The sequence below is a fragment of the Lissotriton vulgaris genome, chromosome 2_1 (assembly GCF_964263255.1).
Source record: "Lissotriton vulgaris chromosome 2_1, aLisVul1.2, whole genome shotgun sequence".
NCBI classification, from domain to species: domain Eukaryota; kingdom Metazoa; phylum Chordata; class Amphibia; order Caudata; family Salamandridae; genus Lissotriton; species Lissotriton vulgaris.
The window spans coordinates 1,378,589,863-1,378,661,951 of NC_141687.1; positions in this window are offsets into that span (position 1 = coordinate 1,378,589,863).

The following is a 72,089-nucleotide window of genomic DNA, read 5'->3' on the forward strand; positions in this document are numbered from 1 at the left end:
ACTATTCCCACTCCAGTCTACATTAAATTGGGGTAGGTGCTGGACACTAATTACATATAATTTACTATTCCCACTCCAGTCTACATTAATTTGGGGTAGGTGCTGAACACTAATTAAATATATTTTACTATTCCCACTCCAGTGTACATTAATTTGGGGAAGGTGATGGACACTAATTAATTATAATTTACTATTCGCACTTCAATCTACATTAATTTGGGGTAGGTGCTGGACACTAATTACATATAATTTACTATTCCCACTCCAATCTACATTAATTTGGGTTAGGTGCTGGACACTTATTACATAAAATGTACTATTCCCACTCCAGTCTACATTAAATTGGGGTAGGTGCTGGACACTAATTACATATAATTTACTATTCCTACTCCAATCTACATTAATTTGGGGTAGGTATGGACACTAATTACATATAATTTACTATTCCCACTCCAAGTCTACATTAATTTGGTGAAGGTGCTGGACACTAATTAAATATAATTTACTATTCCCACTCCAATCTACATTAATTTGGGGTAGGTGCTGGACACTAATTAAATATAATTTACATTTCCCACTCCAATCTACATTAATTTGAGGAAGGTGCTGGACACTAATTACATATAATTTACTATTCCCACTCCAGTCTACATTAATTTGGGGTAGGTGCTGGACACTAATTAAATATAATTTACTATTCCCACTCTAGTCTACATTAATTTGGGGTAGGTGCTGGACACTAATTAAATATAATTTACTATTCCCACTCCAATCTACATTAATTTGGGGTAGGTGCTGGACACTAATTACATATAATTTACTATTCCCACTCCAATCTGCATTAAATTGGGGTAGGTGCTGGACACTAATTACATACAATTTACTATTCCCACTTCAGTCTACATTAATTTGTGGTAGGTGTTGGACACTAATTAAATATAATTTACTATTCCCACTCCAATCTACATTAAATTTGGGGTAGGTGCTGGACACTAATTAAATATAATTTACTATTCCCAGTCCAGTCTACATTAATTTGGTGTAGGTGCTGGACACTAATTAAATATAATTTACTTTTCCCACTCCAATCTACATTAATTTGAGGAAGGTGCTGGACACTAATTACATATAATTTACTATTACCACTCCAGTCTACATTAAATTGGGGTAGGTGCTGGACACTAAATACATTTAATTTACTATTCCCACGACAGTCTTCATTAATTTGGGATAGGTGCTGGACTCTAATTAAATATAATTTACTATTCCCACACCATTCTACAATAAGTTGGAGTTAATGCTGTAAAAGATTAATAATAAAACATAATCCAAATTATAAAATAAAATAAGATAATATAATAAAAATAAAATATATTTTTTTTAAACAATTTTTATTTGTAAATGTAAAATTATTATTCATTTTTTGTAAATCATTGACATTTTTTCCGATAGTATAAACTTTTTAATTACAAACACAAACCATAACCACTATAAACACTACAGCTCAATCCTAAATTCAAAAATTTTATTTCGAAATTTAAATGTAATATTTTTTTTATTGTATTTATACATTTCTAAATATTAAAATTATTCCTATAGTATGTACTTTTTACGAACAAACACAACCCTTATACACTATAAAAAAAACTACAACTCAATCCTAAATTTGAAAAATGTATTTCAAATTTTGAAATTCATTTTTTTATACATTTTTAAAATGGTTAAATTGTTCCTATAGTATGTACCTTTTACAAGCAAACACAACCCTTACACACTTTATACATGACAACTCAATCCTAAATGGAAAACAAAATTCTCAAATTTAAATTTTTAGATTTTTTTTTAATTTTTATATATTATCCTAAAAATGTAACTTTTACTAAAAAAAACGAACACTATCCTCTATAAACACTACAACTCAGTCATATTTTCATTTAAATTTGAAATGTTTTATTCTTTTATTTATTTAAAAAAAATTATAACATTTTTAAAATATAAATATACATTTCTAAAACACTCCCCACCCTTATCCCCTATAAACCCAACACCCTGCTCCTAAAATATCTAGTAAATTAATAAATAAAAAATATAGATTTTTTACAAAACTGTATATATTTTTTTAATAAAATATTTATTATACATTTTTAAAACACTCCCCACCCTTATCCCCTAAAAACCCAACATCCCACTCTTAAACTTATATATGATTTTTTTAAAAACTAAATTATTAAAATTTATTAACACATTAAAATTACTAATTTAAATTGCAAACAAAAATGTAAAACATAAATATACACATATTACTAAAAACTACACAATATCGATATTTTAACACAATGATATTTTATCATTCGATATTTTTACTTTCGATATTAAAACACACATACTACTAACAATATTTTTGTAATCGATATTAAAAAGTTCGATATATATTACCATCGATATTAAAACATTGATATTCTGTCACATCAATATTTTAATTTCGATATTATGTCTACTTACCCATTTGGTTCCAATAGCCATGAAAGGCAGGCACACTTGTACCATGTCACAAAGAGTGATGGTTTGAAACTTGGAGAGGACAAGAATGCACAGTTTCTCATACATGTGGAAAATGTATGCCCTTTTCTTTTGAGGCATGGCAGAACAACAAAGTGACTTGCTGTGCTGCCATGTGTCAAGAAATAGTAAACAAGGCCATTGGTGTGCACTCTGTGCAGCTGAGATATTATTTCCCTGGTAGGCTGTGCTATGGCCCCCACGCTCTTCTCATTATACATTAATGGTGTAGTAGAGCGCATGGCCCTGGAAAGCGTAGATGCCCCTATTTTGGCTGGTGTAAAAACCCCAATTTTAATGTTTGCGGACGACACGCTCATTTTATCTAAAACTCCTAGTGGCCTATAGCAAGCTTTGAAGATTTTCGAGGAGTTTTGTGTTGATCATGGGCTGGAAGTTAATGTAGCGAAAAAGAAGCTCATGGCATTTAATCCGTATTCTAGTTTTAAAGGAAAGTTTTTTATGAATGGGCAATGTGTGGAAATGGTGACAGAGTTTATTTATTTAGGCATCCATGTGGCAAAAGGCAATAAGTGGGGAAAACACGTAGAAATGGTGGCCTTAAAACACCAACAAGGAAACAAAGAGTGGTGGAGGGCCTTAGGGGAAAATATTTTTTATAGACCAACTGGTACCTTGTCCCCCAACTAGACAATAAAACACACGAAAGATACCAAAGGTCTAAGTCAATTAAGATTCTTGATTGGTCTGTCCATCAAGGTGGCATGATTAAAAGCAGAGTGATAATAGCATGCAAGGAATTGCTTATTCACCATGAATGTTATCTGGTCAACATGTTTCAGCCCTTATAGGCTTTCGTCAGGACCTATGATGCACTACTGCAACACTTACTTCTCGTGCTGTGATTAACAATCTACGGACATTTTCCAATTCTCAGTGAAAATTGGTGTACCTTCGCCCAAATTTAAGGGAGGAAGAGCCTCACCTCACCTGGCACCCGCTCAGGATAAAGGAGGCCACGCACTCTCAGTCGTTGCCTCGGTCTTGAAACTGAGCCGAGGGGGAGGACCTCTGCTCAGTTTCAAGACCGAGGCAACGACGGAGAGTGCGTGGCCTCATTTATCATACCACCTTGATGGACAGACCTAATAAAGTTTTCTTATGACATCAAGATAGGTATTTTTAATCACATGGATTCTTTTCCTTTTTTCCTTTTTTCACAATTTCTGAGCACTGCAACTTTGCCCCTTCAGCCTATATACTGTCATCTTCTTTGGTTGAGGGTTCAACCATTGGGTCCAAGAACAGCTAGCCTCAGGTTTGTCTTGAGGAAGAGCATATTGGACACCATTTTTCCAACATGAAAACCCAGATGACGAAGTTCCACTATTGATTGGGCTGATGGGTACACTTTCCAGTTCCGTATTGTGAATCCCTTCTCCTGTGTCTTTGTCTTTTTCTGTATTAATGTCTCTTTCTGGATTAACCTCTTGGTCTTATCATCTATGTGGGACACTATATAGGTTCCAATCAAGAATCTTAATTGGCCTTAAAACACCGCCAAAATGCAGGAGCAATACATTTAGAGCATAAGAATTCACAGACAAAGCCGATAATGCCAGTTCTCCAAGTGTATGAGACAAAAGCCCTAAGCTCGCACTCTACGGTGCCGAGATATGGTGCTATGAAAAACTACAAGCATTAATGCTTGCCGAGAACAAGTTTCTGCATAATCTTACTGGTCTCCCAAAGAGTACCCCGATGAAGCCATTGAGATATGACCCGGGCAGAAAGGCTATAGAAGATATGGCCAGATTGTGTCCTATTTCATATTGGCGCCGTCTTTGGGTAACCCCTGAGCATGCTCATTATGCCCAAGGATTTATGGATGTTATTAAAACTGATGAATTCCACAAGATAATGTAGCTAAAGGAACTCTCCAAGACTCTGGTGGGAATGGGTATGCAGGGGCTGTGGGAAAATCCAGAGGAAGCTCTATTTCCAACCAAAGACATTTTAAAAGAAAAGTATTGGGAATTGGTTGCGTATCGCGCCTGGAACAGTGTTGATCCCTCGACTATGGAAGGTCGCTTCCTGGAGGTTAAACCTAAACCCAGTTTAGAGTTATATTGGGATGTCATTACAAAACTCAGGGACAGGAAGGTCTATTTTCAGCTTCTTTACCTTTAGGATCGCTGACCAGCAGGTGGGCTAGAGGTAATAGCAACATTTGTCCGGCATGTTTAAATGAAAAGGAGACCATTGCCCCTTTTCTTTTTGTCTGTCCTACCTATACAATCCCTAGACGAGTCTGGCTAAAAGCTATGTGCATGTCGGTAGGCATTAGAGATAGTGCGGTGGCATTACGATTAATTTGCACAAGCACTTTACCGGTTATCTCAGTAGCAGTTGCCAAATATCGGAGGTGGGCTTGGGCCATTAGGAAAAAATGATGCTGTGATTAATTGGTTTATCCTCCGTGCTAAATGAAATTATGAATTATAAGTGTATTTAGGTGTTGATAATGTTAGAGAATCCCCTGATGGGCCTTTGCCAGTATTAACTGCGATAATATGAATTTTGTGTCTGTCTATTTTAATTGTGCTCCATTACCGATCATTGCCTATTTTACTAAATTTTTGGTATAGTGCTGTCAAAATGCTTTTTTATTCTCTTTCTGCTTTTTTTAAACTTCTTTATGATGGTAAATCATTTTTTAATTGTAACAGAAAGTGTTTTAGACATTGTTAATTTTAATGCATTTATATTAATAATGTTTTATCATGTCATGTAGAGCACACACGTACATTTCACAGCGACTCCCACCACAGGACACGAGATGCCATCAGATTTCAATCCACGATACGCTCATGGGTAACCCGGAGAGAGTAATTATGTCTAAAGAAGGGTTTAGAGTGCTGACCTGGAACGTAAATGGCCTGGGCTGTAAGATCAAACGGGGACTAGTTAATAACTATGTGAAAAGATCCGGGCGGATGTAATACTTCTCCAGGAAACACATCTGCAGGGTACTAAATGTGCCTTCTTGGAAAGGGGACAATATAGAGTTCTGGCTCATGCAGGGTTTACTTTGGGCTCCAGAGGGGTTGCAATCTTGATTAGAAAGCATTCACCTATGAAAATAGCGCAGGTATGGACAGACCCACAGGGAACATATGTAGGAGAACGCGGACAGTGGGGAAGGAAGGAGTACATGTTTGTTTCAGCATACGTCCCTCCCAAACTCCAGGCAGGTACATTACGGGGAGTTTCCGATATTATCCTTAACACAGCAGACACAATTCAAATCCTTGGGGGAGACTTTAATGACGTAATGAACCCCATACTGGATAGGACAGGTGATCGTGATAGACCCCAGAGTGTGACACCGCTAGCCAAATCTATGACTGCGCTCGGTCTACTTGATGTATGGAGATGGCTTCATTCGAACGCCAAGGCATATTTTTTTTAAACAATTTTTATTTGTAAATGTAAAATTATTATTCATTTTTTTTTAAATCATTGACATTTTTTCCGATAGTATAAACTTTTTAATTACAAACACAAACCTTAACCACTATAAACACTACAGCTCATTCCTAAATTCAAAAATGTTATTTCGAAATTTAAATTTAATATTTTTTTTATTGTATTTATACATTTCTAAATATTAAAATTATTCCTATAGTATGTACTTTTTACAAACAAACACAACCCTTATACACTATAAAAAAAACTACAACTCAATCCTAAATTTGAAAAATGTATTTCAAATTTTGAAATTCATTTTTTTATACATTTTTAAAATGGTTAAATTGTTCCTATAGTATGTACCTTTTACAAACAAACACAACCCTTACACACTTTATACATGACAACTCAATCCTAAATGGAAAACAAAATTCTCAAATTTAAATTTTTAGATTTTTTTTAATTTTTATATATTATCCTAAAAATGTAACTTTTACTAAAAAAAACGAACACTATCCACTATAAACACTACAACTCAGTCATATTTTCATTTAAATTTGAAATGTTTTATTCTTTTATTTAATTTAAAAAAAATTATAACATTTTTAAAATATAAATATACATTTTTAAAACACTCCCCACCCTTATCCCCTATAAACCCAACACCCTGCTCCTAAAATATCTAGTAAATTAATACATAAAAAATATATATTTTTTACAAAAATGTAAATATTTTTTTAAGAAAATATTTATTATACATTTTTAAAACACTCCCCACCCTTATCCCCTATAAACCCAACATCCCACGCTTAAACTTATATATGATTTTTTTTTAAACTAAATCATTAAAATTTATTAACACATTAAAATTACTAATTTAAATTACAAACAAAAATGTAAAACATAAATATACACATATTACTAAAAACTACACAATATCGATATTTTAACACAATGATATTTTATCATTCGATATTTTTACTTTCGATATTAAAACACACATACTACTAACAATATTTTTGTAATCGATATTAAAAAGTTCGATATATATTACCATCGATATTAAAACATTGATATTCTGTCACATCAATATTTTAATTTCGATATTATGTCTACTTACCCATTTGGTTCCAATAGCCATGAAAGGCAGGCACACTTGTACCATGTCACAAAGAGTGATGGTTTGAAACTTGGAGAGGACAAGAATGCACAGTTTCTCATACATGTGGAAAATGTATGCCCTTTTCTTTTGAGGCATGGCAGAACAACAAAGTGACTTGCTGTGCTGCCATGTGTCAAGAAATAGTAAACAAGGCCATTGGTGTGCACTCTGTGCAGCTGAGATATTATTTCCCTGGTAGGCTGTGCTATGGCCCCCACGCTCTTCTCATTATACATTAATGGTGTAGTAGAGCGCATGGCCCTGGAAAGCGTAGATGCCCCTATTTTGGCTGGTGTAAAAACCCCAATTTTAATGTTTGCGGACGACACGCTCATTTTATCTAAAACTCCTAGTGGCCTATAGCGAGCTTTGAAGATTTTCGAGGAGTTTTGTGTTGATCATGGGCTGGAAGTTAATGTAGCGAAAAAGAAGCTCATGGCATTTAATCCGTATTCTAGTTTTAAAGGAAAGTTTTTTATGAATGGGCAATGTGTGGAAATGGTGACAGAGTTTATTTATTTAGGCATCCATGTGGCAAAAGGCAATAAGTGGGGAAAACACGTAGAAATGGTGGCCTTAAAACACCAACAAGGAAACAAAGAGTGGTGGAGGGCCTTAGGGGAAAATATTTTTTATAGACCAACTGGTACCTTGTCCCCCAACTAGACAATAAAACACACGAAAGATACCAAAGGTCTAAGTCAATTAAGATTCTTGATTGGTCTGTCCATCAAGGTGGTATGATTAAAAGCAGAGTGATAATAGCATGCAAGGAATTGCTTATTCACCATGAATGTTATCTGGTCAACATGTTTCAGCCCTTATAGGCTTTCGTCAGGACCTATGATGCACTACTGCAACACTTACTTCTCGTGCTGTGATTAACAATCTACGGACATTTTCCAATTCTCAGTGAAAATTGGTGTACCTTTGCCCAAATTTAAGGGAGGAAGAGCCTCACCTCACCTGGCACCCGCTCATGATAAAGGAGGCCACGCACTCTCCGTCGTTGCCTCGGTCTTGAAACTGAGCCGAGGGGGAGGACCTCGGCTCAGTTTCAAGACCGAGGCAATGACGGAGAGTGCGTGGCCTCCTTTATCATACCACCTTGATGGACAGACCTAATAAAGTTTTCTTATGACATCAAGATAGGTATTTTTAATCACTTGGATTCTTTTCCTTTTTTCCTTTTTTCACAATTTCTGAGCACTGCTACTTTGCCCCTTCAGCCTATATACTGTCATCTTCTTTGGTTGAGGGTTCAACCATTGGGTCCAAGAACAGCTAGCCTCAGGTTTGTCTTGAGGAAGAGCATATTGGACACCATTTTTCCAACATGAAAACCCAGATGACGAAGTTCCACTATTGATTGGGCTGATGGGTACACTTTCCAGTTCCGTATTGTGAATCCCTTCTCCTGTGTCTTTGTCTTTTTCTGTATTAATGTCTCTTTCTGGATTAACCTCTTGGTCTTATCATCTATGTGGGACACTATATAGGTTCCAATCAAGAATCTTAATTGGCCTTAAAACACCGCCAAAATGCAGGAGCAATACATTTAGAGCATAAGAATTCACAGACAAAGCCGATAATGCCAGTTCTCCAAGTGTATGAGACAAAAGCCCTAAGCTCGCACTCTACGGTGCCGAGATATGGTGCTATGAAAAACTACAAGCATTAACGCTTGCCGAGAACAAGTTTCTGCATAATCTTACTGGTCTCCCAAAGAGTACCCCGATGAAGCCATTGAGATATGACCCGGGCAGAAAGGCTATAGAAGATATGGCCAGATTGTGTCCTATTTCATATTGGCGCCGTCTTTGGGTAACCCCTGAGCATGCTCATTATGCCCAAGGATTTATGGATGTTATTAAAACTGATGAATTCCACAAGATAATGTAGCTAAAGGAACTCTCCAAGACTCTGGTGGGAATGGGTATGCAGGGGCTGTGGGAAAATCCAGAGGAAGCTCTATTTCCAACCAAAGACATTTTAAAAGAAAAGTATTGGGAATTGGTTGCGTATCGCGCCTGGAACAGTGTTGATCCCTCGACTATGGAAGGTCGCTTCCTGGAGGTTAAACCTAAACCCAGTTTAGAGTTATATTGGGATGTCATTACAAAACTCAGGGACAGGAAGGTCTATTTTCAGCTTCTTTACCTTTATGATCGCTGACCAGCAGGTGGGCTAGAGGTAATAGCAACATTTGTCCGGCATGTTTAAATGAAAAGGAGACCATTGCCCCTTTTATTTTTGTCTGTCCTACCTATACAATCCCTAGACGAGTCTGGCTAAAAGCTATGTGCATGTCGCTAGGCATTAGAGATAGTGCGGTGGCATTACGATTAATTTGCACAAGCACTTTACCGGTTATCTCAGTAGCAGTTGCCAAATATCGGAGGTGGGCTTGGGCCATTAGGAAAAAATGATGCTGTGATTAATTGGTTTATCCTCCGTGCTAAATGAAATTATGAATTATAAGTGTATTTAGGTGTTGATAATGTTAGAGATTCCCCTGATGGGCCTTTGCCAGTATTAACTGCGATAATATTAATTTTGTGTCTGTCTATTTTAATTGTGCTCCATTACCGATCATTGCCTATTTTACTGAATTTTTGGTATAGTGCTGTCAAAATGCTTTTTTATTCTCTTTCTGTTTTTTTTAAACTTCTTTATGATGGTAAATCATTTTTTAATTGTAACAGAAAGTGTTTTAGACATTGTTAATTTTAATGCATTTATATTAATAATGGAATGTTCATTTTTTATTTTGCTTTTATGAGTTTTTGCTCGAATAAAGCTAAGTTGACTGACTCACTGATTTCACTGGTATTACCTGTAAATACTGCAACATGGCATTCCTTTGGTCATCATCAGGCCACATCAACTTTGCTGTATGGTACATGTCTAATGTGCAGACTTTAAGAGACATTTTTTTTGTTACCATTATTATTACTACTTTTCCATTTTCCTTTATGAATACACCAAATAAACATAAGGAGGCAGGTGCGCACAACAACAAGCTAAAAATCAACAGGAAATAGCTTGACTATAAAGCATATATAGGAATTTATCTCCATTCACAGCTTGATTACATTTGAATTCCATAGATCTAATAAATAACAAATACAAACCCAACAAACTGCCATAGCCACAAAGATCAGCTGCACCCCAGTTTTTTCGGAGCCCGTCTCAAAAATCCAAAGCAATATAGTTTGTGGAGTCAAGGAGATATTTAGTTTAAGAATTTCCCCTAACACACTTGACACATCTCTTCTAAAAGCATCTAAATGAGGGCAGGTACAGAAAATAGGAATCAGATCAGGCTTCAGCTGCCGTCAACAAACACAGTGCATCCCATTGAGGCCTACCTACTTTGCTATTTTAGAAGGTGTGAAGTATAAATCTAGGATCGTTTTGTAATGCTGGGCCTGCAAGCTAGAGGATCCAAGTATAGTACGACTTTGTTCCAAAGCCTAAAAAAAACTACGATTGTTAGAGGTAAGTCTTTCCTGCCATGGAGTTGTGTTTTCCAGATCGTCTAAGATCCCCTCATTCAAGCACTCAAATATTCCTATATTTGAGAGATTGTGCAGTCTGCCTCACCAAGTAATAGGTCTAACAAGGTTGTATTAGAGAACCCAGCAGTACCACCCACCTTCTTCTGTAAAAAAACAAACTAATTTGAAGGTATCTAAAAAATCCCTTGAACCAATATCGAATACACAAATAATGAAATTCCTGGACTACAGTCAAGAGGTGCAAAAACAGAGGCGCTCGTTCGACCCGGTAAAGGCCAAGCTGAGAGAACTCCATCTTCAATATATGCTGCTCTTCCCGGCGAAACTCAAAGTAATCCACAAGGAAAAGACTCACTTTTTCAGGCACCCGGAGGATGCATGGCAGTGGCTAGAGGAACGTCCTGCACCTCGGAGAACAGAAGGCGAGACGCATGTGGTGGTTACAACGCCTCCTGATGGCGGATCCCAGTGGGGGTAGCCCAGGACTCAAAGATGGAGAGGTTTGAGAAATGGAAGACACCTGCAGTCGACGCCATATCCTCCTCGGGAAGCGGTGAGGATTCTGCCTCGCTGGGCAGAGTTGGCGAGGATGGGTCCAGATTCCGCTGCTTAGAGAAGATGGCGCGATCCGAGGGAGAAGAACTGGAGGGCCAAACCTCTGGCGATGAAGCGCCGGATGCACCATCCCTGCATCCCTTGGTCATAGCAATCCACGAGATGGAGCAGGACAAAGTCCAACAGCCTGGGAGCACACAGGATGATACCCAGGACTCACACTTTTAACATGGGAAGATAGAGGTGACAGGGGATCCAGCTCATGTCCGGACTGCACGCAAGTTACTAATAACCCCCCCTTTTTTTTTCACTGTTATACTAGGGGGATGGCTGTGTTTTATGCTTTATTCCTAGGTTGTTAAAAGAACTTTGTGGGGGGGTACTAGTGGGGGGCGACAGACCTTCCTTCACCAGAAAGTCCTAGAGGCAGTTTGGGTAGCTGATAGGACTGGAAGGGGAGGGCGGTGGGGTGGGGGGATGTTGGAGAGATGACCGTGTTCATTGGGGGAGGGGGGGAAGGGGGTGGGAGGTGGGAATTTTGTTTTATCATGTCATGTAGAGCACACACGTACATTTCACAGCGACTCCCACCACAGGACACGAGATGCCACCAGATTTAAATCCACGATACGCTCATGGGTAACCCGGAGAGAGTAATTATGTCTAAAGAAGGGTTTAGAGTGCTGACCTGGAACGTAAATGGCCTGGGCTGTAAGATCAAACGGGGACTAGTAATAACTATGTGAAAAGATCCGGGCGGATGTAATACTTCTCCAGGAAACACATCTGCAGGGTACTAAATGTGCCTTCTTGGAAAGGGGACAATATAGAGTTCTGGCTCATGCAGGGTTTACTTTGGGCTCCAGAGGGGTTGCAATCTTGATTAGAAAGCATTCACCTATGAAAATAGCGCAGGTATGGACAGACCCACAGGGAACATATGTAGGAGAACGCGGACAGTGGGGAAGGAAGGAGTACATGTTTGTTTCAGCATACGTCCCTCCCAAACTCCAGGCAGGTACATTACGGGGAGTTTCCGATATTATCCTTAACACAGCAGACACAATTCAAATCCTTGGGGGAGACTTTAATGACGTAATGAACCCCATACTGGATAGGACAGGTGATCGTGATAGACCCCAGAGTGTGACACCGCTGGCCAAATCTATGACTGCGCTCGGTCTACTTGATGTATGGAGATGGCTTCATCCGAACGCCAAGGCATATTCTTTCTTCTCCGGAGCCCAAAAAGTGTACTCCCGCCTGGATTACATTTTTATGGCGCGGCAGACACTGCAAGTATTGGATACAGCAGAGTACTGCGCACACGGCGTATCGGATCTCATTAATGTTGGAGGTGGGTAGGAAGAGAAGGGAGGGGCCCAAGACACTCAGACTGTTGGCATGGGACTTCCAAAACACAGAAACCCTGAGAGGCCTAAGAGCGGACGTAAAGGTGTATCTGGCAGAAAATATTGGCACGGTGGACTCGTGAGTAGTTCTTTGGGAGGCACTGAAAGTGGTACTCCGAGATAGGGCTCAATGTAGACTGGTGGAGGATAGGAAAAAAGTCCAGGCTGAGGTTCAGGAATTAGAAACGCAAATACTGACGATTGCAAATGAACACCTGCGTACCAGGGACCTCAACGTCTTTCCGATCTGCAAGCCCAGTGTAAGCAAATAGTGACAGGGGAGGCAAAGGCACAGTCTTTGGCTACTCTGCACCGGCTATACGATGTGGGAGACAAATCCGGGAGGCTCCTGCCCTGGCTAAGCAGGAAAGAGAGGGACGACCGATGGGTGGAAAAGGTAAAAGATGGTCAGGGTGGATGGGCCAGCACAGATGCCAGGATAGCTGATACATTCGCTGAGTTCTATAAAGCCTTCTATGAAGCACAAGAACTAGGTTCGAAAGAAGATGCACTGCATTACATGGTAAATATCAACCTCCCGGAACTTGGGGAGGCTGACCAAAAAGACCTAGAGGCAGATATAACGGAGGAAGAAATTAGGGTGGCACTGACCAAGCTTCGAATGGGGAAGGCCCCGTGCCCCAATGGCTTCCCAGCGGAATTATTTTTTTAAACCGCGGCTCTCCTGACCCGCCACATGCTGGGTCTCTTCCTAGATGCTGAGGAGGAGGGACAGTTCCCGCTAGACCTCAGACAGGCCACAATTGTCCCGATCCATAAACAGGGAAAGCCAGCAGAGGATTGCTGGTCCTATCGCCCCATCTCCCTCCTAAATGTGGAGGCGAAACTGTATGCAACAATTCTGGCTCTCCGCACGCAACGGGTCGTAGCAGGGCTGGTTCATCTTGACCAAACGGGGTTCATCCCGGAAAGGGCAACCAGGTATATCTTGCGTCAGACTCATAACTGGCTCAGGGAGGTAGGGGGCAGGACGGAGCCTCATTGGTTCTTTTCACTAAACCAGGGAAAGCGTTTGATGCTGTCCACTGCCCTTTTCTAGAGGGAGTACTAGAGCGCCTGGGATTCGGACCCGAGTACAGGCATAAAATTAGTCTACTATATACCAGCCCTAGTGCTAGAGTCGGGGTTAACGAGGCACTGTCAGGGGCCTTTCCGATACAACGGGCACCAGGCAGGGATGCCCCCTCTCTCCCCTGTTGTTTGCCCTCTCCATTGAGGTAATGGCCTGCGCGGTTAGACAGAACGTAGGGATTACTGGGTTCCGGATAGGGCAAGCAGATGAAACCGACGAAAAATTGTCCGTATATGCGGACGATGTCCTGCTTTACATTACACAACCGGAAACTACTATAGCGGCACTGTTTGCTGAATTAGACCTATACGGAGCCAAGTCAGGGTACCAGATTAATTGGCACAAGTCGACGCTATATGACCCGCAGGGGGGGGGGGAGTGGCCCACGCTGCCTGAGAGACTACAGACAACTAGAGAGGGATTTATGTACCTGGGGATATTTGTCACGACCGACGGTAATCTTTCCTACGAACGTAACATTAGCCGCGTAATACACAATTTTACAGAAGACGCAAGCAGATGGCAATCGCTCCCCCTGACAATACTTAGACGGGCAGCTATGTTTAAAAGGGTCTCACTCCCAAGATTCTTATATGCATTCCAGAATGAATACTTCCCCATGAAGTCTAAGGTCTTCCAAGACATTCATGCGGAACTGAGGTCCTATTTATGCCAGGTAAGCAACCTAGAGTAGCACAATTGACCCTACAGAGACACCAATATGATGGAGGGATTTCACTGCCTGACCTGGAGGCCTATTATTGGGCGGAACATCTGGCACCCATTATTGAATGGATACATGTACCAGCCACACACCCCACCTATGCACTGGAAAGACACGCTATGGGCACCCACACATGTATATACAACATATATGGAGGAAGGGGGTAGGCCAGACTACTGCCGGCTACTAAAATCACGCTGGGTGCATGGAAAAGGGCGACGAAGGCAATTAAGTGGGAAGACAAACCAATGGAGCAAACTCTGATATGGAACTGCACCTGTTGAGAGGGTTTCAGGGATGGGACGCCATAGGCATCTCTACTCTAGGAGACGTAACTAAAAACAGGGCGCTGAAATCCTTTCCATTGCTGCAAAAGGAATATGGGCTCCACTGCTCCCAGTTTTTTAAATATATGCAATTGAGGCATGCTTGGAGGGCAGAAGGGGCATTGACGGAGGCACTCCCTGAATACGCTCCGTTGGAAGGCCGCCTTTTACAGGAAAGGATCCCCAGGAAGGCAGTATCCCTGACATATAAAACTATCATGAATAATAGACCAAACAAATTAGAAGGCCTCAGGGCCACTTGGGAACGGGAAGTGGGGGACATGGATGACGTGGACTGGGGAGTGGTATTGATGCACCATAGGGAGGTAGCGATTAAATCACGCCTCCGTTTGATCCAGTTTAAGATCCTTCATCGGTCCTATTTCGACAGAATGCGGTTGCATAAACTGGGGAGAATACCCAACCCTTACTGTCTGCGCTGCGGCCACGATAGTGGAGACTTCTTGCATACCATCTGGTCATGCCCACGCATTCAAAAGTACTGGGGGGAGGTCCTAGCCGAACTGGGAGAGGTGCTAGAGACGGACATTCCATCAGACCCGAAGCTAATACCCTTGGGGGTGACTAATGACGTAGACTTGGCACGCCCACTGCTGATTTTTCTGGGACTAGCCTTGGTAGTGGCCAAAAGGGACATAGCCAGGAAAAGGGGGGCGCCAGACAGACCACAGCTAGAGGAGTGGAGGAGGGGTATGGACCTTTACATGGCAGTCGAAAGGGTCACGTACAAAGGGAGAGGATGCACAAAGAAATTCCGCAGAGTATGGGGAAAATGGCAACAGTATCATGGGCTGGATGGAGGACTCTAAGGGGTCGCAAACACTTGAATGTATGATTGCCGGGAGACGGATGGGCTTACGGGGCCAGGAGACAATACTGAAGTGGACTCAAAAGACTGTAATGGCTGAACACTTGGATGCTGGTATTTGGGTCCTGATTCAAGAGGGGGGTGTGGAGGGTAAGGAGGGGGATGTGGGAGTGTTGCTCGATACTGACATGCTTGTTGTTTGTTCTCTTTGCTGCAAAAACAATAAAAATGGTTTAAAACAAAAAGAGAATATGGCCCAGAGATCTTTGATAGAGGCCAGGTGAGACACTTGGAAACATTCCCAAAGTCTCGCAAGACCCTGGCTCTCCAACCTTAGTATACAACAATAATGAAAGATATTGGGCCGTGAATAAATAAATTAGGCTTGAATATTTTAAACAAGCAGACCTTAGCAGCTCAAAAATACATGGAACATAGTCCTCCGATCCTTGACCGCTTACATTGCTGTCTAAAAGTGTGTGCAGATACTTCAAAGTAGCGTCTACATAATATATTTTATGATTAGGTGAAGCCCAGCCACGCCTTTTCACTGAATAAGGTAAAAAATCTATTTGACCCCCGATTTTGCCATACAACCTGATATACCTTTTGAAATAATAGTATTGGTTGCTTTAAACAGCGATCTCTCAAATTCAAGAGTGATACTACAAAAAAAATACATCAATTTTGGAAACCCGCATTTTGACTATATTACATATGCCCACGATCGAGAGGTGCAGGTTCTGCCATCTTCAACGTCTTTTTTGACTTTGTCAAGAACCAGAGCCATATTTATCTCAACAATCAGTTCCAGGTTTACAGTAATGCTCACCTCTAAATAAACCACCCATTACACCACCCGGCGGTCTTGGGTTTCCGTACATCTGTTTACTACCAACTGTGTTACTATTCAGTTGATATGCTGATAGTCTTGCAGGATCAAATGCGGCCTCCTTAATTGTACGTAGAGCTCTATCGAGGTCAACAGTAAATAGTGCAATATGCTCTGCATGAGCTAAGGTTTAATATCCCAGCCATGCATCCTAACTGGTATAATATCAATAGTAGCTTCAAGCCTGCATACAAAGGGTTCTATGTACAAAGCAAACAATAAAGGGGAGCTGGGACACCTTTGTCTAGTTCCCATTTCAATAGAATTTGCCTCGGATTCATTAACCATCATCTGTGGGCGAGCCACCAAGCTATGATACTTGTCTTAGATTGCTTTAATAAAAGACTCTCCGAGCCCAAGTGAGCCCATGGCCTTCCATAGCTAGTCCCATGCAACCCTGTTTAATGAATTTCTAGCATTCAACAGTGCTATTTCCATGGGATTACCAACAATTCCTGTGGCATCCAGAGCGTAATTACACAGCGAATGTGATCAAAGGTATACCTCCCAAGAATAAAGTAATACTGCTTTACTGACACTGATCTAGAAATGAAGCATCAAAGCCGACTGGCGAACATTTTGGAACAATGTTTGATGTCTCTGTTTATTAGCATATTTGGCCTGTATGTGTTAGAAGTTGGCCTGATAGGTGATGTCCACTATTCTAGTGGGCACCCTGTATCAGTCCAAACAACCCTTATGGTGAAGGTTGTAAAGTCAACCTTATAGACCAGCTATCCTAGTGGTAGCATGGACAAAGCAGTCTTAGGCTAACACTTCAGAGAGCATTTGAAGCCAATTGTTTTACCAATATCAGCACCTTGAATACCAAATGAAAGGACACCACACAAGGTATATATCAAATATATTTTATTTATTACTAACACAACTCCTCTGCACTCTTTATGAGGTCTGAGTTCGAGATACAGCACAAGTTACTCAATAAGCATATTATAAGTTGCACAAGTCCAATTCTGCGCTAGGGGCCTCCCGAACCATATACTAAGTAAGTGGTATAAAAACCACTTCAGGAAAGGTGAATAGGCCTAGAGCCTAGAGAATTGCTGGGGCTACACTAAACAACCAAAAGTTAGGAAGTAGGAGTCCCACAGGATGCGTGTGCAGTGGCTAAACACACATGCGTGTTACCATGAACTTGCAATGGGAATGTAAAAGTTACAAAGTAGTTGATTTCTGACACTTCCGGATTGACTCCGGGAAAACCCAGTTAAACTAGGATACTTGGATAGTTGTTACCCATGGGAGAACCGAATTACTCGAGTTGCCTCACCCAGGGAAGCCGGGTGCATAGGGGTTCTTTCGTGTCGGGTTTCGTCGTCGAATCCTATGGAGAGCTGCACGAAGATGCTGCAGGCGGCCAGGAGGAAGATGTCCGGATGGATCCAAGGGTGAATTGGAGCAGTGAAGAACCTGAAAGCAGAGGGGACAGAGTCTGGGTCACTAGCCAGTGACCAGGAAGGAACCAGGAAGGAACCATGTTGAGTTGCAATTAGGTAAAGGTGCAAAGCTTGTCTCTGCAGCCACGTTGACCAGGAGGGGTTGACGACAACCAGGAGGTGGATATGGACTGTCCCATAAAGGATCTCACTGTTGGCGGTATCGGCTTCCGTATTGGAGTCAACAAGCCCTGGCAAAGGCAATCCATGCAGGAAGGAAGATTGGCTTCTTGTTCAGACCAGCAAGGTCTGAGAAGCTTCCCCTTTTCAGGAAAGCAGGAGCAAGCCCATAGAAACCAGGCAAGCAGCATTGATTCAAAAGGATGTGTTCACTAGCAAATGGGAGAGCAACCGCAAAGACACATCAAGGAGAAATGCAGGCACAGGCCACACGCGGCACTCAGGAGTGTGGAGAGCTGAGCTTTGGTGCACTTACGGCTCGGGGTTGGGGCTTCTCATGTCCCAAAGCACAACTTTGAGGACACCTCAGAAGCTGCAAATTTAGCAAAAAGCAGGAACTGCAGGTAGTCCGGTCCCACGTCTCTCGTGTCTGCCATGGGTCTCAGCTTTGCTGTGGATGTGAGTCGGAGTCAGAGAAGTCTAGAAGTCCAGAGGCTGCATCGCTAAGGATCGTGTTCTGGCGGGAGCGTCGAAAAAGCAAACCGGTAACTCACTGATGGCGCCTGTTTGCACAGGGTGGTCACTCCTTGACCACAAGGGAGATTCTTCAGTCTTCGAGTTGCAGTAGAATGTCGAAGGTGCAGAGTTTCATTTCAGAGTTTCAGTTCAGGATAATCTAATGTCTCTAGACACAGCTCCTAGCTTTATACCAATTCAAGGGGCTGGATTACCTGCTAGGTCCCTCCTATGGGTGGAACCTGGGAAGGGGTTGTTACACCCCTTTTCCTTTGTCCAGTTTTGCGCCAGAGCTGGGGCTGGAGTGCCCCAGCAACTGGTTTGAATCTGGCTATGCATGGAGCACCTTGTGTGCCCCAGGCAGTGTCTCATTTCTTTCAACCCACCCTGCCCCAATACACTATAGCCTGTCTGGGGAGGTGCTAGCACCTCCCAAGGCAGGAAACCTATTGTCAATTCCTCCCCTGCCCTTTTGTACAGCTTTTGGCCGCCATAAGTGTGGCAGGGTATGCTCAGACGTTAGTCCCTTGCTCACTTTGCCACTGGATTCAAGCAAGCCGGGCTGAAGACGGCTGTAATGATAGAAACCGGTCCTCGGAAGCTTGTTTCCGGTCCAGGGAAGACATGGCTTGGCAGTTCGGGCTGGACTGTTCCCATGAGGCACAGGGTCAGACTGATTTGCATATAGACATGTCTGAACTGGGGTGGCAGAGTGGGCTAAAGAACGGTGATGGATTAAACCCAGATCTTCTGACTGGGTGTGTGTTTGATTGATTCAGATGCTCCGTCCATCACCACCCCCTTTTGTACCGCTTTCGTCCGGCAGCAGGAGGTCAGACTCTTGTCTGTGGCAGCAGCATCCATTTTGTGATGCTTAGGCTCTGTTTAACTTTAACTGGGTAAAGCTACATCTACATGTCTTCTCCCTCTAGAAGGGTGGAATGCTACCCCTACCGCCAGGACTGGTGGGGGAGGGGTAGTATTCTAAAGCGTATGACACCTTACATGACATGTTTTGATAAAGCAAAACCACAGTTATCATTAACCACGAGGATTATAATGCACTTAAGAGTATATGGTATGGCTATATCATAGAACAGCTATAAGGACACGGTTCCGAAAGCTGCAGACAGGTTCAGCTCATGCTAGAGCACCATCTCACATAAAACCAAGCACTCTCCCTTCAGGATTGTCAAGGCCAGCCATAGGAGTGACTTATAGGTGTATATGTGTATATATATAATGGTAGGTATAGGAATACCATACCTAAGCAAGGGGTGATTACTCAGCCTTGCCCCAGCTGAGTGATCAGCCAGTTGTGTCAGTTTGGATGGCCAGCCAGGGGTGGCATAATACATGCTGCAGCCCCTGGTAGGCCTTGGATGCACCTATGCCCTGCGTACCTATGGTACACTATACAGGGGCTCACAAGGTGACCCAATATCCAATTGGAGATGTACCTAAAGTACATGGAGTCCATTTTATAGAGAAAGCAGATAGCCTGGGGGCCTGATTAGCAGGATCCCAGGCAAACTAAGTCAAAAACCAGCTAAACACTAGGCAAAATGTCCGGGTAACTATATAGTAAAATATCCACCTTCCTACACTACCGCCCCCAAATGAAAGGAGATAAGGCTATCCTTGACCAGGTAAGCCTTTATTGCCTAATTGGCCATATAAGGAATTACTGCACTAGCATGGTTACCCCCTATCTCATGGTCCACTAAGCAATCCATTATCCTAAGGGTATAATAGGGTCTCCACCATAGGGAATCTATACCTGTGGTGTGTTTTGGCAAAGTAAAAGGCTCGTGTTGAGATGGAGTACTGAAGTGAGGCTCCTCTAATGTAGGACTCAGCTTCCTCCAATCATTTTCCACAATGTATGCCTTTCTTTCCAGGACTGAGTTGCACTGTGCTCTTAGGGTCAACCTCTGGCTACCTACAGCTGGAGGCTGGGTCCCATTTGTTGGCTTAATGGAGGGACAGGTCAGGTTTGGGGCCATCAGGTCCCATGTTCGGCTGTGCCCAACAGTGTCCGTCTGGGGAAGGTTCCTACCTAAGGGGAAGGGAGATCCCTCAGAAGTTTTTGGAATTTTGACCTTACTAGGGCTGCTAGCTTTGGTGCCCCTAATCTGCTGATGGGGGTGTTCCAGTGGAGTGGAGGCCCTTTGAGGTCCACTGGCCTCCCTGACCTCTACAGCCCTGGGCTGACTGAGGCAGGGTAGAGAGGGGCAGGTTACCTGCTGCAGACTGGGTCCCACCTTGGAAGGGTCCACTGACATCAGAGGCTCTGCCAGGCTAGGCCTGACTACCTCTGGGGCAGTTCCTTCACAAGGGGTAGGGTCAATTCCCTGTGGTGGCTGACTCTCACCTAATGTCTGGTGGGAGGGAGACTTTTCTTCATCCCCAATGCTCTCTGTCTGAGTGGAGTGATCCATAGTTTCAGGCTTCACAATGCTAAAATCTGTTTGAGTTTGGGCTGTGACCATCACAGCCTTACCAACCTTTTCCGGCAGGAACTCGGTTTGTGTGTGGGCTGTGACCATCACAGCCCAGCCAACCTTTTCAGGGAAGTTTTCTTGAGCTTGGGCTGTGACCACCACACCCCTTCCAACCTCTTCAGGGAGGAATCCTGCTTGAGCTGGGGCTTTGGCCATCACAGCCCCATCAACCTTTTCAAGAAGGCCTACCATTTTGGAATGGGTTTCTTGTTCTACCCCAGCCCAGGCGGAGATCTCCAGATCATTTCCCAATAGACAATCTACAGGCAAGTTTGTAGACACTGCCACTCTCTTTGGGCCAGTGACACCTCCCCAGCTGAGATTTAATACTGCAATGGGATGATATGTCTGTACTCCATCAACGTTGACCACGTGATAGGTGACCCCAGGTAAAAGTTGTCCTGAAGGGACTAGACTGTCAGTCACCATAGTGATGCTAGCCCCTGTGTCTCTGTAGGCTCCAACGTTCTGACCATTGATGAGGAGCTCCTGTCTGTACTTGCCCAAAGTGTTGGGACAAGCAGTGACATTGGCAAACCCCATGCCATTTTCACAGACTAGAGTTTCTGTATTAGGGGACCCGGTTAGGCCATAGTCCACCTGAGTTCCCCAAGTATACCCAGCCACAGTTTTGGGGGTACTCCCACCTCCTGGGGGATTACTACTAATAGTAACAGGAGGTTTGGGAGTGCTACTTGGAGGAATATTTTCCTTATTGTTGGCCTTTGGGCAACTACTGTCAGTCGTCCAGTGGCCAGGCGGTTGACAGACATGGCAATAAGGTTTCTTAGGGTTAGAGGAAGTGCTTTGGGACCCACCCCCCCATTGGAGTTTTGGGGCCAGGTAGGGGACTTGTCCTTGGATTTATCCCCACCTTTCTCTTGAGGCTTGGTAGAATCTTTCTTCTGGTCACCACCCTGATTTTTTGGCCTAATCTTGGTTCTGGCCCACTTGTCCGCCTTCTTACCCAATTCTTGGGGAGAGGTCAGATCAGAGTCCACCAGGTGCTGGTGTAGTAGCTGGTTTTGACAATTACTAAGGATCTGCTCCCTCATAATCAAATTATACAATCCTGTATAGACATGTACTTTGCTGCCCAATAACCAGGCCTCCAGAGCCTTAGTAGCACAATCTAGAAAATCAGTCCAGTCCTGAGTCTGTGTCTTCTGGGTATCCCTGAAAAACAACCTATATAGATCAGTGGTTATGCCAAACCCATCTATCAGAGCACTATTCAAGGTGAGGTAGTTATTAGCATCCTCATCACTAACTGTGAGGAGCTTATCTCTGCCTTTATCAGAAAAGGAGAGCCATAAGATTGCTGCCCACTGACTTTGGGGTACCTGCGGTACTTTGCAGGCTCTCTCCAAAGCAGTTATCCATTTGTGGATGTCATCCCCACTCTTGTAGGGAGGGACAATCTTACTTAGGTTTCTAGTATCATAGGACCTATCCTTATCATTGGGGATATTGCTACCACCAGTGGGTTCTAACCCACTTAACTTTTGCTCTCTTGCAAGAGCAAGTCTCTCTTTGGCTAGGGCTAGTTCTTGCCTCTCAATCCTCGGATTGACTTCTTTCATTCTGGCCTGATGTTCTCTTCTCTCAGGGGGAGTCATTCTCCTGAGAGCTTCTGACCCTATTGAGACTCTAGAGTGCTGAGATTCCCTAGACAGGGATCTCCTCCTTCTGTGCTCAGAGTTAAGCCTGCTTGGGGGTCTGTCTGGGGCTATGCCCCTCCAGCCCCATGTAGGCTTAGGTTGGCCTGGGTAAGTATGGCTACTTGTACCAGGTCATGGTTAACATCATCATCATCATCGTCACCCCCCTGATTTTCACCAGGGGCATCTTCTGCTGATGGATGACCCTCTTCTCCATTGCCTGGAAGACCTGGTTGAGATGCTTTCTTAGCATCATATTCTTCCATGAGCTCTATCAGGTGCTTGAGGGTAGGGCTTGAACCCTGTTTTACCTTCCTAGATATGCACACGTGCCTCCAATCATGGAAGGTATCCTTAAAGGATCTACCTCCACTGAGAGAGATCCTCTTGGTTCTGCTCTCAGAGACATGATCTAGTGAGGTGGGGTGTGTGCACCTACCTACACTAAGTGTTACCTACCAAACCTCTCTAGGAGTTGTAGTCAGGGTGTGCTAGGCCCTTTGCTCTACACCAACTAAGTTCAGTAGAACTTGAGTATTTAAGACTTGATTTATATGTACCTCTAGGTACCTTAATGTGATCTTTCAAATGATATCTCAAGATATTATGGTAAAACAATCAGCAAGGTCTTATCCCACCGCTGCCACCAAATGTGAGAAGTTGGCCTGATATGTGATGTCCACTATTCTAGTGGGCACCCTGTATCAGTCTAAACAACCCTTATGGTGATGGTTGTAAAGTCAACCTTATAGACCAGCTAACCTAGTGGTAGCATGGACAAAGCAGTCTTAGGCTAACACTTCAGAGAGCATGCAAAGCCAATTGTTTTACCAATAATAACCACTTGAATACCAAATAAAAGGACACCACACAAGATATATATCAAATATATATGTATTTATTACTAACACAACCCCTCTGCATTCTTTATGAGGTCAGAGTTCGAGATACAGCACAAGTTACTCAATAAGTATACAATAAGTTGCACAAATACAATTCTGCCCTTGGGGGCCTCTCGAAAAATATACTAAGTAAGTGGTATAAGAACCATTTCAGGAAAAGAGAATAGGCCTAGGGCCTAGAGAATCGCTGGGGCTACACTAGACAACCAAAGGTTAGGAAGTAGGAGTCCCACAGAATCCGTGTGCAGTGTCTACACACACACGCAAGTTACCATAGACTTTCAAGGGGAACGTAAAAGTTACAAAGTAGTTGATTTCGGACACTTCCAGATGGACTACGGGAAAACCCAGTTAAACTAGGACACTCGGATAGTTGTAATCCACGGGAGTAAGCATGGCCGAATTTAGCGAATTGGCAATTTGCGAATTTGCGGATTTGGGAATTGGCAATCTGCAAAATTTGCGAATTCGCGGATTTTTTTATTTTTGCGTGTTCGCGGGTTTTCGCGAGGCGCTTTGCATGTTCGCGAGGCGCTTTGCAATTTTGCGTGGTTTTTTTTTCGTGCCTGCTTAATTACTGCCACCCTCTTGTTTTTTATGCCCATCTGCCCTCTATACCACTTGTTTCTGTGCCCTTCTGCCCTCTGCCCCACTCCTTTTTTGTCCCCTTCTGCCCTCTGTCCCACTTTTGTGCCCTTCTGCCCTCAGCCCCACTTAGAATGGCGCCGGCAAGCTGCCAGCGCCAATCTAAAATAGCTAGAAATAGCTTCAACAGGAAGCACTAATAGATAAAGTAAAGCAGGTGCTCCAGTTGAAGGTCAAATTAAGTTACACAATCATTAATCACCCCAAGTTTGGGGGTGATTAATGATTGTGTAACTGAATTTGAGCAGCACCTGCTTTACTACATCTATTAGAGCTTCCTGTTGAAGCTGACTTTTGTAACTATTTTAGAATGGCTCTGGCAGCTTGCTGGCGCCATTCTAAAAGAGTTACAAAAGTCAGCTTGAACTTTTGACCCAATCCCCGTTCGCGGATTTTCGTTTGCGGATTTTGCGGGAAATTCGCGAATCTCGCGGATTGTGAATTTACCAAAAATCCACGAAATCCGCAAGCGGAACGGATTTTCCGCCCATGCTTACACGGGAGCACCGGAGTACTCGAGTTACCTCACCCAGGGAAACCTGGTGCATAGGTGTTCTTTCGTGTCGGGTTTTGTCGTAGAATACTATGGACAGCTGCACAAAGATTTTGCAGGCGACCAGGAGGAAGATGTCCGGATGGATCCAACTGTGGATGAGAGCAGTGAAGAACCTGAAAGCAGAGGGGATAGAGTCTGGGTCACTAGCCAGTGATCAGGAAGGAACCAGGAAGGAACCAGGGGATGTTGAGGTGCAATCAGGTAAAGATGCGAAGCTTGTCTCTGCAGCCACATGGACCAGGAGGCGTCGACGATGACCAGGAGCTGGATACGGACTGTCCCACAAAGGATCTCGCTGTTGGCGGTGTTGGTTTCCGGATTGGAGTCAAAAAGCTTTGGCAAAGGCAATCCATGCAGGAAGGAAGATCAGCTTCTTGTTCAGACCAGAAAGGTCTGAGGGGCTTCCCCTTTTCAGGAAAGCAGGAGCAACGCCAGAAAAACCAGGCAAGCAGCGTGGATTCAAAAGGATGTCTTCAGGAGGGCCACTAGCCAATGGGCTAGCAACCATGAAGACGCATCGAGGAGAACTGCAGGCACAGGCCCCACGTGGCACTCGTGGAATGTGGAGGGCTGAGCTTCGGTGCACTTATGGCTCGGGTTGGGGCTTCTCAAGTTCCAATGCACATCTTTGAGGACACCTCAAAATCTGAACAGTTAGCAAAAAGCAGGTACTGCAGGTAGTCCGGTCCCATGTCTCTTGTGTCCGCCACGGGTCTCAGCTTTGCTGTGGTTGTGGGTCGGAGTTAAAGAAGTCTGGAAGTCCAAAGGCTGCATCGCTAAGTCTTTGGGTTCCGGCGGGAGCGTTGACAAAGCAAACCGGCAAGTCATTGATGGTGCCTGTTTGCACAGGGTGATCACTCCTTGACCACAAGGGAGATTCTTCAGTCTTCTACTTGCAGTAGAATGTCAAAGGTCCAGAGTTTTGTTTCAGAGTTTCAGTTCAGGATAATCTAATGTCTCTAGACACAGCTCCTAGCTTTATACCAATCTAAGGGGCTGGATTACCTGCTACGTCCCTCCTATGGGTGGAACCTGGGAAGCGGGTGGTTACACCCCTTTCCCTTTGTCCAATTTCACACCAGAAATGGGGCTGAAGTGCCCCAGCAACTGGTTTGAACTGGGCTATGCATGGAGCACCTTGTGTTCCCCAGGCAATGTCTCATTTCTTTCAACCCACCCTGCCCCAATACACTATAGCCTGTCTGGGGAGGTGCTAGCACCTCCCAAGGCAGGAAACCTAGTGTCCAGGCCTCCCCTGCCAGAGTTTTGTCCAGCAGCAGGAGGTCAGACTCGTGTCTGTGGCAGCAGCATCCATTTTGTGATGCTGAGGCTCTGTTTAACTTTAACGGGGTAAAGCAACAACTAGATGTCTTCTCCCTCTAGAAGGGTGGAATGCTACCCCTGCCGCTAGGACTGGCGGGGGGGGGGGTAGTATTCCAAAGCGTATGACACCTTACACAACATGTTTTGATAATGCAAAACTAAAGTTAGCATTAACTGCGAAGATTATAATGCACTTAAGAGTATATTATATGGCTATATCATAGAACAGCTATAAGGACATGGTTCCGAAAGCTGAAGACAGGCTCACTCATGCTAGAGCACCATCTCACATAAAACCACACACTCTGCCTTCAGGATTGTCAATGCCTTTTAGGTGTATATGTGTCTATATATAATGATAGGTATAGGAATACTATGCCTAAGCAAGGGGTGATTACATGACCTTGCCCCAGCTGAATGATCAGCCAGTTGTGTCAGTTTGGATAGCCAGCCAGGGGTGGCATAATACCTGCTGCAGCCCCTGGTAGAGAGCCAACAGAAACTGACGGTTACAAAAGCTGAACTTCAGAAATTAATGACACAGAAAGCAATTTGCGATTATCAATCCTCTAGGGCAAAACTCTATAAAACCGGGGAACAAGCAGGTAGAGCACTGGCGCTAAAAATTAGACAGGATAAGACTAAAAATATTATCTCTAGTATAAAGGAGGGGGGGCGGGCTATACAGAACCGAAGGATATTCTATGAGTGTTTAAAAACTTCTATCAATCACTTTATAATGAAGAAACGGATGCTAGCACTATTTGTGAGGAGCCCTGGGATAGAGGTCCAGGTCTGGCGAAACAGGAGATAATAAAGGTGGATAAGGAGCGGTCAATGAGCGAGATTAGAGCGGCGCTACTGGATCTAGCGGTAGGCAAAGCTGTTGGTCCAAACGGTATTCCCTCGTAAGTTTATAAGAGTATTGAAATGGAGATTGCCCCTTGTTAATGGATCTTTTCAATGGGATCATACATTCAGGTACAACAACAGAATCATGGACAGAAACAAATATAATTGTGTTTCACAAGAAAGGGAAACCAAAGGAAGTCTGGGGTCATAACGACCAATTTCGATCATAAATGCAGATACAAAGCTATATTCAAAGGTGTGGGCTAGAAGATTGGGGAGGGTCATTGGGGGTGTGGTCTCTCCGTGGCAGCATGGGTTCGTTCCTGGGCGGGGTACCACCGATCACACCAGGCCTGCTATAACGCTGTTCGATGCCCATGCTGTCTCGGGGGGGGGGGGGGTGGCCATGATCCTCCTCGATGCTGAAAAAGCCTTTGACCATGTGGTATGGAAACATCTATGGGAAATACTGGTTGGTAGAGGTTTTGGCCCTAAGATTATGAGCGCCCTCGAAGCAATGTACCAAGATCCAACTCCACGAGTACAAGTAATGGGGGAGTGATCAGATAAAATCATAATTAAGATGGGGACGCGCCAAGGGAGTCCCTGCTCCCCGATTCTTTTCTCACTATATATTGATCCCTTGATTCAGAGGATTCTAGGCCGTGCACAGATTAGCCCAGTAATGTTTAATGGCTATGAAAATAAACTATTGGCATATGCTGATGATTTAGCAGTCTTAACTCCTGATCCTGAGCAGGCGCTTCCAGTTTTGGTTCAATTAGCTAAGGAATTTGGCACCCGGTCTGGGTATTTATTGAATGAAGGGAAGACGCAAATAATATGTACCAAAGATATGATTAAGACTGATGATAGATTAGTAGATTCGGTTGTATACCTTGGGGTGAGAGTAAATGAATCTGTTGATAAAATTGTCGGGGAAATTATGTTCCTCTGATGAGGAACATAGAGGATAAATTGAAAAGAATTGATGTCCTACATCTATCCCTGATTGGTAGGGTAAATGCTCAAAAAATGACAATGTTCCCTAAGATATTATATCTGTTTCGGGTTATTCTCCTCTTCGTGGAAGGAAAGCTGATGGAAAGGATGGAGGCAATATTTATAAAATTCATATGGCAGTATGGGAAGATCAGGCGGTCTTCAAAACTTATGTCATTGCTCCGGGAAAAAGGTGGGCTGGCTATGCCGAATCTTAGGCTTTACCACTTGACATGCCTGCTGACCCATATGACCAAACTTTTTCAACCGGGTGAGAACTCGGATAGTGGAAACAAAGGTATTCTATCTCCACCTTCTATCTTTGAGTTATTATTGGGGAGAAAGGCTATGGGTGTATTGCTGTCTGAGGTAGACCGCCGCTAATATAAAAGACCTCGATACAAGGTAGTTGAAGAGGCTTGGAGGGCTTGGAATGCGGCTCAAAAATGTTTGACTATCCCAAGGATAAACTCCTACCTCCATTTGTGGAACTCCAGCCTTCTCCCTCAACTGGATATAGATAGGAACAGCCTGATTTGGAAAGAGATGGGAGTAAAAACGCTGGGTGATATTATGAAAGGGGATACGATTCTGGGGTTTGAAAGTATTCAACTGAAGTTTGATATTCCCTCTAATCGGTGGTATCTGTATGCCCAGATAGCTAAAGCTTTGGCGGCCGTTAGACCGCGGATCTCCTTGGGAAATAGTAATGTATTGATTGAGTATCTATCAAAGGGGGGTAAAAGCATTAAAATGGTATATAATTTCTTGTTATCAGGAATACAGGATGATATGGAAAAAACTGAGGCATCTTTAGCGGAGAAATTGGGTGATCCAGATGTCGATCTTGATAAGGCTCTACTCCTGAACAAGAAGCTATTCCGTTCATCAAACCTGAGGGCACAGCATTACAAGACTTTATTTAGTCTGTATTATATCCCAGTAAAGCTCTATGTTTGGGGGGTAAGGGGTGATGATAACTGCCCCAGAAGCAATCAGGGCCCTGCGGATTTGGCATACATGTTCCATCTATGTGATAAGTTAGTTCCAATACGAAGTGAAATAATGAAATTGTGGGAGGGGGTGTTAGACTGTAAAATTAATTTTACCCTTACTTTGATGATATTGGGCACGGATAACAATTTGGAACTGACAAAAGATGTAAAAGCCTTGGTTTTTATCTCAGTTGCCGTACTAAGGATTCTCATCTCTGCTGGGTGGAAGGATACCGTAGCTCCATCTTTCCAAATGTGGCTTGCCAGATTGCTGGGAATGCATAATATAGAATTGTGTTTGTATGAGTATAAGGGTAGGAAAACTTAAGATTTGGGCAGGAATATCTGGGGACCGATTAAAAGGTGGTGAGATTTAAGAATCTAAAAAACGAATGATTATTGATATTGGTGTGCTTTTACTCCCTTATAATAATGATTAGTGTTTACTTATTGATAATGTACTGAGATAATGTATATGATCTTATGAAATGATGCAATACAGGTTTTATCTTTTTATAATGGGATTCGGATTTTTACAATCTATGTATATTCATGAAGCAGACTGATAATGATGGTGTGATTATGAATAATGAACTGTATATATATTTTTGTACCAGAGAATCTAAATAAAATATTTTTTTTAAAAAGAAACCTTTGTGAAAGCACGTGATACTTCACCTGATGACTGGATTCACAGCAAAGGTTCTGCTAAACTACTAATCCAAGGTCATACGCAAATATACAATGTTACACCTTGTAGACTTTTCCAATTGTATTCATCATTTTTTTAAATTAGACAAGAAACAAATTAAACATAAATCATAATGAAAACATTGTACAATTACCCAATTGATATAAAAGGTAGATATTCAGCATTTCTTGATTGTGATCTTGTTAAAATATTATAACTCTTCAACATTTTCTATAAGTCATACCAATGCATTTCAGGATATAAAATCCCATCTTCGGGGCCCTCTGTAACTATAGGCAAATGTGGAACTAAATTAGTAAATGATGCTCAGGGATAAAACCCATAACTCAACGATATGTATGAACCCGAATGATAGACTATGAGATGAAAGAACCAGAAATGGATGAAAAGACATACCCATGGACGAATGAATGTGAACTGAAACTCCAAAAATGACTCGGCATTTAAACTTGTGCTCGTATTTCCCAGAGATAAACTTTGATACAAAGTGCATACTGCTACCATATCAAACCTGTGGCTGAAATTGTACTGAAACAGTGAGGGTCATGCAAACATGCAAGCAATTAATAGAAGCGAGCCCCAATGGTCACGCCACCTAATGGTAGAAAGATATACCACATGTGTTGTTTGTTTGCCCAAACATAAATTTGGTAGAGGTCAGATGTCGTTATTTAAAACACATATGTCTCAGATACAATATATTCACTGTACAAGGTTTGATAATGCTTTTTGAATCACCACCAGTGAATATGTTTGCCATTATTTATTAAAATTTATTAAAGTGTTTTTAAAAAATATTTTAAAGAAAAATATATTATGATTGGGTTTATAAAGGAAATGTAAAATAGTTTTTTTAATCTATGTGTTGCCCTCAGTAGAGCTCTAAATCGAATCAAATCAAAATCTTGAAATCTTGAATCTTGAGCGCTATGGGACAAGCTGTAGCACACATGGTAGTAATGCTGGAATTGGTGACTCAGGTTTGCCACACACCTAGGCCCATCCACCTCAACTGTCAACCATCCCTGACTCCTGCCCTTTTGTGTTGGCAAAGTTGTTCATCCTATACAGTCCTGTCATCCCACTTTGATATATGTGTCATGGTAAGACAATTTGCTTTCTGACTCCCTCCTGCATGTGCTACATCTTCAAAAAGGGCTACACCACATGTAGGATGTAGTTCCACAATACTCTCATCTCTGTCATTCCTTACCAGCTGCAACACAAGTATGACACAGTCAGACACAGCAGTACATGTGGCCTAGCCAGTCTACCTTGCAATACACATTTCCCTTCTTACCTCCCTGCTATGCAATGCCGCCCCATTCAGACGCAGTTCAACTTGCTTAGCCAGCAACTCCTATGCACTGCACTACAAGGGTCCCACTAGGATCACACATAATCTTTTGTTGGAACACACAAGGTCGTCTGGTGGGAATCACTTGCATTCATCCCCATACCCAGTTTGATGTAGTTCATGACAAGAATTCAGCAGGTCCCTACCATGGCAGCTGACATTTGTGTGCTCTGATTCCTGAGGTCAGGCCAGCTGTGTTCTATGTAGTTTCATGCAGTGTACTATATACGTAACTCTTGGCATCTTCCTATATATTGATCTTTCACATGCCTCGCACCTAACCCCGCCCCCTCTCAGGTGTGCAGTTTGTCCTCTGACGAGCTCATTCCATTCCATTCCTTGGCAGTGCAGATCTGTATGCATGGGCCCAAGTTAGTCACAGTGGCCTCATGATGCAAGGTGGCCTGCATTGTAACAGTCAGGTTGGAGACGGTTAATGTCTCCATGAAGATATGTTGCTCCATTCCATGTTTTTTGCTTTGGATTCTGGGACTTGTAATTCTGGTCAGTCATGCAGTGCATCCCACTACAAGTGGCAGTATACAAAGATGAACCTGGACTGGTGCTGCAGTTCACACATAGAAAGGAGTAATGTGATGGAGCTGGACTGGGCTGTGCCGCATGTAACTTGGCAGTATGACTTACACTTATGTGATGTTTAACAGTACATGACCCATATTACTGCTCTTTGCCATGCACACAGTGTAGTGGAACGCAGGGACATAAATAGATGACCTGCACAACATGACTTTTTTGCCCACGTTGGCCCTTGTTGCAACATACCCTGTAGGTCTTATTGTTCCTCATGGGCTGCACTGTCCTGTCCCAGACGTCCCCAGAAGAACTTCTAAATCCATCCTCATGGCATAAAAAAACTATCCATCTAGAGCTATAAAAAGTCATTTTAAAAAAAAAGAAGCGTTCCATAAATCCCTGAATAATGTAAATTAATTTGACGTCCCTAAAAATCCTACACTGGAATGGGAAAGTCCATCCATCCAAATTAAAGAAAACCTGACTTTTTGAGATATCCAAAAGTGGGCAGAAAAAAGTTAATTTTAAGTTTATCAAAATCCTGTCTTTTTTAATTAAAATGTAATTCCCATGCAAAAACCTGACATCAAAAATTCCAAAAGATTTTTCTCTTTTAAATATAGGCCTAAAAATAAGTATTGTCTAATTTAAGATGTTAATTTTAAACCTATTGTTTAAAAGAAGCAACTCCCTCTAATATGTAAGCAGTTGGGGTGGACATACAAATACGCTGCTTTGATCAGATACTCGACTAAAAACATAATCTTGAAAGAAACTAGCTGCAGATATAAAAATGTTTGCCTTGTGAGACTCACATACTCTGTATTTTGTTAATTGATCAATCCCTTTGGTCCTTGTTCTGGCTAAACCACAGATAACACATTGAAGATCCTCTGCTTTTTAATTTGTTGTTGGAGGTGGACGAGGGGTATCCATCTATCTTTAAAGTGGGTGGGCATTATGTTTGGTTGTCATTGCTTTGTCAGAAGACTCAGATTCTTGTTGTGATTCACTGGTTTCTAGTATTTTTTAATGAATATTTTGCAGGCTGTTTTCTATTATATATGACTTGTAGCACTAGTTGTTATAATGATAAAATATTTGATCCTCTTCACCCATCAGTTCCAATCTTTTGAAAACTTTGTCTTGCTGCAGTTCTGAAACATCTTGAGCTCTCTTCTGTCCAGCCACACATGATGGCGCTGACAAAGAGAATTGGAATAGGGAACGGGCTGAGACAGGGCTGCGTCCTAGCTCCGCTCCTTTTTTCAATATTTCTAGCGGATCTGCCAGCAGCGCTGGAGGTTGAAAGAAGTGCGACACCGAGAATAAATAGTAGAAAGGTCTCATGTTTGCTATACGCAGACGACCTTGTGATTACTGACTTGACAGAACGCGGGCTACAAAGAAAACTAAATGCATTCCATGATTACTGTAAGGATACATTGATTACAGTGAACATGGAAAAAACAAAAATCATGTGCTTCGGCAAAAGGACCAAGAATTTTAGTTGGGACCTAGATAGAACAAAACTAGAAACAGTAAAAGAATATAAATATCTAGGCCTTTGGTTTGAATCCTCCTTAAAATGGGACGTACATCTGGGACACCAAAACGCAAAAGCATCTTCCTCTATCTGTGGCCTGAAAAAATTCAATAAAAACTATGGGGACATGTCACACAAACCGCTATTAAAAGCATATGAGGCCATGATACCACCCCAAGTACTGTATGGTGCAGAAGTGCTTCTTCTAAGCGGAAAGGGAGGCTGGGATCGGGAGGAAGGTAGGGTCCTGAAAACATTATTGTCACTGCCAAAGTCATCAATGATACAGGCTGTTAGACTGGAAACAGATATGATTGGATGGAATACCTTGGCCAAAATGGCAATGATAAGATTCTGGAAATGCCAATCACAGGGGCTAGGGGAAAAGGTCTCACTTTGGTGTAGTGAGGAAATCCGCCACAGTAACCTAAGATGGGCATTAGATGCTAAAAGAAAAATAAAGGAAATAATTGGGAACCTAAAAGTGGGAGTAAACCAAAATTCCCTAGATGTGGAGTTCACGAAGAGTGCACTTAGAGCACAAGAAAGGGAGTACTCCAGAAGCCAGGATATAGGATATCTAAGAAACAAAAAATCTGTGGTAAATATGATAGAAGCATGGGAATACGAGACGGGGTACCCATACCTAGAAACCTTGCCAAATTACGCTTTTAGGTGGGAGATACTAAAAATTCGAATTGGCATCATCCCTTGACAAATGGAGGCGAGAGTTAAGGCAGAAATGTTATACCCAGATGGTATATGTAAATGTGGATTGGGAGCCAAGTGTGAAATGTTACATATACTTCTTGATTGCTTGACATGTCTAAAAGTGAGACAACGGTTCCTACGTCCTTTATTTATAAAACATGGCATAAGACAACGTGTACAAGCAACAAACTTGTTGGAAAATCTGGAAATAGCAATTGCTCTTGGTAACTACCTGAAAGAGATAAATCGCTTAGCGCAGGAAGCTAAAAACTAAAGTATGAGGGATTGCAAGCCCATAAGAAATCAGATAGTACTGTAATGAGCAACAAATCAAAATCGTCTATTTTAAATGTAATAATCTCCAATTTTATTATGTATAGCATGTGTTTTAAATTCTTTTTTAACGATTTTATAATTTTTAAAATTGTGTACAGTTTTGTTTGTTTATTGATGTGACGCAGCTCTACTTTCGATCTCATTGTTTAAAGACTACGGTCTAAATAAACAGAGTTTCTCTCTCTCTCACACATGATGTTAGCTTTTCTTATGGATTAGTTTAGCTTTTGACACATTTTTCTTTGCTCAAGGAGTCCTCAAATTCTGTAGTTAGCAACACTCTGTCAGGAGGTAAAAATCGTCTGCTATCACCTGCTTCACTCATGATTACAAATTTGAAACAATGTAAATCCTGAATCAAAAATAATATTACAATAAATAACTAATATGATGTCTAAAACACATCATTATAGAGCCATCATTTTGTAAAATGGTAGGAGGGTTGATCTGAGGTGTTATTTACTGTCTCTATAAGACTACTTGACCCCCCAAAAATATTTCTACACCAGAATGAAGTATGTGGGTCTCATTAGTCCTGAAATATTACATCATCACCGCAACACATCCGTCCTTTTTGGCCTGGATTAGCAATGTTTACCCAAGCTAAATTACTTCTCTAAGGATACAAAAACATGAATCAAAAATGAAATCTCTGGATAGCAATTTTTACGGAGGTATATCAAGGGGCCAGGACTATCTCTAAAGCAAACAGTACTCTTTGCTCTTGAGAAGGTAACACTTCAGTAGGACTAATCTGGAACTGTATCCGACCAAGGCTCCATTGCATTTGGCCTGAACATTTTACTTTGACCCGGTCCATTATGACCAGATAGCAACTGTTGATGCTTTGTGCTTTTATGCGCTATTTTACAGTGTATTCTTTAACAACTGATAACTCAAGTTCTGCTGATTGGATTTTAGATTTTTAGACTTGTTTTATTTTTTTAAATTTTGATCTACTTTTCTAACCTGGTGTTGGATTAATTTCTGTGGTGTTTTCACTGTTTTACTCTTTGAATTCTTCCACAAATACTTTGAAAATATAAGTTAAGCTTGACTCCTCTCTGCCAAGCTACTAGGGGTTTGAGCACAGGTACATTTGGGGTTTGCTTGTGCCCTACCCTAACTAGCTTTGTTTTTGCTGTTTGGCCAGGGCTCATGCCCCCAGTCAGCCAGTTATCCAATTTCTAACACTAAGATATTCCTCATTTACTTTTCATGATATAATAATATGTCTGTACATTATTCTGAAATGTTTGTTTGAAATGCCAGAAAACCTAATTCTAACATTATCCCTATATGTTACCCTAATCTTTAATCCTAGCTTAAATTTGAATCCTAGTTCAACAATTATCTAACTTAAACCTTGTTATTAATGCATACTAGAAAGGTAATCTTTAGTCTTATTATTACACTTTAATAGCTCTAACTCTGATCAAGCTATTAACACAATAAGTAGCATTATCCAAATCGAAACCTCACACTAATAGTTGAAATAACCTCCACTGTAAGCCTTGGTTTAACATTAACCTGATTATTAACCTTGATTACATACATTGCCGTAAACCTAATCCTAGAATGTATCCATACCTTAATACTAAACTGCACCACACTTAACCCCTATTGTTTATCCTTACCATAGCCCTGATCCTCAAATTGACTTTATCCATAACCTAATATAACCCACACAGTGACTGCAATATTGTTCTATTTGCTCACATTTCAAATGACTGAAACTAAAACGACATAATTACTTATCCGCATCTTGATGGCATCCATCACCTTCTTGCCCTTATTTCCATTAAATGTATTTCTTTGATAGATGTTTATTATCAATACAAGTTCTCATCGAAATTCTATTACTGTTATATAGTGGGATGAAGTGCCGCGTTACTGTTAAACCGGTAATGAGTAATACTTCAATATCATGAAAGAAGCACATCCCACTAGATTATGGTCTGTTTAGGTGGGATTTCTATGTGATCTTCATATTGTCAGGAAATGCATAATGCTACAGACATAAAGTGCAATCGACTAGTGTACCCTTATTTCTGGCTGCTCTTTCAATCACCTGCCACACCTTACAGTAGATTGGCATGTCCTTGAGCCTCCCTGGGTGTGATTGTTTAATCAACAGCCAGGTGATGTGGATACAATGGTACCTTAACAGAAAGTGTTCAGCCACTCTCTGAATCCGCACTGTAGAGTGATCTCATGGTCCTATTTAAATACTATTGTCACTGATTTGAGGGGTATGCACATTAGATGCATTTTCTGTAAATGGAGCAAGCTTCGGGGAGACAAGGTTTTGACACACAGCACACCACAATGCACACCATGGATGCACCCTTTTCAAATGTGCAGATACTTAATCAGTGTCTGGGTCTTATGAATCTTTTGGGAGTGTTATGCCCCCTTGCTCTCACTTCAAACTTCAAATAGTGAAACTGCTAGTGCAAGCTATTCAAAGTTCCCATTGTGTGTCCCTCATAGTTTCAGAATATTTATCATCAGGTATTATGTTCATTTACAGAGACCCCATAGCCAAAATAAATTTGCAAAGATATAACAAAAACCCTAAAGAGACAGGCTAAAGAAAAAATGCATTTATCTACAAGTCACATGATAAAGAACTAAGTAACTTAATTATGTATCTGATAGAAAGAAGTGAGGCTCCTATTTATGACGGTAGGAAGGTGCCCCTTTCTGCACAAAACATTCTTGCTTACATAGCAAGCACCCTTAAAACATGTTGCAAGTGTGCCTGCATTGGTGCACCATCTCAGGCAGAGAGCAAGAATGTGCAGTATAATGTTAAATACAGTGCATTTCTGCCCTCTCCCTTTCAGGCAGCACAGCAAAGTGGCTTGTCGCCATCGTCCACAAGAACTCCCTCCACCTGACCACCCACTCTGACGACCCTATGGTAACCATGCAACATCTCCACTTCCAGGTCCAGACCAACCACAACACCACCCTCCATGGGACCCTCATCTACAGACCTCCTGGCCCGACCACCCTTCCCCGAAGCGCATATCAACTTCTTTGTACCCAGGCTCTCTCATCCACCAATGACATCCTACTCTGCGACCTCAACTTCTACCTCGACAACCAGATCACGGCATCTCTCCTGGAGTACCTTGCCAACATCAGACTCAAGCAGCTAGTCACTTCTTGGACCCATGCAGCAGGACACACGTTCGACCCTATCTTCTCAACCAGCAAAAACATCAACTAAAGCCAAACCTCCGAACTCCTCTGGACTGACCACCACTGCATTCGATTCACCTTCACCAAACCCACCATAAACAAATGCACCGACTGCCTCCTACTGCAACTGGAACAAGGTCACAGAAGAACATCTCACTACCTCTCTCAGCTCAACCATACTGCCAACATCCATAGACACCAATACCTCAACGCCCAACCTCCAATGATGGATCTCCAACTGCTCCGATGAGCTGGTGCCCCAAAAATAGCATCTGGGAAGCATCAATCCAAGAGAGCCAGCTGGTTCACTCCTGGCCTCCATGACTCCAGACACACCAGTAGATGGCTTGAGAAGAGATGGAAGAACAACAAAACCTGGAAACCCACACAGCCTTCAAGTCCACTGCCTCCACACACCATACACTCCTCAAAACCACAAAGAAAATAGCCCAACAAGTTAAATTCTACACCAACGAACTGAACAGCAAAGAAGTATTTGCCATTGTTGCAGACTTTGCCAAACCCCACAGCAAGACCACAGTAGTCTCTCCCTCTCAAGACCTCAGCAACAAACTTGGCTCCTACTTCCACCACAAAATCAAACAGATCTACAACAGCTTTAACACCCAAGACCCCCCATCACTTCCGCCACCACCTCATGAGACAACGCTGACCCTCAACAGATCTTGCTTGACTGGACCCCGCTCACCACAGATGTCAACCTCAAGACCATAAAGATCATCCACTCCGGAGCCCCCTCAAACCCCTGTCTGCACCACATCTTCCACAGAACCACCACTGACATCTCCCCCAACAACGCTAATGCTCAATCATCAACTGCTCCATCAAGACTGCCACTTCCCCAACCATTGGAAACATGCTGAAGAAACCATCAGCCATCCTCATGAACCTCTGACCCATCTCCCTGCTTCCCTATCTCCCTGCTTTCCTTCCCAGCCAAGGTCATCAAGACCGCCATCAACGGCCAACTTTAAAAGCTCTCTGAAGTCAACCGTGTCCAGGACTCCTCTCAATCTGACTTATGAAACAACCACAGCACCAAGACCGCCCTTCCCCCTGCTACCGATGACATCTGCTCCTTCATCGACCAGGGAGAAACAGCATTCCTCATCCTCCTTGACCTCTTCACGACCTTCCACAACATTTCCTACCACACTCCAATCACAAGAGTCCACAACGCTGGCATCAACGACAAAGCCCTGGACTGGCTCCGTTCCTTTCTCACCGGTAGAACACAGCGAGTCAAACTTCCCCCATTCCAATCAGAACCCACAAGGATCAGCTGCGGAGTGTTTTACGGCTCCTCCTTGAGCCCCACACTTTTCAACCTCGACATGGCCCTGCTCAAAGCCATCGTCTGGAGGAGCCACAGACTCAACATTAATTCCTATACCAATGACACCCAGATTATTCTTTCCCTCACCAATGAGCCCAACACCACCAGAAACAACTTTCACTATGGGATGAAGGCGGTTGCCACCTGGTTGACAGACAGCTGGCTGCATCTCAACTCAGACAAGACTGAAGTCCTCATCCTGGGGCCCAAAACCTCTGCCCTGGGAAGATGGCTGGTGGCCCGCCATGCTAGGAACCCCACTCCACACCCACAAACCATGCACAAAACCTTGGCATCATACTGGACTCTTCGAGGACCAATGAACCACCGGATCAATGCCGTCACCTCATCATGCTTTCACACTCTTCGCCTGCTTCGGAAGGCCTTCAGATGGATCGTCACTGAGGCCAGGAAGACGGTCACCCACGCACTCATCAGCAGCAGACCCGACTAAGGCAGTGCACTCTATGCAGGTGCCACCTAGAAACGCCTCAGAAAACTTCAGAAAGTGCAGAATGCGGCACCCAGGCTGGCTCATCCCACACCACAGTCACATCTCCAAACACTTGCAAGAAGTCCACTGGCTCCCAGCCAAAAAAAGAGTCTCTTTCAAGATCCTCACACATGCCCACAAAGCCCTCCATGATGCCGGAACAGCGTTCCTGAACCATCACCTCTCAATCCCTTTACCAAGCAGACACCTCAGCTCCACCCAACTGGCCCTAGCCACCGGTGAGCAGTCAAAATATCGAAATTCTAATATCGACCTACACTAATATTGAGTTTTTAATATCGTAGGGACAGAATATTGAACTCAAGAATATTGTTGAACAGAATATCGACTGGAAGGTAAGTAATATCGATTTATTTGACATTGAAGTAAGTTATATCGAAGTAAATGTTGTTAGAAAAAATATTGTTGTAAATATTATAATTTTTTTGTGTTATGTATTTAGTATGCATTTTATATGTATGTTTAACATTTCTTTATGTTTGTTCATTATTTTTAATTATATGTATTAAGTGTTTAGAAAATAGTCATTTTTTAAAACTTTTTTTTTGCGTTTTAGTATCAGAGCTGGTTGTGGGTTTATAGGGTAATAGGGTGGGAAGTAATTTAATTTTAATTAATTAATTAATTAATTAAAATATTTTTATTTATTGTCATTGATTGTAATTTCTTGTTAATTAATTATTAATTAGTAATTAGTTAATTTATAATTATATGAATTATAATTAATGAATATTAATTTTTATTTATTTATTTATTTATTTATTTATTTATTAATTTTGTAAAGCGCACGGCTACCCCCAACGGGGGTGTCCCGGCGCTATGACTGTCAGCAGGAAGAGGAGGAACAATCTAAATAGATGAAAATAGCAACGTTTTCAGACGTCTACGGAACAGTGCTTCGGATGGGGCAAATCTGAGGTCAACAGGTAAGCTGTTCCAATGTTTGGCCGCAAGGACAGCAAAGGCTCTGCCACCCATTCTTGTGCGGCGGAATCGTGGCACAAGCATGAGACGAAGGTTATTGGAACGTAAGTCTCTGACTGAGTGAGATAGTCTCAATCTCTTTCTTAAATAATCTGGGCCGGTTCCGTTCAGAGCTCGGAAAGTAAGAGTGAGCGTTTTAAAGTTAATGCGACTGGCTATAGGAAGCCAGTGGAGCTCTTTGCGAAACGCTGAGATCGGGTGACGGAACGGGATATTGCCAATCAGTCTTGCTGCAGCATTTTGAATTACCTGCAGACGTTCAATTTGATATAGAGGGGCCCCCGCGTATAGACTGTTGGCATAATCCAAGTGGGAGGTAATTAAGGCCTGAGTGACTGTTCTGCGTGCATCCATCGGCAAAAATGGGAAGATCTTTCTCATCATCTTTAATTTACCAAAGCAGGCAGCAGTAACCTTGTTAATTTGAGGGCTGCAGGAGAGCGTATCATCGAACATGAACCCCAGATTGCGGGCGGTGTGCACCGGGATTGGGGGAGGATTGAGTACCGTTGGCCACCATAATGAGGGTGGTATGGTCATTTTTTGATTAAAAAACAGAACCTCCATCTTGTCGGTGTTAAGACGCAAGTGGTTCGAGGCCATCCACGAACAGATTTCGCCCAGACAGTGGCGAAAGCTAGAGAGGCTGGAGTCAGAGTGATCTCTAAAGGAGAATATCAGCTGTGATTAGTTATTGTTATTGTTAATTAATTTATTTACATTAATTAATTGGTAAATATTTTTTATTAATTGATTAATTGGTAATTATAATAATTATGTTATTTTTAATGGGTAGCCAGTTGTGGGTGTATAGGGAAATAGGGTGGGAAGTTATTTAAATAGAATTAATCAATTAATATGTTTTTATTTATTGGTATTGATTATTAATTTATTGTAAATTAATTATTAATTGGTAATTACTTTTATTAGTTGGTTCATTCTTTATTATATTAATTATATTTATTTTATATTTACTTTTTATTTTTTGTTATTGTTAATTAAATTATTGTTAAATTACTATTAATTGGGAATTAATTTATATTAATTGATAATTAAATTAATTGTGTACGTTTTTATGTGTAGCACATTGTGTGTTTATAAGGCAATAGGGTGGGAAGTAATTTAATGTTATTGTCAGGACATGAATCGGATCGTCCACACTACGCGTTCTTGGACATCTGCACGAGTGTTCCGATCTTTTGACTACATCCCCCAGGAACGCATCTCCAGGAACTACGCTACCCAGAGAGCAACGCTCGGAGCATGCGCTGTTCTCGCCGACATAAAACGCAACACAGATGCTAAGGACGGCGTCGGATATTCAGAGTTCGTGTTATGGACCACAACGCCCAAGCCATCTGATGAGGTGAGACTTTGACCCCTGGACGTCATTCCGAATTACCCGTGGTTCGCTGAGTCAGGTGAGCGGCTGCTACCTACCAGCAGACGGCCCCGCAGTTCGCTGTTTGTTCACAGTGCATTGGAGCACTAGTCCCTGCTCGAGGGTTATCAAGCGGGTTAAAGCACCAGACCGGCTTTGTTGCACCAGTCCCAGCTCAAGGGTAATCGAGCAGGACCGGAGCAAAAACGCATACCGGCATTACTGCCTTGTCCCCGCTCAATGGTTATCGGGTGAGGTAAAGCCTCATACCGGCTTGACGGCACAGTACCCGCTCAAGGGTAATCGAGAGTGTAGGACTCCATATCTTACTACGTTTGTAGCACCAGTCCCTGCTCGAGGGTAAATGAGCAGGACCGGAGCAAAGAAGGACAGGAGCAACGAAGCCCCTTCCTTTATTTACTTTACCCTCTGTTGGAGAGTGTCGGGACTGACACTCATGCGGAGGACGATGCACAGGGTTGAAGTCTAAAGCAATAGATACCCTATATGACTAATCGAGTGGCATTTTCGGCCACTACTTAGCACGATGGCCTCCGTTGGGGAATGCCGGTACCGGCATTTGTGCGGAGGACGATGTGACAGTACTGCGTAACAGAGGTCTTGGAGCTACACAGGGTGTTATCAACCCCGTAACGGACAGTGGCTGTAACAACTCCCTCTGGCAGTGTTTTGAGTTATTAAATCCGGTTTATTCAATAACAGCGTATCTGTAGTGCTTCTTTGTACTGACAAGGGTTGGCCAGTTGGTATTCTATAGTTATCCGATCCTGAGGAACCAGGAGATTATAGTTATTTAAGTAAATATTGATTTAATTTATTAATAATTTTTTGTTAAATAATTATTAATATGTTATTTATTTTCTAAAAAATATTTATTTGATAAGTATGTTAATTTAACTCCTACGCTATCCAACACTTTCCCTACTGTCGCACTCACTGGATTTGGAATAGTAATTTTTACCTCTACGCTATCCAACACTTTCCCTACTGTTGCACTCTCTGGAGTTGGAATAGTAGTTTTTACCCCTACACTATCCAACACTTTCCCTACTGTTGCACTCACTGGAGTGGTAATAGTAATGTTTACCCCTACGCTATCCAACGCTTTCCCTACTGTTGCACTCTCTGGAGCTGGAATAGTAATTTTTACCCATACGCTATCCAACGCTTTCCCTACTGTTGCACTCTCTGGAGTGGGAATAGTCACTTTTACCCTGACACTATCCTAAGCTTTCCCTAATGTTGCAATATGTGGAGTAAGTATATATATATATTAATTTATATGTAGATGTTCAATTAATGTTAACATTATATGTAATTATATATTTTAAATATGTTTTAATATTTACATCCATATTTTTTTGAATTATACGTATTATTTACTTATTTTTGCATTATTATTAAAACATTTTAAAAAACGATATTTTTACCCATTATTTTTTACAACAATATATATTTTTTAATATTTTTGTACTTACCTTTATGTAGATAGGACTTCGATATTTTTGTCTTCGATATTTCCGTGTTGATATTTTTGTAGGTCGATTATTTGTCTGTCGATATTTTGTCAGACATTCCTCGCCACCGTCCCTCAGATCCGCTTGACCAGGACCGGAGGAAGATCCTTCTTCTACCTCACCGCTAAATTCGGGACTGCCATGCCTCTTCTCCTCACGCTCTCCCTGTCTTTGACACAATTCAGGAAAGATCTCAAGACCTCAACCGTAGCACACAGTCGGACCTACAACCCTCAACTCACTACCTTGAGACCCTCAAGGGTGACTAGCGGCGCTTGACAAGCACTTATTGATTGATTTAATAATATTGCTAAATATGGGCCTCACTATATATGAGAACATGGAAATCACAATATTTCAGTAGGCAAACTCACTTCAAAGTCAAAGAGATACTTGGTGGAAGAGTGCTGCCCGGGGCCGGACTGGGAACCACAACCGGCCCTGGCAAATTGCTCGGCCAGCCCCCCTCCCCACTCGGAGGGGGGGGAGGAGGGGCCAGACGAACACTTTGCCGGCGCAAGTTTTCAGCCGATTTTGTTACAGGGCCGATTCTGCAGCTATGCTGCAAAAACGGCCCTGTAACAAAAACGGCCCACAGGGGCCAAAAACCGGCCCCCACCCGTGCGGCGCACCGGGGATTGCCCGATGCCCGCTATGGCCAGTCCGGGCCTAGTGCTGCCAGAAAGAGAGGAACACCTAACTGAATACGAGGGGATTGGTGATACAGTCTATGAGCTGATGGGGATGGAAACACTGGATAATGAATACCAGATCAGCGTTCTACTGTTAGAACTGGAAATATCTTGTACAACGACAATGATAGCTAATAAAAATTCAAAAAACACAAAAACATTCACGGTTTTTAGTGCAGCTTATGTAAGAATGAATGTATTTGTTGTTGTAGAGTCAATTACCTCAATGACTGACACGATGCATTCACGTGTCACATTTAGGCCTACAATCTCCCTTACCTATCATGGGACATTTGACTTAAATAAAATGCAAACAGCTTATTAGATAGTCACAAGTTACTTAACTTAGAAGAGATTGCATATTAGCATGCAGAAATGTATTCGTGTCAGCCATGGGGAAAATTATTAACGGCTGTAATTGTTCAATCTTCATGTAAAAAGAATGGTAGATTGATTAACCACACCAAGCATGAACCTAATTTAATCCCACCATCCTGCAATTTTCAATTGCCTTCATATTAATAAAGCTCGTCCTCTCAAACATTCAAATTGTAGTTAAGCTCTGGTCAGTAAAAGAAAAATGCTATAGAGATTAGAATTTTATTTACAATGTCTGGCCGTTTTGACATAATAATTGTTTTTTGTTTCAGCAACAGCACTTCGAAATACTTTTACAACATATATCTAATCACATGTTGGCGCTTTTTTAGCACAATCTGCAGAAGTATAAAAACATGTTTCACGTTTTCCTGTGAAGTAAGGATTTCAACATCTTAATGAAAGCTACCAAACCACTATGCAGGATTCTGTGACTTGGAGGAGCAAATTATGCAGCAAGATTTAAGTTGAGTGGCCGATAAAATGGCAATTACCTGGCATATCCTCTAACAGTATTATTTTATTATTTGAGATCAAAACAACATGTGTAGTGAAATCTGTAGATTTTGCACATTATGTGGCAAATGCTGTAAATCCATATTTCTGCAATAAATGCTGCAGACAGAATTGCCTAAATCCATTGTTTCTCATCATTGGCAATTGTTTTATTAACATTTTATTCATGAAAGTATAAACAATCCAATCAGTGCCCATTTTTGGCTACACTTTAAAGTAAACAGCTTTTTCAAGCTAACTGCCCCAAAATAAACATGCAATATAAAATTAGATAACAGGTACCAAGTATTATTTGCCATCTCTTGGTTCTACCCCTTGATAGCAATATTGGACTACATTATACACTTTCATATTATGTGTTCTATCTCTGTTTTTTCTATCCTCTTCATCATTTTAGCATTCCCTCTCCTTTCTGTTGTCTCTCTCCCCCCTAGCTCTCTAGCTCACTCTCTCTCTCTCTCTCTCTCTCTCTCTCTCTATATATATATATATATATATATATATATATATATATATATATATATATATATATATATATATATATATATATATATATATATATATATATATATATATATATATTACCTACTGGCTATCGCCAGTAGGTATATATAGTTAGGATTTTTTCTCTATGGGACTTTTGAAAATTCTATGTCTAATAACTTTGGCGTTTGTGGACGGAATCGGCTGAAATTTTCAGGAAAATGGCACATTTTGTTTCTGAGCAGCCCCTGAAAATTTGGTGGGGTTTCGTCAAGGGGGGGCTGAGAAAAAAGGGGGGTCCCAAAACGCGTTTTTTGCATTGAGTTTTCCATAGGGCGGTTGGACTCACTTTTAGCTCGAACGGCTGAATGGATTTGCACGAAACTTGGCAAAATTGTAGGGACTGTTAGCCCGATGTGCCTTTGCTAGGTCTCAATATATGTGCTACAGTAGTTTTTGAGAAATTAACGTTCAAACCAAGATATATATCTGTAACAGCGCTCTGGGCAGCGATCCGGTCCGCTTACTTTTCGCTTATCGGAACTTTGCGCGCAGAAAGCTGATTGGCTCTCCGGTGTCTGTCAACATTCTAAACAGTCCGGAGCGGACGCCATCTTGTCTCTCGGTAGGATCGAGAGAGAAGAAGAGGTGAAAAACGAAGGGGGAATTTAATGAAAGGGGGCAAGGTATCCCCCTCTTGACCCCCTAGGAATGTTGTTGGGGTTATTGAAGGGTCCCGTGGGGAAAATAAAAAAAAAATGATTTTTCACGGTAGAAGCGCGGCCGCGAACTGGTAGCGAAACGGGAATTCGCCATTTTGTGCTTCGTAAATTAAATTACTAGTTATAAGTGGGTGCGGGAGACGTATCCTAATCCCCTATGTTTCCTGAGGGTGGGTGAGGAGGCTGATATATGTTGATACATCTCTTCCAGCGGCTGTGCGTGAGCTTTTTTTTTTTTTTTTGCTGCGTGACAGTCCGGAGCGGCCGCCATCTTGTCTCTCGGTAGGATCGAGAGAGAAGAAAAGGTGAAAAACTAAGGGGGAATTTAATGAAAGGGAGCAAGGTATCCCCCTCTTGACCCCCTAGGAATGTTGTTGGGGTTATTAAAGGGTCCCGTGGGGAAAATAAAAAAATATATATTTTTCACGGTAGAAGCGCTTCACGGGCCGCGAACTGGGCCGCAAACTGGTAGCGAAACGGGAATTCGCCATTTTGTGCTTCGTTAATTAAAGTACTAGGTATAAGGGGGTGCGGGAGACATATCCTAATCCCCTATGTTTCCTGAGGGTGGCTGAGGAGGCTGATATATGTTGATATATCTCTTCCAGCGGCTGCGCCATCTTGCCTTTTTTCGAATGCCACAATTTTGTCGTGCACGGCAGCCATTTTAGATGCCAGGCTGGTTCCAGGCTATCACCTAACCCTGCGGATGTAGTTTATGGCCCCAGCTGTAGAGAATTCAGACATGCCAATCCTCCTGATTCAGGCGTGTGACTACTGATTTCAGTGCTAGTCTCCCGCCTCCCGATTTCTGCAAGCAAAAACCCGGGGGCATATTACGAACAACTAGCGATAATTTTTGTCTATAACTTGTTTAGAGACAAAAATTATCGCCGCACATCGGCGATTTTTATCGCAGATAAACCTTGCTATTATCGCAGAAAAGTCAGCGATATTCATGTATTATCGACCTAATGCTCTTAGCCATGTTATCCACCTCCCATTGGATAACATGGCTAAGAACTGCTCAGGGCAGGTGTTAGATTTTGGAGATATTCGCGCTTAGCGCGAATATCTCCAAAAGTTGGTAATAGGAGATAGCGATGTTAGGGACTGTTTCCAGTCGCTAACATCTTGGCACGCCACTTTGCATGTCATTAGTGATAAGTATCACTGACATGCAAAGCGGGGCCCAAGATGGTCGCTATCTCCTTTTAGCTGTCACTAACTGGTGTTAGCGACAGCTTGATAATAGGGAAATAATTTTATCTCCGCTTTCATGGTTTTTAAAGCCAAAAAAGCGGAGATAAACCCCCTTGATAATATGCCCCACGATTCCTTGGGGGTTTCAGCTGACAGGGCTTGGTATTGTGTTACATGGTAATTTTTCCATGAAACGTCAGAGGGTCGATGTAGGGGTTCTAGAAGAGGTGATAAACCATTTAAGCCTCATGAACAAGCGAATGGTCTTTTAAAGATTTGTGAAGTACTCGGGGCGGCGGTGTGTGTGTGCCCTCTTTCAGGAGCGGGCGGGGGGGGCACTGCCAGCAACTTGCCAGGTCAGGTAGTGTTCAACACGTGCATCACCCTTTCTCTGCCTGCTATTGCGCTCCATGCTTCGGAAAGGTAAGAAAAAGAACGTGCATTTGAGTTTGAAATGTCCGATCCTGCAGCAGCACACTTCCAAAGCCCACACATGACAATAACCCGAATCAAGGCCCCATTCACCCGTTTTTAAAAAAATAGATAACACTCCAACAAAGTAAGGTTATAAAACTTTATTAACTACTAACTTTAACAAACGGAACAAAAACTAAAAACATTTAAACATTTCTCCACACAAAAAGCAACAATGGTTAGAAGCGGTCTTTTGTGCGAATAGTCCCAAGGCAGCACAACGTGCAGAGTTCTGGACGGCACCCAGGTGATGTCGCCTGGGTGCCGCACTGGTTTAGGGATCCTACAATGCTGCTCCGAAAATTGGCGTGGGGCGTCCCGGGTGGGGCGGGGGGAGGCCTCGTCAGTAGCGGTCTGTTGTGCGAATAGTCCCAAGGCAGCACAACGTGCAGAGTTCTGGACGGCACCCAGGTGATGTCGCCTGGGTGCCGCACTGGTTTAGGGATCCTACAATGCAGCACAGAAAAACAGCGTGGGGCGTCCCGGGTGGTGCGGGGGGAGGCCTCGTCAGTAGCGGTCTGTGTCCAGTGTCACATGGCTGACACAACATGTACGACAGGCACCCAGGTGATGTCCAGTAAACTGCCGCACTGGTTTTGGAATCCTACAATGCTGCTCCGAAAATTGGCGTGCGGCGGCCCGGGGGGGGGGCGTGGGGGAGCCGGCGTGAACGGGCCTCCCCAGGTGGCGGCCATCTAGCTGAGTTGCGCTCGCTCTTGCGGCCACAGCGTCTCGCTCACCATGTTGTTGAGTTGCTCCCACTCTTGCAGTGCAGCGATAGGCGGCTGCCACATGGCTCTTAAAATGGCGGACGGCTCCTCGGTTTTGGGCCTGGTCCACTGAAATGGCCCTGGGACACTTTGGAACTCGGACGCTTGCCTGCTAGGGCTTGGGCTCCATTCTCGAAAAGCGTCCCCTCAGCCGTGAAGATTGTATAAAAGTCTTGGGGGCCCCCGACTCCCGCAGGCTTCCGGTGGGGAGCGGCTGCCATGATTGCTCGCGGAATGACCACGACGGAGCCACGAGATGGTGGTGCTCTCATGCTGACGCCAGCTTCAGTCTGAATGATCCAGAAACAAGGTGGGGCTTTCATCGTTTGGGAAAAAAAAATGTTCTAAACCAATGAAAAGTGTTATTTTTAGGTCATATGACCAAGCCTTCCATCTTTAGGAAACCAAAAGTAAAATGAACCAATGAAAAGTTTTATAAACAAGTCACATGACCTGTTATGCGACATAGGGCTACAAAAAGCGTAGAAAATCCGTTGGCACGTGAGGCGGCGTCAGTAGCGGACCGATGTGCGAATAGGCCAAAGGCAGCACAACGCGCCGAGATCCGGATGGCACCGAGGTGGTGTCCAGCAAATTGCCGCACTGGTGTGGCCATCCTACAATGCTGCGCCGAAAGACGGCGTGTCCAGCTGAATTGCGGTCACTGTTGCGGTACAGTGACTCGAACGCGCCGAGATCCGGATGGCGCCGAGGTGGTGTCCAGCAAATTGCCGTACTGGTGTGGCCATCCTACAATGCTGCGCCGAAAGACGGCGTGTTCAGCTGAGTTCCGGTCACTCTTCCGGCACAGTGACTCGAACGCGCTGAGATCCGGATGGCACCGAGGTGGTGTCCAGCAAGTGGCTGCACTGGTGTGGCCATCCTACAATGCTGCGCCGGAAGTCGGCGTGGGGTGCCCCGTTGGCTTATGAGGTGATGTCAGTAGTGGACTGATGTGTGAATAGGTCGGAACCAGCACAAGGCGCCAAGATCCGAATGGCAAGTCCTGGATGTTGAGTGCCTCAGTTGAGATTTCTGAGCAGTGCTTGTAGGACTGTTTGAAGCTTATTTGCACCTGCTGCAGCTTCACTAGGTCCGGCGGAACTTTTTGCCTTTTCCTTTCTGCTTCTTTTCCTACAATGCGTTTCTTCTGAAGACACGACCAGGTCCCTGAATGTGTGCAGGGGGACGCTATTGATTGAATGAACGCGCCGAGATCTGGATGGCACCGAGGTGGTGTCCAGCAAATTGCCGCACTGGTGTGGCCATCCTACAATGCTGCGCCGAAAGTCGGCGTGGGGTGCCCCGTTGGTTTATGAGGTGATGTCAGTAGCGGACCGATGTGTGAATAGGTCGGAACCAGCACAAGGCGCCCTGCACTGTTGAGCCTTTTTCAATGTCTGATTTTTGTTGTTTCCCCTCCATCAAAAACAAAACAAAAATACAAGGCGCCAAGATCCGAATGGCAAGTCCTGGATGTTGAGTGCCTCAGTTGAGAGTTCTGAGCAGTGCTTGTAAGACTGTCTGAAGCTTATTTGCACCTGCTGCAGCTTCACTAGGTCCGGCGGAACTTTTTTCCTTTTCCTTTCTGCTTCTTTTCCTACAATGCGTTTCATCTGAAGACACGACCAGGTCCCTGAATGTGTGCAGGGGGACGCTATTGATTGAATGAAAATGGCGGCTTGACACAAAGCTGACTCAAGCGTTACTGTTGGTGCTATACAGACAAAAATTGGTTTTCAGTTTGTACATTCTTCAGGTTTTTTTTTTCATCCAAGTCTGATTGAGAGTTTGTAGAAAAATGGCTTCAGATTTTCCACATACTACTCTTCAACATTCTTCCTAAATGTAACAATGTGAAACTCACTAGGAGAACGGCTGTTTCTGTTTCCTTTCAAAATGCTGCCACCAATATTTTCTGAATGGAAGACACCATCTTGTAGCATAAAGGGCCGAAAGGGGTTCTGGTCTGGCCGATGGTTGGTGGAGACATTTTGACTATATCTTGGACCTGCCCGGTCTCGCCCAAAATGGCGCCGGTATAAATGGGACTCGTAACTCTTTGCCCGCAAATGTATATCTAGAAAATGTTATTGTAAGTGGCCCTGTCGTATTTTAATTACAAAATGTACGTCCACCGATTCCGCAACTGTTAGACACCTTTGTTCTTGTCACCTAATGGCCCGCTCGTTACGTTCTTCTACAGTGTAAATGTCTCCTCATCATATACGATTTCAGTTTGCTCCGTGGCCGGCCCACGTGGTTATAGGCCCGTATTTGTATACTGACATTTTCACAATAAAGGTTTTTAAAACAAAACACGGTAGTAGTATTTTCATTTGTAAAGTTTTTACTTTTAGTGACTGTTTTCGAATCAGTAAAAGGCAAGTGAAATAAAGCAGTCCAATTACATGACGGATAAAAGGTATAATATGTAGGAACGCAGTAAAGATAAATGGTCAAGGGCAGTTGTGTTTTTCATGTCTGCAACATAAAGTGATCGATAAGAATCTGATAATCAGGCGTATCGGCGACTAAGACAGCAGGCCGAATCTCTTTTACTCAACGGCTCCGTCATGGAAGGAAGAAACGCCCTTTTTCTCGAAAAAGGAATATATTTTACTTGCAAGACAGTTGTAAATTTTCCGGGAAAGTACATTAGCCTGGAATATTATAACATATGTTTGAAAAAAAAATATTGTTCGAAAATAATAAAAAGCGTAATTTTTAGGTCATATGACCAAGCTTTTCATCATTAAATTAACAAAAGTAAAATGAACCAATGAAAAGTTTTATTAACAAGTCACATGACCTGTTATGCTTACGTTACGCGCTGCGCGCCGCGCCTCGGATCACTTCCGGGTGCGCTAACGCGGCGTGTCATAAAACGCATTACGCGACAACGTAGGTCAAGAATATAGTCTAAATGTCTCCACCAACCACCGTTCAGAACACAACCCCTTTCAGCAGTCCAAAAAGTTCTGTTAAATGACAACAGAGGGGACAGGCAACAAGAACCATCAGTCAAAGAGGGGAGGGCAAGTTCTTCTCTTCCGGGTCATGTTGGGGCGCTACCGGAACTGATCGAATTGGTAGTCTACAGTGTTTCTGGATGTTTCAGACTAAAGCTGGCGTCAGCATGAGACCACTACCATCTCGTAGCTCCGTCGTGGCCATTCCACGAGCAATCATGGCAGCCGCTCCCCACCAGAAGCCTGCGGGAGTCGGAGGCCCCCAAGACTTTTGTAGAATCTTCACGGCTGAGGGGACGCTTTTCGAGAATGGGACCCAAGCCCTAGCAGACAAGCGTCCGAGTTCCAAGGTGTCCCAGGGCCATTTTAGTGGACCAGGCCCAAAACCGAAGAGCCGGCCGCCATTTTGAGAGTCCTGTGGCAGCCGCCTATCGCTGCACAGCAAGAGCGGGCGCATCTCAACTACATGGTGAGCGAGACGCTGTAGTCGCAAGAGCGGGCGGAAAACAGCTGAATGGCGGAAGAGGCACAGTGTAGCAAAAGCGGGCGGAATGGCAACTAAAACGATAAAGGGGCGCCCCACTACAGCTTGTCTTCAGGTCAAACGGATTGTGGGACAAGGTCCAGAATTGAAGAGTCATCAAAAGGCAAAAAGTTCCGCCGCACCCCGGGAGCCGGCCGCCTATGTCGGGGGCGATCTCAGGCTACACCAGTGCTATAAGACTTGGGGAGGGTGTCGGAGCCAAGCGTCTTCTCCGAGTCCATGGCCATCACACCGCCCCTCAGGGGCCTCCGTCAAGCTGTTTAGGAAGGTAACATATCACATTGTTTTCTAATGCAGTCAGGTCCACAAACGACACTCACTTACTTTGAGAATAGTGAAGCTGCAGTAGGTGGAAATAAGCTTCAGACAGTGTTACAAGCGCTGCTCAGAACTCTTAACTATGGCACCCAACATCCAGAACTTATGCTATTTGAGAATGGTAGTGACATCGAAGCATCTCAGGGACCAAAACCATTAACGTACTTTCACGTATGAAAATCTTACTTGGGGAGGGGGCAGGAGCGAAGCGCCCCCTCCCAGTCAGCGCCACCACACCGTATGTTGAAAATCTGAAGCCATCGTTCTACAAAGTCAACCAAACTTGGATTGAAAAATCTAGAAAAATGTACAAACTGAAAACCAGTTTTGGTCTGCATAGCATCAGTAACAACGCTTGAGTCAGCTTTGTGTCAAGCCGCCATTTTGCTTCAACAAAGCACAGGCATTGAAAAAGGCTGAAATTCAGAACTCTAAACTATGGCACCCAACATCCAGGAGCTTGCTATCCGGATCTTGGAGCCTTGTGCTGTTTTCGATCTATTCACACATCGGTCCACTACTGACATCATCTTATAAACCAACGTTATGTAAATAGTTTTTTAATAAAATGTTTTACCCTGTTTCTTTGCTGGTGTGTTGTCTATATTTTTAATATTTGCATAGGGTTTGTCATTATTTTGTGCGGGATGGGTGATGGAGCCGAGCTGTCTTGCAGCCCTCATGGTGTGGAGCTCAGTTCATCTCACTATTTTCGTATTTCTCAAGAAGGGTTGTTCCTAATATTTCTATTTTAGCGAGGTCAAAAAGAGATCCAATTAGTGGCCTACTGATTTTGCTCGATTACTTTTATTTTTTTACACGATTTTTCACTATCTGCAAAGACTAAACAGAGTATTGCGACTTTGTGCTTGTTTGTAAATAGAGAATGATCCAAAGAGAACCAATTCTAAAACAGTAAATGCTTGGACAACAATCAATCAAATGGAGAGACAAGGAGGCACGACGGATTACAACGGGGGTAAAGGCCTGCGTTAACTACCCTTCAGTATCTGCAAAGAGAGAGTACTACTAAGGCAAAAGAGGGGAGGGGGGGGGGGCAGCGTTCAAAGCACATCAGCGTGCATAAATACGAAAATGTTTTTATCTATCACGTACTTGACATTTTAAAGCTTTTCATATTTGCTATTAAAAAACCAATGAAATTCACAGAAAAAACCATAGGTTATAGTGGATATATAGTTAGGAATTTGCATTTACAAAACCTTGAAAATTCAATGAAAAAACCATAGGTTATAGGCCATATATAGTTAGGAATTAGCATTTACAAAACCTTATTTTACTCGCATAAAACCATTGAAATTCCATATATAGTTAGCTAACTATAAGCGCTAACTATATATCGCGCACCCGCAATCCACTGCTGATGATGTCACATATTACATCATTCATGACATGGTCAGTGACATCACTGATGACATCACTGATGACATCTCAAATGACATCACTGATGACAACTCAAATGATATCAATGATGACATCTCAAATGACATCACTGATGACATTACTGATGACAACTCAAATGACATCACTGATGACATCTCATTTGTCATCACTGATCACATCACTCATGTGATAATACAATGAACCTCTTCAGACTCTAATATAACCTTACATACACTCAGTATAAACAGACACTCACAGACTGTCACTCATCCATGGAGTTACTCACACACCTAGTCAGTCATGCAAAGAATCAATCACACCTCCATTTCCTCAACTATACAGTTATACACATCTTACTTATTCAAACATATAATAACACATATTTACTCTCTTATATAATCCCTGATACAAGCTCACAGTGATCGATACAGCCACTCACACATTCACTGGCTCTTATGTTCAGTTATTTATATATCTCAACTCTCACATGTATTGTGTTTTACATACGTACTTACTTGCACATGTAGCAATGAGAAATCCATTCACTCACCAACACACCCATGCACAGTCAACCGCCCATATAGCTGTTTCCACATGCACTCTTGAACTCATACTCCTAGTGAAACAACTGCTTACACATCTATGCACAGAGTCACGCACCTCCCAGCCACCCACACACACACTCAGCCTCCCATTCAAATATTTGGGCAACCAATCAATAACCCATATGGCCACTCTTATAGCTACTGATCAACACATGCAGCAGCTTACACAACATCAAACATACTGATGCACGAATTAAGACAGTTTAGTCACTAACCCATGTACTCAGTGAGACACATTTAATCACTCACTCATACAGTCAGTCATGCACGTACTAAATTCTTCATCCAGACACTTATACATCCACTCATTCTTCAATATGTGAAACATATTTAAACTTTACAAACACATACAATCACTGGATGTTGTGATCAGTGATGTCATCAGTGATGTCACTGACCATGTCATGAATGATGTAATATGTGACATCATCAGCAGTGGATTGCGGGTGCGCGATATATAGTTAGCGCTTATAGTTAGCTAACTATATATGGAATTTCAATGGTTTTATGCGAGTAAAATAAGGTTTTGTAAATGCTAATTCCTAACTATATATGGCCTATAACCTATGGTTTTTTCATTGAATATATATATATATATATATATATATATATATATATATATATATATATATGTACATATATATATATTACCTACTGGCGATAGCCAGTAGGTATATATAGTTAGGACCTAGCTACCATAAGAAATCCGCAACATTCTATTGGGAATAACTTTAGCGCCGGTTGAGGAATTTGTGTTTAATTTTCTAAAATTTTGGCCAGCTCCCCTCCGCTCCTTCCCTGAAAGTTTCGGTGGGATTGGTGAAGTGGGGGCTGAGAAAAAAGGGGGTCCAAAACGTGTTTTCCCCATGTTAATTTCTATAAGACGTTCTGACACGGCTCCAACCCGAACCGATGAACGGAAGTACGCCAAACTTTGCAAAATTGTAGGGACTGGTACGCGGATTTGCCTTTGCTATATTTGGTGAAAATTGCTCCAGTGTTTTTTTCGAAAATTTACTTCAAAAACACATATATATCTGGGCGGAGTCTAACCACACATCTCATCGTGAGATCTGATTGGCTGTCAGCACTTCATCCAAGAAGTGTTGGCAGCCATCTTGAGACCAATATACATGATAGCACCTCATTAAAAAGCATTGTAGTTAATAGAGGGTTTTAGGACTTTAGTTACATTATAAATCATTTGTTGATGGTACCATACTCATTTTAGGAATTGTGGTGTGTTCTAAGGTGAATTTACCATGTGAAAAAGCATTCTGCTGGGATATCATGAATCATGTTTGAAAGAAAACTATTATTTCATGCTTTTCCCACAGTGGTTTGGAAGGGGATCTATAAGCTAAACTGAAAGCATATTTACTGTAAATTCACATTATCTTTCTCAGTCATGTGAGAATGAAGTCTGACATTCTCAGTAAAACATGTACATCCAATAAGGACAGAGACTGTCAGTTTACTCCTTTGTGTTCTACTGCAGCCTCCCAGAGTGTTCTAAAGAACAACTAGAGCGCTAACAGTCTTACTTACAACAAAGGTATGGCACACCAGAAGCCATCTGGATTGGAATAAAGTGATAAGTCTGAAAGCATTTAATTTAAAAAGGAACAACATGAGGGGGTTCATTTTGCCATAGAAAGTATGATTAGTGCTTTAGAAAGAAAAACTAGGGCACATTTTGAGTGACTTCTCAAATCCTCTTCTATTTCATTAAAAAATTCTGACATGCAGTCTCCCAAGATGGCCACCAGAGACAAAAGAGCCCAAATGTAGCCTAAGTATCACCCAGATGTAGCCCAAGTATAGCCCAATGACAGAATGTCCTAGAGTGTTCTAAAGAACAACTAGAGCGCTAACAGTCCTACTTATTACAAAGGTATGGCACACCTGAAGCCATCTGGATTGGAAAAAAGTGGTAACTCTTAAAACATTTAATTTAAAAAGGAACTAAATGAGGGGGTATATTTTGCCATGGAAAGTATGATTAGTGCTGCAGAAAGAAAAATTAGGGCACATTTTGAGTGACTTCTCAAATCCTCTTCTATTTAATTAAAACATTCTGACATGCAGTCTCCCAAGATGGCCACCAGAGACAAAAGAGCCCAAATGTAACCCAAATGTCACCCAGATGTAGCCCAAGAATAGCCCAATGACAGAATGTCCCAGAGTGTTCTAATGAACAACTAGAGCGCTAACAGTCTTACTTATTAAAAAGGTATGGCACACCGGAAGCCATCTTCATTGGAATAAAGTGGTAACTCTTAAAACATTTAACTTAAAAAGGAACAAAATGAGGGGGTATATTTTCCCATAGAAAGTATGATTAGTGCTGCAGAAAGAAAAATTAGGGCACATTTTGAGTGACTTCTCAAATCCTCCTCAATTTCATAAAAACATTCTGACATGCAGTCTCCCAAGATGGCCACCAGAGACAAAAGAGCCCAAATGTAGCCCAAATATCACCCTAATGTAGCCCAAGTATAGCCCAATGACAGAATGTCCCAGAGTGTTCTAAAGAACAACTAGAGCGCTAACAGTCTTACATATGACAAAAGTATGGCACATCAGAAGCCATCTTGATTGGAATGAAGTGGTAAGTCTGAAAACATTTATTTTAAAAAGGAACAAAATGAGGGGGTTCATTTTGCCATAGAAAGTATGATTAGTGCTTCAGAAAGAAAAATTAGGGCACATTTTGAGTGACTTCTCAAACCCTCTTCTATTTCATTAAAAAAAATCTGACATGCAGACTGCAACATGCACTTTGAATACCAGCATCAGACTTCCCTGGTGAGCAGTAGCTTTACTACAGTGATCTACTGAGCAACTAGAGTGCTAACATTCAGAATTTATGGCAAATGTGTGACACATCTGAATGCCTTCTTGATCGAACCAAAGTAAACAAGCATTGAAAATGCAATAGATCTCGCCCTCGTTTAAGTTAAAGCCATTCTGTTTGTAATGAGGTAGCTTTTTAGCTTTGCTTTTATTAGTGTTTATAAAACTTTCATGTAAATAACATGCATATGTATGCATATATGTATATGTATGCATGCATTTATATTTGTATTAATATAGATATGCAGAATATATATGTTTATATATGTATGTATGTATATACACATACATATATATAAATGCATATGCATATATACGCATATACATATATATATATGTATATCAATGAAAAAACCATTGGTTTTAGGCCATATATAGTTAGGGATTTGCATTTAGAAAACCTTATTTTACTCGCATAAAACCATTGAAATTCCATATATAGTTATAAGCGCTAACTATATATCGCGCACCCGCAATCCACTGCTGATGATGTCACATATTACATCATTCATGACATGGTTAGTGACATCACTGATGACATCACTGATGACATCTCAAATGACATCACTGATGACATCACTGAAAACATCTCATTTGACATGACTGATAACATCACTGATGATATCATTCATGTGATAATACCATGAACCTCTTCAGACTCTAATATAACCTTAGATACAATCAGTGTAAACAGACAGTCACAGACTGTCACTCATCCATGGAGTTACTCACACACCTAGTCAGTTATGCCAAAAATCAATCATACTTCCATTTTCTCAACTATACAGTTATACACACCTTACTTATTCAAACATATACTAACACATATTTACTTTACTCTCTTATACAATCTCTGATACATGTTCACAATGATCCATACAGCCACTCACACATTCACTGGCTCTTATGCACAGTTATTTATAGATGTCAACTCTCACATGTACTGTGTTTTACATATGTACTTAATTTGACATGTAGCACTGAGATATCCATTCACTCACTAATACACTCATGCACAGTCAACCGCCCATACAGCTGTTTGCACATGCACTTTTGAATCTATACATATAGTGAATCAACTACTCACACATCTATGTACAGAGTCACACACCTTCCAGCCACCCATACACACACACTCAGTTTCCCATACAAATACTTGGACAACCAATCAATAACCCATACAGTTACTCATATAGCTACTGATCAACATATGCAGCACTTTGTAGAACAACAGATATAATGATGCACAAATTAAAACAGTTTAGTCACTAACCCATGCACTCAGTGAGACACATTTAATCACTCACTCAATCAGTCAGTCAGTCATGCACCTAGTAAATCCTTCATCCAGACACTTATATATCCACTCATTCTTCAATATGTAAAACATATTTTAACTTTACAGAAACATACAGTCACTGGATGTTGTAATCAGTGATGTCATCAGTGATGTCATTTGAGATGTCATCAGTGATGTCATCAGTGATGTCACTAACCATGTCATGAATGATGTAATATGTGACATCATCAGCAGTGGATTGCGGGTGCGCGATATATAGTTAGCGCTTATAACTATATATGGAATTTCAATGGTTTTATGCGAGTAAAATAAGGTTTTCTAAATGCAAATCCCTAACTATATATGGCCTAAAACCAATGGTTTTTTCATTGAATTTTCAAGGTTTTGTAAATGCAAATTCCTAACTATATATGGAGTATAACCTATGGTTTTTTCTGTGAATTTCAATGTTTTTTTAATAGCAAACATCAAAAGCTGTCAAATGTCAAGTACGTGATAGGTAAAAACGTTTTCGTGTTTATGCACGCTGATGTGCTTTGAACGCTGCCCCCCCCCCCCACTCCCCTCTTTTCTTTTAGTAGTACTCTCTCTTTGCAGATAGTGAACGGTAGTTAACGCAGACCTTTACCCCTGTTGTAATCCGTCGTACCTGCTTGTCTCTCCATTTGATTGATTATTATCCAAGCATTTACTGTTTTACAATTGGTTCTCTTTGGATCATTCTCTATTTACAAACAAGCACAAAGTCGCAATACTCTGTTTAGTCTTTGCAAATAGTGAAAAATCGTGTAAAAAAATAAAAGTAATCGAGCAAAATCAGTAGACCACTAATTCGATCTCTTTTTAACCTCGGTAAAATACAAACATTAGGAATAACTCTTCATGAGAAATACGAAAATAGTGAAATGAATTGAGCTCCACACCATGAGGGCTGCAAAACAGCTCGACTCCGCCACCCACACCGCCCAAAATAACGGCAAACCCCATGGTTGGTGGAGACATTTTGACTATATTCTGCACCTGCATTGTCGCGTAATGCGTCATATGACGCGACGCGTTAGCGCACCCGGATGTGCTCCGGTGCGCAAGGCGCAGCTTCCCGGAAACGATCCAGAGCGCGCAGCGCGTAACGTAAGCATAACAGGTCATGTGACTTGTTAATAAAACTTTTCATTGGTTCATTTTACTTTTCTTTTCCTAATTATGTAAGACTAGGTCATGTGACCTAAAATTAACACTTTTCATTGGATTAAAACATTTTTTTTCCCCAAACGATGAAAGCCCCACCTTGTTTCTGGATGTTTCAGACTGAAGCTGGCGTCACCATGAGAGCACCACCATCTCGTAGCTCCGTCGTGGCCATTCCGCAAGCAATCATGGCAGCCGCTCCCCACCGGAAGCCTGCGGGAGTCGGAGGCCCCCAAGACTTTTGTACAATCTTCAAGGCTGAGGGGACGCTTTCGAGAATGGAACCCAAGCCCTGGCAGACAAGCGTCCGAGTTCCAAGGTGTCCCAGGGCCATTTTACTGGACCAGGCCCAAATCCGAAGAGCCGGCCGCCATTTTAAGAGTCCTGTGGAAGCCGCCTACCGCTGCACCGCAAGAGTGGGAGCAACTCAACTACATGGTGAGCGAGACGCTGTAGCCGTAAGAGCGGGCGGTAAACAGCTGAATGGCGGATGAGGCACAGTGTAGCAAAAGCGGGCGGAATGGCGACTGAAACGATAAAGGGGCGCCCCACTACAGCAGACAAGCCTCCGCCATGTGCTTCAAAACTGCATATGTATCTCGTGATATCAAGGTTGGGCAACCAGTACAGAACAAGCAGTTACGAGTCCCATTTACACCGGCGCCATTTTGGGCGCGGCCGCGCAGGTCCAGGATCTACTGAAGCATAACAAATGGGGCTGACGTCTCTGAAGCAGTTCACGAACAGCAGGACATAGCAAATAAACATGAACTCTCTAAAGCTGTTAACTCACTGCAGAACAAAACAAGTGAACCTGAAACCTCTGGAATAATTGTCGCTCAAAAGAACAACACACAAAACTCTGTAGAGCCTGAAGAAAAAAAAACAGAAGGGCACTGTAGTTTCAGACACACTTAACACTAATGACGAAACAAAGATATCGTCTGTTTATAAAGCAGTTATCATCTTGACAGAATTGACAAAAAAGTGTACAGACACCAATGCATCAGCATTCTCGGAGATAACATCTTAAGGAACAAAGAAAGACCTGTTCACTCTTGACACCCCAGGTGCTGTGTATATTGCACTATACTGCTGCATCGACAAAACGGGCAACCCTATTGATGTGGATTTTTCATTATTGATTATTGTAAAGAAATGGCGACTCCCCCCTTTAGCAGATTAGCTAAATGTTTCCGTAATTTAGGCATAAAAGTTATATTATTGTTGTTGTTGTTGTTATCGTTATAGTTCTGGTTAATTTCAAAAAATGGTTAAATATATTTACAGTTTTTGTTGCGTTCGTTATATTTAAATATTAATAAAGTTTTAAAATGTAACTGTCTTGGAGTACTATATTTTTTTAAAAAATCGGGTGAATGGGGCCTTGAATCGGGTTATTGTCATGTGTGGGCTTTGCAAGTGTACTGCTACAAGATCGGACATTTCAAACTCAAATGCACGTTCTTTTTCTTACCTTTCCGAAGCATGGAGCGCAATAGCAGGCAGAGAAAGGGTGATGCACGAGTTGAACACTGCCTGGCCTGCAAATTGCTGCCAGTGCCCCCCCCCCCGCCCCGAGTACTTCACAAATCTTTAAAAGACCATGCGCTTGTTCAATGGGAAGTGGATAACATGGCTAAGAGCATTTGCTGACTAATGCATGAATATCGCTGACTTTTCAGCGATATTCATGCATTGCGGCCATTTTTTATCGTATTTGCGATAAACCTTGCTAATAGCAAGGTTTATGTGTGATAAAATTCGCCGAAGTGCGGCGATAATTATTGTCTCTAAACAAGTTAGAGACAAAAATTACCGCTACTTGTTGGAAATATGCCCCCGGGTTTTTCCTTGCAGGAATCGGGAAACGAAAGACTAGCACTGAAATCAGTAGTCTCACACCTGAATCGGGAGGGTTGGCATGTCTGGATACTCTACAGCTGGAGCCATACACTACATCCGCAGGGCTAGGTGATAGCCTAGGTCCGGCCTGGACAATCGGACACAGAGGAAGAGGAGTGTCAGATGGTGCGGTAGTGAATAGGGTGAAAGGGAGGTGTCGGGCGGGCACAGGGTGTGATTCTCAGAGAAGAGCAGCGCAGATGGGGGAAGTATATGGCCCATGCATGAGAGAGAGAGCGGGGGTGACCATTGCGTGGGGGAGATGCGTGCGAGGGTGGGGAGCCATGCTGAGAATCAACGGCGTGCAGAGAGTGGCCCTGGTCAAGGCATCTAAAATGGCTGCCGTGCACGACAAAATTGTGGCATTGGACAAAAACGCAAGATGGCGCAGACAATGTTTATCAATAAGGATTCATTTATAACAAAATATTTACTCGCAGTGACAAAATGGTGTTCAACACTTCCTGATTTCCATCGAATCGAACGTTAACAAACGTCACGCAGCAAAAAAAAAAAAAAAAAAAAAAAACCTCACGCACAGAGCGGTTTTTAGCCATGTTATCCAATGGAAGGTGGATAACATGGCTAAGAGCATTTGCTGGATAATGCATGAATATCGCTGACTTTTCAGCGATATTCATGCATTGTGGCCGATGTGCGACGATAATTTTTGTCTCTAAACAATTAAAACGAAGCACAAAATGGCGAATTCCCGTTTCGCTACCAGTTTGCGGCCCAGTTCGCGGCCCGTGAAGCGCTTCTACCGTGAAAAATATATATTTTTTTATTTTCCCCACGGGACCCTTTAATAACCCCAACAACATTCCTAGGGGGTCAAGAGGGGTATACCTTGCCCCCTTTCAATAAATTCCCCCTTCGTTTTTCACCTCTTCTTCTCTCTCGATCCTACCGAGAGACAAGATGGCGGCCGCTCCGGACTGTCACGCAGCAAAAAAAAAAAAAAGCTCACGCACAGCCGCTGGAAGAGATGTATCAACATATATCAGCCTCCTCAGCCACCCTCAGGAAACATAGGGGATTAGGATACGTCTCCCGCACCCACTTATAACTAGTAATTTAATTAACGAAGCACAAAATGGCGAATTCCCGTTTCGCTACCAGTTCGCGGCCGCGCTTCTACCGTGAAAAATCATTTTTTTTTTATTTTCCCCACGGGACCCTTTAATAACCCCAACAACATTCCTAGGGGGTCAAGAGGGGGATACCTTGCCCCCTTTCATTAAATTCCCCTTTCGTTTTCCACCTCTTCTTCTCTCTCGATCCTACCGAGAGACAAGATGGCGTCCGCTCCGGACTGTTTAGAATGTTGACAGACACCGGAGAGCCAATCAGCTTTCTGCGCGCAAAGTTCCGATAAGCGAAAAGTAAGCGGACCGGATCGCTGCCCAGAGCGCTGCTACAGATATATATCTTGGTTTGAACGTTAATTTCTCAAAAACTACTGGAGCACATATATTGAGACCTAGCAAAGGCACATCGGGCTAACAGTCCCTACAATTTTGCCAAGTTTCGTGCAAATCCATTCAGCCGTTCGAGCTAAAAGTGAGTCCAACCGCCCTATGGAAATTAACATGGGAAAAACACGTTTTGGGACCCCCCTTTTTTCTCAGCCCCCCCTTGACGAAACCCCACCAAATTTGCAGGGGCTGCTCAGAAACAAAATGTGCCATTTTCCTGAAAATTTCAGCCGATTCCGTCCACAAACGCAAAAGTTATTAGACATAGAATTTTCAGAAATCCCATAGGGAATTAATCCTAACTATATATACCTACTGGCTATTGCCAGTAGGTAATATATATATATATATATATATTACCTACTGGCGGTCGCCAGTAGGTAGTTATAGTTAGGATTTTTTTCAATGTTAAATCTCAAAATTCTATTTGGAATAACTTTGGCGCCGGTTGACGAATCTGCCTGAAAATTTCCTGAAAATGGCCTCGCGGCGTTCCGGTCCTTCCCTGAAAGTTTGGGGGGGATACGTCAAGCGGGGGGCGAGATAAAAGGGGGGTCCCAAAACGCGTTTTCCCCATGTTAATTTCCATAGGGCGGTCGATTTCACTTTTAGCCCGAATGGCTGAATGGATTTCCACCAAACTTGGCAAAATTGTAGGGACTGGTAGCCCGATGTGCCTTTGCTATGTCTCAAGATATGTGCTTCAGTGGATTTTGAGAAATTAACGTTCAAAAAAATATATATATCTATAGGCGCTCTCCGGTGCGCGCACCGGTGAGCGCTCCCGGCGCGACACGCGACTTGCGCGCAGAAAGCTGATTGGCTCTCAGTTGTCTGTAAACATTCTAAACAGTCCGGAGCGGCCGCCATCTTGTCTATCGGTAAAATCTAGTCATAAGAGGTGGCAAAAACAAAGGGGGGAATTGACCATAAGGGGGTAGGGTAGACCCCCCCTGACCCCCTAGGTTTGATATGGGGGCCATTAAAGGGCCCCGCGGGGCCTTCAAAAAAATTTTTTTTTTGCGTTTTTCGCGGGGGAAGCGCCTGGTACGCGCACCGGGGAGCGCACCGGGGAGCGTAAAATGAGGGAAAAAGATGACAGAGTTTTTAAAAAATGAAGTTTTTATTTAGAAATTGGAGGTAGTTCTAAAAAGAACTTTTTTTTTTCTTCTTTTTGTTGTTTTATATTTTTTTTGTGTTTTTTGAACTTTTTGAACTTTTTTTGGCTTTTCAAAACAGTTTTATATTTTTTTTGTATTTTTTAGGGGGAGAAACAAAAAAAGGGAATTGAAACTGGCTCAACTGGAGCAAAAAAAATAAAAAACCCCAAAAATTACTTCTTTTTGGGGCACTTGTGATTATCACCTGCAAGGACGATGAGCTTAACGCTTTTTTCACCATAGGCGATAAGCTTGCCACATGCAGAACAAGTGATTAAAATCAGCAAATCTTGGCTGAATGCAAGGCATCATCTCGGATGTTTCTGGTCCCGATGAAGTGGGTTGGTTTGTTTGGGAGGTGGTCCTTGACGACTGGGGGAGGTTACTGGCCAGTTCCCTGAACTCAGCACGAGAGTAGTTGTTTGGGTGCTTTCTGGTCATATGACGAATCATGGTATAGTTACCAAATGAATATTTTTTGTTTGGGTTGCCCCGTGAAAGTTCCTCATTGCAGATTAGGCAAGTTACCTTGGGCGCATTCACTTTTTTCTTGCCCTCTGGGATTGAAAAAAACTCCCATACAATGTGTGGCTTGGGTTTGTATGGGGTATTTTCTTCAGGCAGCCATCTTCTCCTCCCCTCCTCCTCTTCCTCTTCCTCATCCTCCTGTTCTTGACCACCAATATAATCTTGAGGTGGTCCTCTTGGTGGTTGTGGTGGTGGTGGTGGGGCAGATGCACCAGCTGCTGCTGCTACTGAAGCCTTTATTAATATCAAAAAGGTACAGAGATGTACAAACAGGTCTTCCTCAGTCAAAGGACAAAGTCAGAATAAGGAAAAAAGGTGGGGTCTTTCATCATTTAGAACAAAAACTGTCCTGAACCAATGAGAAGTGTTATTTTCAGGTCACAAGACCAGGGGCTTCATCATTATGAAACTAAAACTGTTATGAACCAATCAAAAGTGTTATTTTCAGGTCAAATGACCCGACGCGCTTACGCTACGCGCCCCCGGGCGCGCCCGGGGGCGCTTCGGGTCGCGTAGCGTAAGCGCGTCGGATGTTTACGTTGCGCGATCGTATTCGCTCGAGTACTTCCGGGTGCGCTTACGCCGTGCGTATCACGCGGACGCGGCTACGCGATACGTCATGATCATGTTTTCGTTCGCGATATTGGCGCTTACGGGACGCTCCTCGGAGCGCGCCCGGGGGCGCTTTATAAAAGTACGCTTTTCGGGGCGCTCCCCGGGAAGCGCACCGGGAGCGCTCCAAAGCAAAAAATAAAAAAAAATAAAATTGGGAAAAATTGTAGGGACTGGTAGCCCTATTCTTAAGTGGTTTTTACGAAAATTAACTTTGAATATGTGTTTCAAAGGTTACTTTACAGTGAAAGGAGGTCTGTCACTGTGTTACAAGGATGGTGTCATCAGTGATGTCATGAGTGATGTCACTGACCATGTCATGAGTGATGTAATATGTGATGTCATCAGCAGTGCATTGCTAAAATATATATTGTGCTACATTGGGCTATATATATATGCCAAAATGCCAAAATGTAACCCAAATGTAGTCCAATGTATCCCAATGTAGCCCAAAGATGGCCACCAGAGAACAAAAAATGTAAATGTAGCCCAAATTTCAACTAGATGTAGCCCAACTGTAGCCCAATGACAGAATGTACCAGAGTGTTCTAAAGAACAACTAGAGTGCTAACAGTCTTATTTATAAAGTGAGACTTATAGTTAGGAATTAGCATTAAAAAAACCTATGAAATTCACTGAAAAAACCATAGGTTTCACACCAGTTATAGTTAGGAATTAGCATTTAAAAAACCTATGAAATTCACTGAAAAAACCATAGGTTTCAGACCGGTTATAGTTAGGAATTAACATTTAAAAAACCTATTAAATTCACTGAAAAAACCATAGGTTTCACACCAGTTATAGTTAGCTGGAAATTTTACTGATATAAAACCATTGAAATTCCCACGTTATAGTTAGTTGGACTCACTATAACTTGCGCGTGCAATGCACTGCTGATGACATCACATATTACATCACTCATGACATGGTCAGTGACATCACTCATGACATCACTGATGACACCATCCTTGTAACACAGTGACAGACCTCCTTTCACTGTAAAGTAACCTTTGAAACACATATTCAAAAATAGAAACTAATATTAACAAAAAAGTGGATATACCCATACCAGTTACAACAACCAATTCAGTAATTTCACCATCTATATACAAATTCGCACATTCACCAACAGTTTTATGTATTCACTCATACATATACTCACTCATCATATGTAGTGATACCCCTATTCATTCTGTTACACACTGACAGTCATCAAAAACTTACTCATACATATACTCACGCATGCAAATAAACTAATAAACATCCATTTATTTGCATATACAACTATACACACATTAGCACATTACTTCTAAGGAAACTTACACATACTTACTCTCTTAAACAATCACTTATAGAAACACATACTTATTTAAACAGGAACTCTTTCAATCTCTCACTCTCACATATACTTACTTATATACATCAATTTTCATATATACAAGATTTAAACATATGTAGTTACTCATAAAGACACTAGTGAGAGAGGCATTCACTCTCTAACACACACATATACACACTCATCCACCCATACAATCCTACACAAATGCTGTCTTCAAAACACATACAAACAGTGAGTCAGTCATTGATGCATCTATGTGCTAAGTAACAGCCCCACCAAACCATACAGACACTCATACTGATACTAAAAAAACATGTCATGAGTGATGTAATATGTGATGTCATCAGCAGTGCATTGCACGCGCAAGTTATAGTGAGTCCAACTAACTATAACGTGGGAATTTCAATGGTTTTATATCAGTAAAATTTCCAGCTAACTATAACTGGTGTGAAACCTATGGTTTTTTCAGTGAATTTAATAGGTTTTTTAAATGCTAATTCCTAACTATAACCGGTCTGAAACCTATGGTTTTTTCAGTGAATATATATATATATATATATATGTGTGTGTGTGTGTGTATATGGGTGCGTGTAGAGAGAGGTAGAGAGGTAGAGGTAGAAAGGTAGAGACTAGTAGAGAGAAGTAGAGAGTAGAGAGTGAGTAATAGAGTTGAGAGTGAGTAGTAGAGAGTAGTAGAGAGCAATAGAGAGAGTAGCAGAGAGTGAGTAGTAGAGAGTAGTAGAGTGAATAGAAGAGTGAGAAGAAGTGAGTAGTAGAGAGTGAGTAGTAGAGAGTGAGTAGTAGAGAGTAGTAGAGAGTCAGTAGTAGAGTGAGTAGTAGAGAGAAGTAGAGAGTGAGTAGTAGAGAGTAGTAAAGAGTGAGTAGTAGAGAGTAGTAGAGAGTGAGTAGTAGAGAGTGAGTAGTACAGAGTGAGTAGCAGAGAGAGAGAATTGTAGAGAGTAGTAGAGAGTGAGTAGTAGAGAGTAGTAGAGAGAGAGTAGTAGAGAGCGAGTAGTAGAGAGCAGTAGAGAGTGAGTAGTAGAGTGAGTAGTAGAGAGTGAGTAGTAGAGAGTAGTAGAGAGAGAGTAGTAGAGAGTGTGTAGTAGAGAGTAGTAGAGAATGAGAAGTAGAGAGTGAGTAGTAGAGAATAGTAGAGAGTGAGTAGTAAAGAGTGAGTAGTAGAGAGAGAGTAGTAGAAAGTGAGTAGTAGAGAGTAGAAATTAGTAGAGAGTGAGTAGTAGATAGTGAGTAGTAGGGAGTGAGTAGTAGATAGAGAGTAGTAGAGAATAGTAGAGTAGTAGAGAATGAGTAGTAGAGAGTGAGTATTAGAGAGTAGTGGAGTAGTAGAGAGTGAGTAGTAGAGAGTAGTGGAGAATATTCCAAAGTTTGGCACAGCACCACGTGCACAATAAGTCCAATCAAAGCATATCACTTAGAGTCCTTATTGAAGCGCTGAATCTTGGTGTATATTCAAATGCTTTTATTTTCCTTAAGTTTATGTACCACAGCCAGCCGACGCGTTTCGTTCTGTACAACAGAACTTCTTCAGGGCGTTCTTATTTCCTTCAAGTTATGTTGGTATCCTGTAGTCATACAACTAGATATTTCTTCCATATGTTAGACGAGACGTAAGTACATTCTTATTCAAAGTGACTAGGTATCAATTTTACCCACACAATTCGGGCAGACTTGAGTAATTTATAGCATCCTCAAAGTCAGTCTTTCAAAAATTCCAAAGTATAGGACATGATAACCCAAATCCAAATGTTTCTCAAGAAAAGTAATTTTCAATCGTTCGGAATATCGGCGTTTGGGCAGATATGACCCAGGGACCCCAGTATGCAAGGGGAATTAGTCCCCCCTCTGCAAACGCGCCAGTGGCCTGCGTTGCAGAGAGGTGTAAAAAGGGGCATAGCCTCATTACACCTCTGTGAAATGCAGCCCCCTGGCGCATACTGGAGATTCTAGGTGGGCTAGTTGGCCCCCAGGGACCCCTAGTATACAAGGGGAATTAGTTCCCCCTCTTCAAACTTGCATGGGGGCTGCAATGCAGAGAGGTGTAAAAAAGGGTGTGGCCTCATTATACCTCTCTGCATTGCAGCCCACTGGCGCATACTGGAGGCTCCTGGTGGGCTAGTTGGCCCCCAGGAACCCCCAGTATGCAACGGGAATTAGTTCCCCCTCTGCAAACGCGCCAGGGGGCTGCATTGCAGAGAGGTGTAACAAGGGGCATAGCCTCATTACACCTCTGCAATGCAGCCCCCTGGCGCTTTCTGGAGGTTCCAGGTGGGCTAGTTGGCCCCCAGGGGCCCCCAGTATGCAAGCGGAATAAGTTCCCCCTCTTCAAACATGCACGGGGGCTGCGTTGCAGAGAGGTGTAAAAAGGGGCGTGGCTTCATTACACCTCTCTGCAATGCAGTCCCCTGATGCATACTGGAGATTCCTGGTGGGCTTTCAGGTCTTATATAGTTAGGAATTAGCATTAAAAAACCTTTGAAATTCACTGAAAAAAACATATGTTTCAGGCCTTATATAGTTAGGAATTAGCATTTACAAAACCTTGCAAATTCACTGAAAAAACCAAAGGTTTCAGGCCTTATATAGTTAGGAAGTAGCATTTAAAAAACTTTTGAAATTCACTGAAAAAACCATAGGTTTCAGTCCTTATATAGTTAGGAATTAGCATTTAAAAAACCTTTAAAATTTGCTCAAAAAACTATAAGTTTTAGGGGTGTTAGAGTTAGCTGGACATTTCAGTCATACGAAAACCATTGAAATTGCTCCTATATAGTAGTTGTATTAACTATATTTCGCGCACCCGCAATCCACTGCTGATGATGTCACATATTACATCATTCATGACATGGTCAGTGACATCACTGATGACATCTCAAATGACATCACTGATGACATCATCCACGTGACAATCACATACACCTTTTCGCACACTAGTAAAATCTTTCATTACTCTTTGTAAAATACAGAGTATCATATTTGAATCCATTGTTACAGCAATACAAGTATCTAAAAACCCACTCAGTGATTCAGAGATGTATACACACATCTAATCATTTACCTGTAGATTCACTCATACATGTTGTCAATGAACAATAGAACACTATCAAAAATACTTATACACCTAAATCAACATTACACACCAGCACACATCCTATTCACATATGAAGTCATCCTACTCACTTATGCAAACAATGGATCATACTTACATATTTACTTAGCTACACACTTATACAAACACAACTTCATCTATTCATTTAGATAGTAAGTCATACTTAGTGAATTATAAAATCATTATTACAAGTATAAAGTTATCCATACACTCACTCACACAATCATTGAGTCGTATGTATACTTATTCATATACAACAGCTGACACTTACACTGCCTTTTATTTTTCTAGTTTGTTGGACATGTACCATTGAGAAATATATTTGCTCATCACCACACCCATGAAGATATTCACTCACCCAAACAACTGTTAAAACATGTAGTTTTAACTTCATATATCTAGTGAATCAACTATTCACACATCTTTGGGCAGTCACACCCCCCCCCACCGAACCACACACACATTCACTCTCCCATACAAATACTCAGTTAACTAATCAATAACTAATATAGACTTTCACATAGCTAGTAACTAACTGGAGAACCAGTTTACACAACAACTGACAACGTGATACAGATATTCAAACAGTTTAGTCACTATCCACTATATTTAGTGAGACACTATAAATTGGTCAAGTAAACAGTCAATTACACTGCTACTAAATCCTCGATCCAAATATTTATTTTTATATATCCACTCATTCTTCAATGCATATTGCTGTATATATATTGCATATTTAAATAACGAAGCAAACCACATTCACTGGATGATGTCATCAGTGATGTCATCAGTGATGTCATTTGAGATGTCATCAGTGATGTCACTGACCATGTCATGAATGATGTAATATGTGACATCATCAGCAGTGGATTGCGGGTGCGCGAAATATAGTTAGTACAACTAACTACATAGGAGCAATTTCAATGGTTTTGTATGAGTGAAATGTCCAGCTAACTCTAACACCCCTAAAACTTATAGTTTTTTGAGTGAATTTTAAAGCTTTTTTAAATGCTTATTCCTAACTATATAAGGCCTGAAACCTATGTTTTTTTCAGTGAATATATATATATATATATATATATATATATTATCATTTTTTTATTATATATATATTGCAGAGAGGTGTAATGAGACCATGCCCCTTATTACACGTCTCTGCAAGGCAGCCTCCTGGCGCATACTGGAGGTTTCTGGTGGGCTAGTTGGCCCCCAGGGAACCCCAGTATTCAAGGGGATTTAGCTCCCACTCTGGAAACACGCCAGGGGGCTGTGTTGCAGAGAGGTGTAATGAAGCCACGTCCATTTTTACACTTCTCTGCAAGGCAGCCCCCTGGCGCATACTGGAGTTTCCTGGTGGGCTAGTTGGCCCCTAGGGACCCCCAGTATGTAAGGGGACCTAATCCCCCAACTCAGAATGCGCTATGGGGTGCGTTTGACAGTGGTGAAGGTAGGGGGCGGGGCTTGAGGTGATATGTGTGTAAACATGCCCAGTGGCGCGTTTTAAGTTGAGAAATTAATTCCTCTTCAATCCAGAGGTCCACTAGGGGCCAACTAGCCCAATAGGTGCCTCCAGTAAGTGCCACGGAGCTGCGTTGCAGAGTGTTGTAAAAAGGAGGCGTGGCCTCTGAACACCTCTCTGCAATGCAGCTTCCTGATGCATATTGGAGGCACCTGCTGGGCTCGTTGGCCCACAGGGGACCTCAGGATTAAGGAGGAAATAATTCCCCAATTTAAAACGTGCCACAGGGCGTGTTTGCACACATGTCACCTCAGGCCCGCCCCCTTCTTTCACTATTGAGCAAAATATTCCTCTAAAATCAGCCAAACTACGAATTCTAATTTACTCACCCGCTATCAGGAGAGACCTCAGTGTTGCATCTCTCAGCCCAGTACTGATCCTGAAAAGTAATTTTAACCGTACTTACCAGCAACTTGAATTTCCTTCCATAGGATATCATTGCCTGCTATATAAAATAATTATAAATTAAAAAAAATATAACATTAAAAAATATATATTACAATTTCAATATTAAAAAAAAATCCAATTTTTATTAAAAATATGTAATGTAATTTAAAAAATTAAATATCTAAAAATAAATACTTTAAAACAATATAGTAAATCAGTATAAAGAAAATAACAATTAATACATTTAAAAATTATCATTTACAAAACCTTTGAAATTCATTGAAAAAACCATAGGTTTCAGCCACGTTATAGTTAGGAATTAGTATTTAAAAAACCTTAGAAATTGACTGAAAAAAATAGGTTTCAGCCACGTTATAGTTAGGAATTAGCA